This window comes from Medicago sativa, chromosome 4 (assembly GCF_051527215.1).
Source record: "Medicago sativa cultivar Bolivia chromosome 4, Bolivia_mono, whole genome shotgun sequence".
In the NCBI taxonomy this organism is placed as follows: Eukaryota; Viridiplantae; Streptophyta; class Magnoliopsida; order Fabales; family Fabaceae; genus Medicago; species Medicago sativa.
In genome coordinates, this window is record NC_140752.1 from 92,505,629 (window position 1) to 92,566,576 (window position 60,948).

A 60,948-nucleotide genomic window follows, 5' to 3' on the forward strand; every position below is an offset into this window, starting at 1 on the left:
TACTTTTGGCTTGTGATTATAACTGTTCCATACACTTTGATTTTGGTTGCTTAATTATCCCTTGCTCCACACATCAAGTTGTTATTGGTGTGAGTTTTTCATCGAATCCGCAACAATTGGCGCCCACCGTGGGGCAAAGGTCAAAGGATAATCAAGTACCATGGGTTCGAAGTGGGATATTGAGAAGTTTACCGGAGATAACGATTTTGGGTTATGGAAGGTAAAGATGGAAGCGGTGTTGATACAGCAAAAGTGTGAGAAAGCTTTGAAGGGTGAAGGTTCGTTACCGGTCACCATGTCACGAGCGGAGAAGACCGAGATGGTGGACAAGGCCAGGAGTGCCATTGTCTTGTGCCTCGGAGATAAAGTTTTGAGAGAAGTAGCAAAGGAATCAACCGCGGCATCAATGTGGGCAAAGTTGGAATCTTTGTATATGACAAAGTCTTTGGCTCGTCGGCAATTCCTAAAGCAACAACTTTACTTATTCAGGATGGTAAAGTTAAAGACCGTCATGGAGCTACTTGTAGAGTTCAACAAAATCATTGGTGATTTGGAGAACATTGAGGTGCGTCTTGGGGTTGCGGGTGCTCTGATGGTGTGGTGTTGTTTGGAGGATGAAGGTGATGTTGGTCACCTTGGGATTGATGCCTAGTGGAGCGGTGTTCGTCTGGAGAGACGTTAAACACTCAACATCAGCCTGGAGAGGCGGTGGTAACAATACTCATGATCAGTCTGGAGAGGCGGAGGCAACAATACTCATGATCTACCTGTTGAGGTGGAGTTTCAAGGTTGAAGACATAGTGGGATGTACGCATTTGCTAGTTGAGGTAGAGTACGCTCAGCGTGAGGTGGAGTTGAACACACCGGTAATGGTACGACTATGGAGGACCTTGGGTGCTATGCTCTATGGTGAGCAAGGGATTTCTTCATAAGGTTGAAGAATGTACTGCACAGCTTGCGGGATTACCCTAAAAAAAGGCCAAGGGTGATTGGATGCAAGGAGACCTTCAAGGAAGCAGGAGATGTCCTGTGTTGAAGATGTCATGGTGAATGCTTGTAGGACTACCTAAAATACCTAGAGTAGTTAGACTGCAAGGACCTTCGAGAAGGCGGAAGACATTTCGAGGGCTGAAGGGATGGGAGGTGTATACTTGTGGATTACTCTAAAAGCCAAGGGTGATTGGGAACAAGTAGATCTTCAAGGAAGCGGGAGATGTCTCGTATTGAAGAGGTATGGTAAAGGCTTGTGGAACTACCTAAAATTCCTGGCGTAGTTAGACTGCAAGTATCTTTGAGAAGGCGGAAGACATTCCGATGGCTGAAGAGGTTAGGGTGTAAACTTGTGGAGCTACTTGGTGTAGTGGGAAGCAAGGGAAAGAGCAGCAAGGTGTTGATGTTAAATGGGCATCATCACTAATTTGGAGTCAAGGTGGAGATTGTTGTGAAAGTGACTCAAAATTGGAGTTTGGATGCCAAAATTGATGTTTGCTGAAAGTACAAATCGGGGCCCGAATGGCAAAATCGGGGCCCGATTTTGGCTGTCTTTGGGAGCAGTTTGGTACTGGAAAAATCGGCGCCCGAATGGTAAAAATCGGGGCCCGATTTTGCGTGCTGTTATTTTTCAGAAACGTATTTTTGGGCCAGATTTGGTACAATTTTATGGGAGTTTCTTTTACTATAAATATAGGCATTGTATCAGTGTAAACCTGGAGATAGAGGGGGCTGAAACAAGGGTTTAGAAAGGCAACAACAAAACTAGGGTTTGTATAGAGTTTGTCTCTTTGGAACAAACACTAGGTTTTGAGGGTTGATTCACCTTGGGAAACACTATTAGGATTGAGTCTCTTGGTTACGGGAAGAGGCTGGGTTTTGGGTAGAATTAGGCGGGAGACTTATTCTTCTAACCCATTGAAATCTCTTCGTAACGTTACTCATCATATAGTGAAACGGAGGGCTGCTCTCTCCCCCAGACTAGGTCAATTTGGACCGAACTGGGTAAACAGATTCTTTGTGTTCTCTCTTCCCTTTTTTTTCTCGCTGTTGTTTTCTACTTTTGGCTTGTGATTATAACTGTTCCATACACTTTGATTTTGGTTGCTTAATTATCCCTTGCTCCACACATCAAGTTGTTATTGGTGTGAGTTTTTCATCGAATCCGCAACAAATGGACAATGAATACATTTATCTTGAAGTCGGGCAAGTGTAGGTAAACAACCACGACACATGCGCCACACCAAATTTTTAACCTTTGGAGGGACTTTAAAAGCCAAATTTCATATCAAAATTCGGGTTGCTGGAAGTGAGAAGTATCCACCAATTCCTCCATTATTAGCCATGACTATTAGAATATCATAATATATTTATTATGTATTAATGTGTTGATTGTTATAAATAATAGTGAATTGTTAGTCATTATTGTATAGGAGATGACTCACAAAACTGTTACCCCGTCAGATAACTCTTGTTATCATTCTCCACTGCAACCATCTTTCAGGTTCACGTCGTATCAATTTATTTATACAAATCTTCACCTTTCCCCATTCATGCACTTTTTTGTTGAAACATAGAGTGTATGAATTGAAAATAAAGATAGTAGAGTCTCATACTGGACTGTACAATATACTGGTTAGTGTAATTTAAAAAACATTAAAGTTTCATATGTAGGTTAGTTTCCAACGTTGTATGAGGAGGTGCTAATGACTCTTTCTAAAGTGCACCAAATCTCAAGGCATTTCAAAGATTTCTCTTTTCTATCTTCTACTTAATACTCCTTCTGTCCCGGTATAATTGACCTACTTTGGTTTTTCACACAGATTAAGAAAAGTGTATAAATGTAGGGAAAAGTGGAATATATTGTATTGGGAATGATAAAAGTAGTATTATTTAGTGTTATATTGTATTGGGAATGATGAAAGTTGTATTGAAAATTGAAATGAGTCAGTTATTTTGGGACACTTTTTTTTAGAAAATGGGTCAGTTATTCCGGGACGGAGGGAGTACATACCTGAGCCACTTCGCTCATTTCTTTGTTGTCGGGATAGTTTTGTCTCTTTCAAGAAACATGTCTCTTATATATTACAACGCATGATCACTAAAACTCTATTAGGATCACTCTATAGTTTTTGAAACAACTGTGGTTAAGCTGTTTTATCCTAAGGACCATGTGGTTGATAGTCTACCTGCAGAGTTTTAGACAATTTCACAAAACATCTTAAAGAGAGCGACGTAATTTATGACTCGTTCTAATAATCTCTTCGATGGCTAAAAATATTTTTGAATTATTTTATCTATTGTTTCCAACACCTGTTTATCTAATTATATTTTCAAAACTTTAATTTTATTGCTTTTTTCAACTGTTGCGACTTCCACCCATCTCTCTTCATCTCCACGTTATTATATTTTTCACTTCTTGACAATCCACACCCATGGTCACCAACCTCCCACTCTCAATATCACACCTAGTTGGATGACGCTAAGAATGGAAATAAGCCAGATCGACCTACATGTGTTTATGGTCTAGTTTACGAAAGGCTAAATCAGGCTAGATTTTTTTTTCTTAAATAAAGAAGGTTTATGTTTTTTCATTGGTCAATTTAGCTAAAAAAGCAAAGACCACAAATCATTAAAAAGTCTCTTAGGACTATTAGGTTGACCAACTCAAGTAAAAACTATTAATTATTACTAATATTACTACATTATATTTTGTACTTTGAATTAAATTATAATTTTGTTGACCTTTTCAGTAATTTAAACTTATTAGAAAACATTAATTTTTTACGTATTTAAATGTATTATTTTATTATAAACTAGAATTAAAATATGATATAAAATACAATCAAATTCTCTCAAAATTTATATTAAAAATTAAAAGAGAGTGTGATCTCATCAATCTATTAGTTTAATAATCTATTTAAATTTAAACTTAGATCATATAACTAATTTAAAGACGTCCATATGAAATAAGTTTTTAAAGATGTTAGCAGACCATATCACAGTTTTAAAAGGTCAAACTCAGACATAAAAAATAACTCTACGAGAGACCGTATGCGAGACTTAGACCTAGACTTGTTTGAAGGTCCGAACTTAACTTTTGCAAAGTTTAACTCGACCAAACCTATTCCCACCCCTGAATTTCCCTTACTCCCTCTCCTCATCCCTTACCCACCACTACACTTGGCTATAAAGAGATATAAACACGGATCTTCTTTTTGTGCTACCAACATTTACATGAACACAATTTACCAAATTTTTGGTGGACGGTAAAGGGAGACTGAGCATATGTTTGCTATGACAATGAGTATGTTTAAATCACGACGACCCACCATGATTCAGGATAGCCACCTTGATATTAAACATACATTGAGGCCATTGCAATGCAAGAAGTGCAAGCTGTCATTAATTTAATTATTTTGTTGTTTCCCTTCTCCTGTTCCAAATTCTCTACGAGAAATGTCATTCAAGAACCATCTTACGTTTATCTTTTAATTTTCTTGTTTATCTTTTTTATTCAAATAAAAAAAATTATTATTGAATTCCTTAACCAATGTTCCAAGAACACCAATTAACAAACCTTTTTTATTTATGTTTCTGATTAACTTAGACTTATTCATTCTGTAAAAAAAAAAAACTACGGTAAGACTTATTCATTGGAGTTGGCCTCAACAAATTCAATGTCAGCTTTGGAAAAGGTAAAAAGTTAGCTAGGACCGTTAACCCAAACAACAGTGCAACTGTAGAACAAGATCAAGGTTGCATCGGAGCCGGAGGCACTCCAATTAAATAAGAGATTTACTTTTCCCACCCTATGGCCTTCTCGCGCGCCCTATGCAAATTACCAACATGCCCTCCGAATTATATAATCCGGAACATCTATACGTTTTTCGGAAAATAGAATCCGGACAATTGCGAAGCATAAAAGGAACTTCACCCCCCATTTTTACAGTTTTACAGTTTCACTTTCAACATTCTCTCTCTCTCTCTACATTATCCCAAATTCCGTAAACAACAAATTTTGCCCAAATTTCGAGTTTTGTTGCTCAAAAGCACCGCATTTCAACCCTTGTCAAACATCATGGAAAGTAAGTTCAATTTGTGTACACATGCAAGTTTAATTTGGTCGATTTTTTTAGTAATTCTGGTCGAATGCAATTCGGACTTTGTATTCCGGACTAGGTTGTTGCCAATCCGGATTATGAAATCCGGACAAACCCAGAATGTTTTTTTGCTTCTGTTTTGTGCTGTTTGATTGTGCTGTTTGATTGTGATGTTTGATTACCCTAATTTGAATGTTACAGAAGGTTCAATATCTAATACTCAGCGCGGAAGGGAGGCAGAGCATGCTTCCCGTAGGAGAGCGCTTAGTCAACAACTAGAGGCTGAAGGTGGTGTTCCTCCAAGGTGTCGGGGTAGTAGAGGACGTCGTGCTGATGTCGAGCATTAGCAGGAGCATCAGCAGTATATGGACATGGAGCAGGCTGATGTGGATTGGCAGCGTATGGAGGAGTCGGAGCTTGAGGAGGAGCTGCAGGGTATGGACGAGGAAATGGAAGATGCCGAGCCACGGCGAAGGCAAAAGAAGAAGGTGGTGGACCCTGAGCCACTAGACGACTATCTCAGTGGCCCACACCAGACTGACCTGCTGTGGAGGTACCATGTGCACGCGGCCAGTAAGGCGGCTGATGGCGTGGTATGTACTGTTAAACTCACTTTATATCTGAAACTGTCTGTTTAGGTACTGTTAAATCTTTGTGGTTTATTTATTGTTAAATATGTTTGTGAAGCCATGAGTTTAAACTCACTTTATTAATTTTAATTAGGCTTAATTGCATGTTTGGTCCCTTATGTTTATTTTAGTTTTCAAGTTGGTCCCTTACGTTTTGAAAATTTCAAGTTAGTCCCTTATGTTTATTTTAGTTTTCAAGTTGGTCCCTTACGTTTTGAAAGTTTCAAGTTAGTCCCTTATGTTTATTTTAGTTTTCAAGTTGGTCCCTTATGTTTATTTTAGTTTTCAAGTTGGTCCCTTATGTTTTGGACCGACTTGAAAACTAAAATAAACATAAGGGACCAACTTGAAAACTAAAATAAACATAAGGGACTAACTTGAAACTTTCAAAACGTAAGGGACCAACTTGAAAACTTTTAAAACGTAAGGGACCAACTTGAAACTTTCAAAACGTAAGGGACCAACTTGAAAACTAAAATAAACATAAGGGACCAAACATGCAATTAAGCCTTTTAATTATTTACAGTGGCGTGGAAAATTAAAATGCATCAACAACGGAAAGAAGATAGAAGCGATGCATGATGATGACACCAGACCTATCATGGCTGCATGGTGGTGGGAGAACAGATTGCATGGCACATGCCTTGGTTGGCTCCAGGATACGAGCTAAAGCATTATTGACCATGGGCTGATTTGTACGTTCGTGGAGAGGTGACACGAGGAGACTTCCAGCTTCCACCTTCCGTTTGGGGAGATGACAGTCACACATGATGATGTGGCCTCTTTGCTGCATAACCCCATTGATGGCATGCTCCTGTCCCACGGGTCCATATCACGGGACGAGGCGGTGGAATGGATGGAGGAGTACTTGGGGTCTAGTACGAGTGATGCTCTTAAAGAGGTCAAGAAGACCAAGGGTGCACATTGCAGATTTAGCTACTTGTAGACGATATTTAAGGAGCGTTTGAAGGAGCAGAGGGATTTGGCAGCCAAGTATGGTGTGCCTGAGGAGGTGCAGAGGTTGCGGGACCAGGCTGTTCGCATATATTTGCTATACTTGGTGGGGATCACGATCTTCAGTGACAAAAGCCAGTGGGCTGTGGATGTTGTCTACCTGAAGTACTTTAGAGACCTTGATCTTTGTGCTGGTTATTCATGGGCAGCTGCGGCACTAGCTCAATTGTATAAGGAGCTCAACAATGCTTCACGTTGGAACACGAGTCAGGTGGCAGGATACCTGAGTTTGTTGCAGTATAAATTAAGAACTATGTTCTATTTGTTTAAATGTAAGTGTATATGGTTTGTATATTTATATGTGGTTGTCTTTGGTGCGGGCTTGGGTGTTTCATCACTTCCCAGGTATGGGAAGCAAGGATGTTTGGGAAGGATATGTAGAGAATCAGTATCCTTGCGCGATATTTTTTTACCACTGCAGGGTTTAGGCACTGTTGACAACTACATAAACTATTTAGATGCGCTGGATTTGACGAGGGTTGTGATGGCCCCATATGCTGTGCACCGTCAGGCACGTCAGTTTGAGCAGGTCAGCCATTACTTTGGATGGCTGAGATGCGGAGAGCGCATGGTGAGATATCTGTCGGAGAGGGTGCTTCGCCAGTTTGGGTGGGTTCAGACCATACCGAGACATCACAAACCGCTTTCAGCGTGCACTTGATTATTCGCTGACACCTCAGGAGTTGGGAGAGACTGCAGTTCATGGTGTGGAGGTAGCAGATGGATACATCGAGTGGTTTTACCAGGTGTCTCATCCATGCATGATTCTTCCAGACATGCCGGTACCGGTGCCGAGGCCACCAGAGCGTGAGCTCCTTGATGCGCGAACTGCTCAAGATGATGGAGACCTTGCGTACTTACAGCTTAGCGGAAGGATGACCCACATCAAAGACCACATATATGCTGTGATGAGAAGCGGTCTGGTGCCGAAAGAGACTGAGGAATGGCAACATTTGAAGGATGCGTTGAGAGAGGTGCATGATGGGAAAGTTTACCGTCGTCGGGGAGCTACTGAGGGTGGCAGGGGTGGTGGCAGAGGTGGTGGCAGGGGTGGTGGCAGAGGTGGCGGTGGTACAGGTGTAGTTATTAGGGGCTGATAGTATTGTATTTTATGGTTTATGTTTGAACATTTTGAATTATGTAACACTTGGATAATTTTTAATGTTATGTAATCTTGGATAATTTTTAATGTTATTTGATTAATGTTTTGTTCGAAAATTATGTTTTGTTGATGATTTTAATGTTATAAGTTCGATTTACTGTTAGAACATGTCACCGGCATGATATGTCTGTTTGGAAGCAAGCAAAATGCGCCAAAACAGATGGTTTCTGCCTCTGTATTGATGCAATCCGGATTATATAATCCGGACAGGTTTAGCACATTCTGGATTATATAATCCGAAACCATCGTTCACCACCCCCTTTTGTTGACTTTCAACGGGGTGATTTACACGTTTCGGATTATATAAACCGGAAGCTATCTAACTTTTTCGGATTATATAATCCGGAACAATATTTTCATGACTGACATCATCATCCATCAGGGTGGATGAAGTGCCAAAATACACGAATAAATCCGGATTTGATATTCCGGAATGGGTTCAGATTATATAATCCGGACTAGGGGTATTTTTGGAAAAAAATAGGGCGCGCGAGGAAAGGCATAGGGTGCGAAAAGTAATACTCATTAAATAATGACGGTGTTTCTTTTGGTGAATTTATTTATTTTTGGGTGAATTTTAATAATGTTGGTCTTATTTATACGATTTATATTCTTTTCTTTGCAATAGTCAGGGCCGGACCTTGGGGAGTGCAAAAAGCGCTACCGAACCGAGCCTCTAAAAACTATGGGTCTCAAAAAAAATTATAATACCCACACCCATTGAAAGAATCACAACACCGTTTTCACCTCTCTTTCACTTAATTTTATTTTGTTTTGTTTCGTGTTTAAAAGTTCTTCCGATTCTGATTTTTTAATGAAACTTAGTTACACAAAAAGAATTGCGTTTTGATTTTACTGGGGCTTATTTTAAAAATAGAACCGAGCCTCCTATTTTATAGGAACGACCCTGGCAATAGTATAAATAACAATGCATCAACTACGCATTTGAAAATTTGTAGAATTAAACTTTCTCACCAAACATCATAAAAGAAAAGAAAGATGTGCTTATAATATAGTCCAAACTCATTACGAACCAATGTTATAGTTAATTTTTGACTAATTCTATCTAAATAAGAGATGGATCTTGCTTCATTTTCTTATTGCTTATTTCACCAAATCAATAAATTTTATCTACTACATATACAGTAATATATGTTTGAGATGATCAGCATACTGGTATATGACATACATCTAAAATAAATCATTGACCGGTGATAAATCATATCATATATATATTGGAAAAAACAGCAAATCATAGAATGCCGGAAAACTAATAAAAATGGACCATATGCCAATAGTTTATACCGTCACGACAAGGAGAACATGTTGCCTTTTAATTCCATTTAACACAAAGTATCAGAGAAATAAAAAAAAAAAATATATATGCTGGTGTGTCGGGTGAGAATAAACTTCACTCCAAGCCACTAGACATAAAGAAAGAAAGAAAAAAATGGCTTGTAGTATATGCTATCAATCAACACATGCTAATTTGAGAAATGTATGGGATAAAAGTTGAGACACACGATTTACCGTTGAACTGTAGATTATACATACTTAAAAGATACACTTGTTAGGAAACATGGCATCCATGGAAGGAGGAGAGAAAAGTTTAACCAACTCTTTGTATTGATGGAAAAATGAATATTACACAATGAAAAAGTTATCCCACTTATGGGGAGGTTACAACTATATATACTAATAGGACTAATACTAGTAACTAAACTGTATATCTCTAATAGTCCCTCTCAAGTTGGAAGGTGTTTAAAAACACATCCAACTTGAAATGAGAAAATACAAGGAAAGATGCCGGAAATACATCGGCTAAGAAGAATATCAAACAAGTGTTCATCCAACAAGAAGCAACCACAACTCAAGGTTGAACCAATTGAAGGAAGGAGCATCAAAGCAACGCTTAACCACCATCCGGTAGAAGCCAATATCAACAAAGCCAAGTAAGGCACAACGCTTAACCATCAAGAGTTATCAATAACTCAAGAAAGAAGCACAAGAAAAGAAATACAAGGATATCCAAAATCAATGATGATATCCAAAAAGAAGTGCAAGGAAGGGCCATAGTCTACAATGGAAGGAGGTCATATACAAGACCAAGGTTCCAAAGATAAAAAGTGATGCCCTCCAATGCCGAGCCGAGACAAGAAAGCCCAAATGCAAGGAAGGGCCATAGTCTACAATGGAAGGAGGTCATATGTTGAACAAACTTCACACCAAAGGTACCATGAAGCAACACGACCAAGGTTCCAAAGATAAAAGTGATGGCCTTCTATGCCGAGCCGAGCAAGAAAAACCAAAAGCAAGCCAATAGAAATGTATCGCCATGTGATGTGTCTTCAAACCATAGAAAACAAATTCATGTTGATGCATTCAAACCATAGGCCAAAACCAATGCTTCCAAGAATGAAGCTAAAAACAAATCCCAAAAGTTCTTGACAGCAAATGTAACACCCACAACGTGGCTTTCGATATCCCGCCAGTTGGATACGAAAGGTTCCCGCCAGTTGGAACGGGCACTATCCGTAAGGATGACCCCACGTTAATAAGAGGAACCGAATCACATCAGAATGAGAGGGATCCGAAGGCCGTGTAGGTATGAGACTACATGGTTGAAGGAAGGCTTATAAGAGTTGTTAGGTACTACCCATATCAACAAGATGCATATTCTTTTCGGTAGCCTATTCCATAAGAACTCCACAGTTAAGCGTGCTTGGCTTGGAGTAGTACTAGGATGGGTGACCTACCGGGAAGTTTCCCGGAAGCATGTGAGTGAGGACAAAGCATGCTGAAAAGACTCGTGTTGGTTTGTGGGGTTAGTCGGCAATCCTGAAAGCAGTCTGGGATGTTACAAATGGTATCAGAGCAGACCTCTCCCAGTACGGTGTGGTTCGGGGACGAACCAGGCGGAAGCTGGTGGGCATGCAACACCCACAACGTGGCTTTCGATATCCCGCCAGTTGGATACGAAAGGTTCCCGCCAGTTGGAACGGGCACTATCCGTAAGGATGACCCCACGTTAATAAGAGGAACCGAATCACATCGGAATGAGAGGGATCCGGAGGCCGTGTAGGTATGGGACTACATGGTTGAAGGAAGGCTTATAAGAATTGTTAGGTACTACCCATATCAACAAGATGCATCTTCTTTTCGGTAGCCCATTCCATAAGAACTCCACAGTTAAGCGTGCTTGGCTTGGAGTAGTACTAGGATGGGTGACCTACCGGGAAGTTTCCCGGTAAGCATGTGAGTGAGGACAAAGCATGCTGAAAAGACTCGTGTTGGTTTGTGGGGTTAGTCGGCAATCCTGAAAGCAGTCTGGGATGTTACAGCAAACCACTTCCAAACTAAAAGAGTGTTGAGCAGAAAACACTTCAGGCATTTTCAAAGCAGCATTAGTGCAGAGAAGAACTCAAACGTGCAGCCAAATGCACAACTAATTCACATTCTGCCAACGAAAACATCACCAATAACTAGAGAATAGAAGTTGACATGTGCCCAGCTTCATGAAACTACCAACAAGAGGTCTTGCAAGAAAATATGATATGGCAAGGAACTGGAGTAGAACTTCAACACATTGACAGCACAAACAGAATCACATGTTTCTAATATTGATTTGCAAAGCATGTAATTGAATGTACTACATGTGCACACCAATTATTCAAAACGAAAAACAATGTAGTGGCAGTCAAAACACATGAAGAATCTCTTGTAAAGTTTAGCAACTTGTGAGCACCCAAAACAATGTTAACCAATAATTTCCGCCTGCTCAAAACAGAACCAGTATACCAACATACCAAAAAAAAATGACCATATCTAAGACACCATAAGTAATCCAATTCTGAATCCATGCTTGAACTAACACAAAAGCAAGATAACAAGCAATTAGGCGCATACCACTCTTCTTCAAAGAAAACCAATGAATGTCAAAGACAATCCTCCAAAATTGATGAGCGGTACAGGTATCAGATTGCAAGAACAATGAAGGAAAGTCATGGGTGCTACTAATATCCATCTCTTTTTTTTAAAAAAATTATTCAAAGAAAACTTGTCACAAACACCTTGTGTGCATATGAATGAAGATGTGTCAAACCAAAAAACTGAACAGAACACATGATCAAGTTCAGAACCTTCACTGATGCAGATGAGGAGTGAGTAGCAATACACACACTGAGATAGACGAAACAATACCAATTCACGAAGCACCACACGTCTGAGAATGATTCTCCTTCAAATAAAGCTGATAAACTTCATAGACAAATCTCAAAAAATGGCATCAATATGAAATCCTCAAGAAATGCGAAGAACTTCATGTATTTCAACAGAAACATCCATCGACGATGCAATCTAATCTCAGTATCACCAAAATGCACCACGACAACGAGAAATCAAGACGTTGAAATCAGAATCGCAAACCCTAAGGTTTGGGGAAAATCACACAAACTGAAACACGAAACAGGAATAGAATTTGGAAATCAAATATGACGAGTACAAATCGAAAATGAAGTCGATCGATACGAATCAAGGACTAAAAGCAAAAACAAGTTGGAATCGAATTAGAGAAAATTTGATGAGATTGAGATAGAAGGAAGAACGATCCAGGATTATGAACACCAAAACAGAATCGAATTAGAGAAAGTTTGATGAAATTGAGATAGAAGGAAGAACGACGAGACAATGAAAAGATTTTTCTCGAGAAAAATTCGAGAGAAAAAGAAGATGAAAGTGAGAAAATTGTAATTTTCTCGAGAAAATAAAAAAGGAAAATAACAGTGAAAGAAAAAGAATTGAGGAAAAAGAAAAAAATGAGAAAATTGAATTTTCTCAAGAAAATGCAGCGGAAAATATCCTTCAAGGTGGATACCAAGTTTGCTCTGATACCATCTTAGAAATGGTGGTTGGGCCTAACACAACCCCACAAAACCGGCTTGTGAGGTGAGGATTGCCCCCACTTATAAACAAATTGTCAGGCCAACTCCTAACCGATGTGGGACTCTTAACACACCCCCTCACGCTCAGGATTGCACATCTGAAGCGTGAACATAAATGACGGGTGGCCCGATAACGGAAACCTGATAACAGGTGGCCCAAAGAATCGTGAAGAGGCTCTGATACCATGTTAGGAAACATGACATCCATGGAAGGAGGAGAGAAAAGCTTAACCAACTCTTTGTATTGATGGAAAAATGAATATTACACAATGAAAAAGTTATCCCACTTATGGGGAGGTTACAACTATATATACAAATAGGACTAATACTAGTAACTAAACTATATATCTCTAATAACACTCGATTAAAAAACATATATAAATTGATATTATACACTTCCATGCATATATAATGCTTAATTTATTGTGTATACACACTAAGTGTGAGAAATGAAGAGTTACAAATTTAAATCCGACCTCAACATATTAAATATTTTTGAAATATTATACCATATAAACCCTGTTTTTGAAACACTATAATATATAGTATTGTTTTCAATAAAGAATTATAAATTTTAGTTGTCTTGTGTAATATTCCACAAAATTTGTGTTTGTTTTGTGGGTCTCTGACGACGGTATTGTTATTCGATACGAGATTAAGGGATTTAGACTTGTGCTCATTTTGTAGTGCCTTGATATGAGATTAAGCGATTTAGACTTGTACTCATTTTGTAGTGGTTGCTTGTGACCCAAAAATTTGAAGGTTATGTTAACACGAAAAGGTTTGGTTATTAACGCATTGGCTTGAGATTTGAGAGTATTCAATTTGAGTAGGCTAATTTAGCTTCTACGAAAAAAATGTATTAGACTCACCCTTCGATTTGAGTTCATACGTGTTTGTTTGAAACCAGTTGTGTTTGGTGGCATGACTTCTTCGACTCTTTGATGTTTCCAAATCTATTGAGATTTGTAGGTTTCAAGTCGTCTTATCTGCATAAACGTTGACACTTATGCTTGAAAGAGTTTTATATTTGCTGTTTTGTTCAAGGAGTTGTTGACACTTGGATTACGATATCATGTTGACGGTCGATCCATTCGCTGAAAATAAAGCCTCAATGTTCTTTGTAAATGTTCACTTTTCATATTTTTTTTAACATGATTTCGCGCCGTACGTGGGTTCGCTTGATTACACCGCGTGATTAATAAATCTTTTGTTAGGATAAATTAGAACTGATCATGATTTATAATTTCATAATGTTGTTTGGGATGTATGCTCGGGTCTTATGTCTCAAAGTTTCTATATTTCTTTCTTTTTATTTCATTTAATTTTTCTTTTGACTTAAAAAAAATGAACATATAGGTAGAATTTAGAATAGTGTTTATGACTTTTTGTGCCACATGTGCAGCACCCGCTGTCGGTGGTGATTTTTAGTGATCAACTAAACTAAAAAAAAGTCGTTTTCATCAATTTACGAAAGCATGTCCATGTCACGTAAAAACAAGTATGATCGTGAATTTTTTGTCCAAAAAATAGATAGAAAAGTGTGATTGTGATTTGGGTATGATTATACCTTCCTAGTTGCGCCGTAAGTGGATACTATTATACACTTTTATTTTATTGATTAATATTTAATTAAGAGTAATCCCCTAGAAAAAATGACTTTTAATCCTTGGAAAAAAAGGGAGTAGATGGCTTTTCATCTCTTTACATTCCGTTTGAAGATAAAAGAAAGATAGAGGAAAATAAAAGTAAAAATGTAAAGGAGATAAAGTTTGGTATGAGAGAAAATGAAAGAAAATTATGATAGAAATTGAAATATGTGTTCCAATAAGATGACATAAATCAATGGCGAAGCGAGAAAAATAGTTTGGGTGGACCACAAAAATAAACTATAATTTATGTTTTAATAAACATTAAACACAAAGTTGATCATCGAAAAATTAAATTACATACCTTAAAAATTCAAAATAATTATCTACACATTTTGAGTGACTTGAAAACGTGATAGTAATTTTGACCAAAAAAAAAGTGATAGTAACACATAATAGGATGGAGAAGAGGGTCCAATACCATTTTATTTAAAAATAAAAAATTATTTAATAATTTTTCCTATAAAAAATAAATTGGTGGGGTGGACCGTGGCGGCCCACCCGAACCCAAGATTGGCTCCGCCACCAACATAAATATCCTTAAACAAAAATTTGATGCGACAAAAATAAACTAAAATAAGTTTTTTTTATTATAAAATAACACAAAGTATTTTATTAAAATCAATAAAAATTATAAAATATATTTCATAACAATGAAAGATTTTTTTCAATTTAATAAATTAATAGTAGACTAGGATCCATTTTAGTCACAGAGAAAATTCACAAGACCTAATTTAGTCCATAAGAAAAATAAAAACAACCTTTAGTCATTGAGAAAAATAAACCAGAACAACTTTAAAATTACAGCAACAACAACCAAGCATTATCCCACTAAGTGGGGTCGGCTACATGGATCAAATGACGCCATAGTGTTCTATCAAAAACCATATTTGAATCCAACTCATTGACCTCTAAATCTTTTCTTAGAAAATATAAAATTAAATTAATTAATTTTCTTAGAAAATATAAAATTGATATTAATTCTCTTTGTTAGGTAGCATGGTGGCTAGAAATTCTCCTTTTTTTTAAAGAGAATAGGCGGGGTGTCCAAGGTTTAAACTTTGGCCCATACATGCATTATGTAACGTCCTTACTAATTGAGTTAAGTTCACTGAGACATTACATGTCAAGCTAATGCAATGCAACTGTGTATTTTTCTATTTTGTAATTTTTTGTTTTTTACAAAAAGAAGATATACATTAATCAGGATCGTTCCTATTAAATAGGAGGATCGACTCTATTGCTAGGGACTAAACTCTAATCCCAACTAGCTCGTACCTTCACATGGTAAGCATTTTAACCACTTGCATCCAACATCGTGGTTGAATTAAGTTTATGAGTACAAATTAACTTCAAAAGGATTATTATTGAATGACATAAAAAAATTAAATTTAACATGTTGCTTTGTCAAACTAAATTTTTTGCAAGACATGCTAAGCCTATAATTCTTATGAAATTTCAAAATTATTTGATACTTCAACAAATACATTTAATCTGACACCAAGAGTTTAGTAACAAGTAGATAAATTAGCCAATACCCGCAAATAGAAAAGGATTTTGGCACCAGTTATGAAAACTATAATGAGAAACCGCAACATTAGCTTTAGACTAGCAAAAGAAAATAACCTTAACTTTGTTTACCACGGAATATTTTGTCATCCCTTTCCTTCCAAATAACCTAGATGCTAGCAAACCAAATCAAATGCATAAGAGAGCATCTAGAATTTGCAAACCATGTAGAGTAACCAAATTGATGAAAATGATCCAGAATATGAAATGGACCCGCCGAATGAACACAAAGCCAGTTTCTTACAAGCTGCCAAATCTTACTGAAAAAATCACAAGTCAAAAACAAATGATCTGCTAATTCCTGAAAACTGCAACCAATAACACAAAGTTGTGCCTCCGGTGGAATAATGCCTCTACGAAACAAGTTCGATTTAGAAGACAATCTATTGATTTCTTACAGGCGCCAAGCTTTTGATTTCTTAAAAAAAAAAAAACATTTAATCTGACATATATTGTAAGGTTAAAAATATAAGTAAAAAGTAAACATTAACTTTAAAATTATATAACCACAAACATTTGATTTATTTAATTTGAGGATATGATTAAGAAAATATAAAAACATTGATTAGATTTTTGAAATTTAATTTTTATAAAATGTGAAATGACTATGACAACAGCTGCTCTTAAGGTGAATAATAGATCATATTACATGCATGTGTGTGCGTAAATTGAAGTGGTGTTTGTGGTGGACCAATATTGATCATATATACAATAAAATATAGAAATGGGGAATGAAGTGTAGAAATTCTACAGAACTCAAAAAATCCAAACCTTGGCTTCAACTACAAAATTTACTCGTGCTTCAAGGATATACTGGCACAATTTAATTTTTTTATTTGTAAAACAATTTTATTTTGCACTTAATTTAAATCAAACAATGCAGTGAACCCCCTTAGAAGATTTGTTGATCCTTCATATTCATCATCCTCGAGAACTCTCTCATTGTTCCTCCACCTTCTTGGTCAGAACCCATCATTCTCCAAAAACACTTATGTAACAAGAAGATAAAAATCATATCACAATAACCAAGTTGATTAAGAAAGTAATAGTTAACTTTAATGACTCGTAGAATCTTTACAACAACAAATAATCCTCTAAACATGTTAAAATATACTAAAAATGCAGGGAAGAAGAGAGAGAACGACATAGTGAATTTATGTATAAAATCTCACCCTTATTTATCCAAAGAATGGATGATTATGCAAAGTTGTAAAAACAATGTCATCGGTTCTCTATCTTGGAAGAGAGATTGAGGAACTTTAAAAACCCTAGAAATCTGATCTTAGTCGATAATTTTATTCATAAAAATATATATAAGAAAATATTAGTGTCAATTTGGTGTAAAAACTAATTGTTTTTTTTTTGGTGCCCGGGGTTTGAACCGCGGAACTTGCCTATATTGCCTATATTATGCATTTGTCCTTACCAACTGAACTAAGTTCACGAGGAAAAAAAAAAAACTAATTGTTTGATACATCTAGAGAAAGCAAAAGTATAATGGTTGTCATTTTAACTACTAGACTACAAGTTTACAGGCAATCTATATCAGCTATTCGATTGAAACCTTCGAAAATAAGGTGAATTGTATAGCTCTCGAAATCAGAAGTGGGAATTAGGGTTCTAGTGGCAAACCCTAATTTTTAAAATTAGAGTAACAATTAACTTTTGATCCCTAGAACCAATAATTATCTGTTATTTAAATGAAAAGGACATACAATATCAAAATCAAAAGTTCGAATTAGGTTTCTAGTGGCAAACCCCATTATATATATTTTTTTGGATCAGAAAGCTATCTACATAAATTTGGATCAATAATGGTAATTTGTGTTGTTTAAAACCTTGATAATTTTAAACCTTTGATAATGTGAGACTTTGATACAACTTAAATAATATCTTGTCACACTTTCTTAACGATATCAAAAACAAGTATCTTGTACACGTTCTTTTTTTCTTTTCTAAAAGACAAATGTTAATAATTAGTTGTTAAATTAGTTTTCTTCCTCTTTGTTCAGGTTTGAACCCATAACCTCAAACTCCCTATCTCTTAAACTCAAACCAGTTGAGTTACTCAACCAAATGTTACAGTCGATTTTGAATCCATGATTTCCAACAACATACATGTCTTTATTCTATAAAAGATACTTCAACCATAACAAAATACAAGTAAAATGATCTAAAATTTCAGATGTTAATCACCTAAAAACACAACACACACAAATAAAAAATTATGAGTTTGAACCCGAATCACAATGTCCTGCCTAATAATTTCAGCATTTGTTAGTTGAAGGTGGACTTGTAAACTACTCACATTTTGTTACAAAAGTATATACTGTGCCCCCACAATTACACATATTTCTACGGGTAAAAATAGAAGTAGTATACATGCCATTTTTAAGTTTTAACACAGCTTCTCTTGAGAGACCGGTGCAATAAAACATTCACTATTCCTCTCTATAGGATTTACTATCAGTACACCAAATGTTATAGTATTTACTATCAGTACACCAAATGTTATAGTATTTAGATTGGGGAAATAGGCACTTTAGTCCCTGAATGAGGAACGAATAGTCATAATAGTCCATCAATGTATCGAAATTTCAAAATAGTCTATGATTGTGCATTTTGTTAGTCAAAATAGTCCTTGATATTAAAATATTTCGTTAATATTGTCATATTAGTCCTTCAATAAACTTATTTATTATCATATTAGTCCTTATATGTACTTACTTATTGTCATTTTAGTCCCTATATAAAAAGAGTTATTGTGAGTATTAAGGGATTATTTAAGTGTTAGAGACTATTTTGACTAACAAAGTGGACAATCAGGGACTATTTTAGAATTTTGATACATTGAAGGACTATTATGACTACTTGCTATACATTCAGGGACCAAAGTGACTATTACCCCATTTAGATTAGAAGACGAGTAAGTAACAGTTAAGTTGATAGTTCAGTGTTACATTCTCACTTGCCACATTTGGCATTAATTTTCATTTTATAACCATCAGAATAATAAAATACACATTATTTGTGGAAATTGCCAAGTTAAGCGTATATTTACAAAGCTAATAATTGGGTCAGTCCATGGTATTTCCTTAAGCTGTAATAACAACATGCCACGTTAAAAAACATGTGAAGGATGGTGGGGCTAAAGACAACCAAGCAAGTCTTAATATCATAATTTTATAATGGGACCCACCAAGAACAAGAGGCAACAGCTGGCAGTGTGTTCGTTTGTGTTGGGTGGAAAGTGAGTGAACTGTGAACCACACGATGCTCTAACACTTCTAATTTCTAAAGTAATCTCTATTGCAAGTAAGTGAAGATGACTAAATAATTGGGTCATATCTTACCATATTAAATAATTAAGAATACTTCACTTTAATAAGATGACATTATTATTTTTTAAAAATTGGATAAAATAAATCCCGCTAAATAAAATAATATATATAATTTTATTTTAACCATTCAGCTTTTAGAGAAAAATTAAGTCCCTTTGAAATTCGATTAAAAATTAAATAAATTTTGATCAATAATTGTACTTTGATTTGAATGAGTCTTCTTGAATAATTCATCACTAATTGCTTAGTCAACCACAAAGAAACATAAAAACTCATTGTTGTTTTGTTGTTGTTATTATTATTATTATTATTATAGTAAGAACATGCATCAAATGTGCTCTAAGTCACTAACCTTGCCTTGCTATTGATAAGAAAAACAAAGGGACACTAACCTTACCAAATCTAAAAGACTAAAAGAGAAAAATTTGGGTCACAATGTGCCAATGTGGGGCACAAATATTTGATATGTTACTATGTAGCATCAGATATGACTCCAGCCTAGCACACTATACAGCATAAACCCAGGCTTCAATTACACTTCAACCACTTCCTTTTTTCACTTCTCTTTAGTACGAATTTTACATTAATGCCATAAGATCAATGCTTTCTTTCCTGCAACTGCAACCTTCTTAGCTACTCATTCAAGACACAAACCTGAGGGCTTGTCAATTTCAATATTCTTTTCTTTTTTATTAATTTTTGTTCCATTATTATATATGGGACCAGTCAAATCAAATACTACTATATGGTTCTTTTGTTACCTCTCAAAACTGTCGGTGGCTTGGTTGGTGCTACTCTCTCACTTCTATGACCTTTTTTTTTGTTTTATAGAATATCTTCTCTTTTGGGTTGCTTTTAATAAATAAATAAAAAATACCATGTTTATACACCACAACAAGTAAAGGCGTTTTCATTATTATAGTTGGACAACACTAGATACAAATCTTTTTTTTTTTTTTTGTTGATAATAAGATGCAAGTCTTTCTTTACACCTGGTTATTGAAATATATAATTTGACACACTACCTACTATATTTCACTGTATTTCAATTCATAAGAAGGATTATTTGGTGTAACATGTACATCAATCAATAATTTTATCTACGTTGACTAGTTAAGGGAAGTATAACATGTTTTAAAATCAAGATCCTTCATGCATTTTATAACGTCATAAATAGTTTCTAGGGTTTATGAGGATCTGAAAACTCTTATTTCATTTTTACAAATTAACAACAACAAGAACAATAATAATAAATAGGACCAATGATCGAACCATTGAGATTTACGGGACATTTTTTGATTGGGAGAGCTACGGGACATTATTGATTTAATTCAATTAATTGAACCATAGTCAAAATGAGTGATAAATAAAAAATAAAAAAGTAAAAAATAAATAAATACATATTAAAAATGAACCAAGGTTAACTGAAAAGTTGATTCGGTTCAACTTTGATAAAACCAACTTAAAAATGTAACTGAAATTAAACCAACTGATTCTTGGTTTAACCGCTTAAACCAACTGAAATAGGCAAATATTTAGTTTGTTACTGAATCAATTAGTTAGCTAAACAGCAAGACATGTATCAGGGAGATTCGCAAATATGATATTCATTGCATAAAAAATGTATATGATCCCGGCATCAGAATATGAATGAATAAAACAAATTAAGTAGTTTAAGTTGCCAATATCAAATCAGACAATTTGTGAGCAAGTCATATTATTTAGCTAATTGCGTTAATGAGATTAATAAACTCCACCAGAAGAAATTGATGTTTAAACAGCATTTGCTTGGCATGTTTAATGATCCCAAGTATTTTTTTATTCAATAATATACTTTGGTAGAAGCATGTATACAAGATGCAATCATGACGGTGATAATGACTATAACTACCACTATTATTATTTTTGTTATAATTGAAAGCCACATGTACGGGAGAATCCATCTTTCTTGCATACAAAATGTGACAGCGAGACTTGTGAAAGTTGAATATTAATCATAACAATAGCACCACAACATTATACTAGTATGGAAGTAATTTAACTCTTCCAATTTACGTTTTCAGGTGCATGCCTGAACAGCTGAGTTAAATTTTTTCCAAACATGAACACCAAGCACAAAGGGTGACTCATAGTTGAAGATAACAATATTAACATTATTAAAGTTAAAAATGACAGTCTCCATTTTACTCCATGAAATTGGAGTAGGGATTTCTACTCATGAGATTGCAGGCTATACAATACAATTTTATTCTCAAATTAACAAAATTCTTTATTTTGAGTCGGTCAGTCAATCCATTCTCAAATGTTAATCTGAAGAGACTAATGATTATCTAATCACTAAAAATTCAAAGACTAAATCTGGTAATATTCACTAGAGTAATAATAATTGGATCAGAACTTTCGTGCTCAGTTCCATTATGCAACTATTATAGGATAATAAAGTGACTATAATGAAGGTTTACAGAAAAAATGTATTCATATTTAGTTTCAATCAATTTGACAAACAATCAATAAGATGGTAAATCCAAATCCAATGTCTAACAAAGTGTTGTAAACTCTTGACTACCGGGTACATACTTCATTTGTACACCATAGAACTAAAAAAAATCTGGTAGATCCAAAAAAGTGATGGTACAATCTGGTACAACCTTTGAGACAACTTTGTTGTTCTCTCTTCTCATTGGTCAAAAACAATAGAGAGAGAAAAAGGAAGAGAGAATAAAAACATAATGTGAGTATAAGAGAGAAAATTGTACAAAAGTTGTACCAAAATGGTTGAACAAATATCATTTCTCAAAAATAAAACAGTTTTCCCCAAATTAGCCAATAAAATACAAATAAATAGCAGCAAAGCGTCGCTGTCTGTTTTTTTTTTTTTTTAACATTGGAGCTCGTGTTAGATCATTGGAAAACAAAAATCACGGATAAAGATCCCACAATAGATAGATTTGTAGCTACATAACAGAATCTCAGCCACTTGTTCACCAACTACACTAGTAAAGTTACCCACAACCGACACAGGGAACAAATAAAATCAATATTCAGATGAGATCAACCGAGTAAAATTGGCAATAATCGATAGAACACACATAACTCATTTTCCCTTCGGACATAAAGTGAATTGCCCAATACACAAATTGTCAAAGTTCACAAAAACTGTTATATGATTTGACTGCAAATCAGTGGGTTGCATGCATGCATCATAAACAGACCCCAACCATGTATTATTTACTATCTTCCAAATAAAATGCACATGTAAGTCAAACCTCCCCAAGAATGTTACATACTTATACTATCTGAACACTTCAAGTAACATGGTGTGTGCCAACACCAATTGCAATTGAACATGTTATCATCGCCATACTGATTTGTATTGCCCTATGAATGGCACGTGTGGAAACAGCAGAGAAACTTGTTTGCATGTTGTTCTTTATGTCTTCCATACCCGAATAGTGCCATCTACAGATGATGTTATCATGCAGTTATCCTTGGGGTGATAACTTACACTTGTTACCTGACAAAATAACTCATTCTTTTAGGTAATGATGACATTGTCTAGACTAAACTTTTACAATAATAAAATGAAGTGTAAGATAGACTAATTAATGCAATAACAAAGTTCCCGCAGCAGACAAAAACTGCATCAATGATAAGCAATAGTAACTGCTAATTGCATTGATGGTTAGCTTGACTGATTCCTAGTACACCACAGAGTTTAGCAAAAGTATATTTGAAGCTTCAACAAAATTGAGGTGCCACCGGGATTTTTGTCAAACTCACTTTAAACCCAAACATGCACTTAGATGTTGCACAAGAGAGAAAGATCTTTGTTTACAACTAAATTATCATTCTATCTCAACTGTCAAGTGTTTGTGGTAAGGATTATTTTCATACTGGAATTCATATTCAATATCAATTGATATATGCAAAAGAAGTGGCTCTCAAACACCATCCACCCCGCCAAAAATTATATACTAATTTAAATGAAAACAAGTATGATTTTATAACCAAGTCAATACTGTGAAGTCCGCGGTTATCCCCCATCAAGAGGGAATTGAAAACAAAATGTTCCCGGAATTGAAAATCCGTGTGAAAGTATTAGTTCAAGAAAGCTCTGTAACGTTCTTTCAGTATTATCCTTCCACAGCTTTTTCCTAGAATGAATAAATTATTAAAAAAAACATTTTACCACTGAGGTGTGAGCTCTGAATTTTGAAACAACAGATGCATCTACAAGATCCCAGAAATAGACGAAGCCATCCTCAGAGCCACCAGTTACATGAGCATCCGTATTGGTAAGGCAGCAATCCAATTTGTAAGACTGAGGATAATTCAATAGAAACAATAAAATTTCAGAAAATGCTCAAGTCAAAAAGTTTGAATTGAATATAGTGAAGTTACTTCAAACAGAAGAAAAACGTGCTTCAGGAATTGGTCATTGTAGGAATCAAAGAACAGTATTCCATAGATGCAGATATGTTAATGACAATGAATATCAAGTTGCATCCAAATAGCTTGTTAAAAAAAAAAGTTACATTTAAAAAGTTGAGAGAATGCATCTGCAATCTTCCTTAATTGGTAAGTAGTGCTATATATGAGATTGCAGATGCAGATGCATGCTCTCAACTTTTTAAATGTAACTTTTTTAAATGTAATGCTAAGTAATGCTATACTGTTCGAACATCTTCAATGAGTAATGCTATATATGATGGAACTGTTCTAACCTTATTGGTGTGTCCTTTATATTCTTGTAATAGTTCTCCTGTGGTTCTGTCACAAGAAAGGACAGTGAATCTAACAGGGATATAGAACCAAAGTAAATGTTCCCCAAATGTAGTAAACATACCTATCCAGAAGACGCACGGTAGAGTCTAAGCAACCGGCTAGGATGCAGTTACCATCATTTGACATTGATATACAGTTGACAGGTTGCCCTAAGCTATCGGATATTTCTCTGTTGAACAAAATAGAGAAGCTTAGTAAACAAAAATTCGTGAATCATGAAAAATACAAGTCTTGAAGTTTCCTATAAATATAGTAACAAACCTTCCGATACGCATATCAAATGTTCGAACAGTTCCATCAACACTTCCTCCGATAATTTCCGTTTTTGTTAAACAAACAGACATCACACTATCTGCGAATGTGTCAATAATCTGCACATCATTTACAAGTTTCCAACTCCTGATTAATAAGCCAGCAGAGAGAAATTGGGTGCATCACATGTAATACCTAATTGATGAGAAAATAAGTGAGACAAGGGGAATGAGTTTATGAAATCAACCTGAATTGGCTCAGTGCTATGGGATCTGCAGTCCCAAGCACGCAATGATTGATCATATCCTGCTGAGACTACAACTGATGAATACTCATTGAATTTTACACCATTTACCTGCAGAACAAATTACCTGTCAGAACCTAAAACTTTATTGCCTGTTCTGGATTTAAGGTTGGGCAACATATATCAAAATGATGACAATCATTGAGAGCTAAAGACCAAGGTCGCGAAAAAGGGATCTGCCACCACAATTGTGCCAGTGCTGTCAAGGTTTTTGATGTCTCCAAGACCGTAGCATGACTGCAATTGTGGTTACATTTGCCGTATTTTATTGCAATTTTCACAACATCAAAAACTGCTACGCAACATCAATGCAACCACAATTGCAGACGCAGTATAAACTCTTGAATATCTAAGTTTTAATATTTTTTTTTCATTGCATAAGAAACTATGGATTAAATATGGTTTCTAGTATTTGAGAAAAATAAAATAAAATCAGATGGATCATTTTATTTTTGTTGAATGTGCACATTGGAGGAAAGAGTAAAGATAAAAGTGGTATCATTTGTTAAAAGTAGAAGCAATAGGCCAATAACAACAGTAGAGGAAAGAGTAAAGATAAAACCACATATTAACTACAGTATTAATGTCACAAATCCTCACTCTCATGGTCTCAGAGAAAACAAGACAAAAGAAGAAATAAGAATAATGTTAAAATTTATGATTAACTCAAGCACGGAGGTTTTTTTTTTTTTTTTTGAATGGCAAAATATATCATATATAGATAAAACATGGGAATTAACCCGAAAGTACAAATGGAACCGGAGAAGGACAAACAAAAAACCCAGCACCAGTAGTGCAAGGGATACAGGAAAAAGGCACAAAAAAACACGAGCAAAAACGAGAAAAAAGAAACATAGCTAACACCATAAGAGCACCACAAAAACCGGCCCCCAAAAAAAACAAACACCATCCCCTCCAGCAAGGAAACAAGCTGTCAGGCAAACGCCGAGCAGAGGCCACCAGCTAAAACACCCCCACGCAACCACCGCCTCGCACAACAAACCCTACCGATACCAGACTCAAGCACGGAGGGCGATTGTGAATTTGTGACATAGGAATTGCAAGCTCGTGTTGCGGTGGTCTTTCATCTACACTCCCACTAAGGTTCACTGCTTCTCTGAAGTCCTACTTCCTAGTGGTGAGACTATATATGTTTCCTTGTGGTGGCACTGGAGTCCAGAACCATGTGCAATTAGAAAGGATTTACTTGTTACCAATATAATACAACCCCCATTTTTCTTTAGATCTACTTGTTTCACTCTGATAGTATCATAAACAATAAAATAAATTGACATAAGGAGGAACATATTTACTAGTTATATCATCGGCAATCGCCTGAATGTCAAGACGTTCTTCGAACCAATACTTTTTTGAGATAGGTAAACCAAAGGACCCCCTTGAGAACCGTATATGAGAATTTCATCTCGTACGGCTCAAAGCATAGAGAAGATTATGTAGATTTTTGTTTTGGACCAATTTTGTTTAAATTTTACATCTTTAATTTTAAAACAATTAAAACTCATTTCACCATATAAAGTTGCGAGGCACATCACACAACATGGACGTCTTCGTGCCTCAAATTCTTCGTAATAAATAGCATCACTCAAGAACTAAACAAGTTGGTGTCTAGCAAAGTAGTACAAGAAAAAGAGAATAAAAAGTACCTCACCATCATGGCCACGGAATTTTCTAATAACACGTCCAGTTGCAACATCCCAATAATAAACCTGTCTATCTCCACCACAGGAACATAACTTGGAGTTGTCCCTAATAGTAAACAAAACAAAACAAAACAGCACACAAATTCAGTTACACTACAAACTAAGGCTATGTTTGGATAAAGAGTTTAACAAAGCACTTAACATAAAAGTGCTTATATGTAAGCAACTTCTATAACAAGTCAAACTGTTTTCATAAATTAAATTACGATACATTTTGAATATAAAGGAATGATTGAAGAAGGTAAAGGTGAGAGAGTGAGTATACGTGGTGACGTGGACATCGCGGACTTCACGGCCATGGGATTTATAGGTTTTGATATGAATTCCACGGTGAGGATTCCAGAGGCGTATGGTACGGTCTTTACCGCAACTGAGGATATAATTGCCGTCGGAGTTGAACCTCGCGGCAAGCACGCCACCTTCGTGACCCTTGAGCACGTTCACCTCCTTCCGAGGAAGATCTTCCACACTCATAGCTTCTACGTCTTCGTTACAGACAATAAAATAAACAAATGATGGATTACAATTACATTGCCTCTATGGTGTGTTGAATTTGGTTTAGCAGAAATAAAAAAAAAAAAAGGTATTTGAAGATAGAAGTGGAAGAAAGCTGAGAATGGTTAATAGCGTTGCTCACTCACCTACGCTGTAATCTGAGATGAGAGAAACTCAAGTGGAACCGGACTGCCTCAACGTTGTTAGGGTTCTCAATAACAAAGATTATCCTTCTAAATTACTACCTAGCCAACTAAACTAATACGAGAACGAACTCGACTCAACTAGATTTAGTTGTTTGGTTTGATTATTAGGTTTGTGATTCAAAAACCCACAAACCCGATTTTGTCAAGAGTTTAAGAAATTTATATTTTGATGTAGAAATATTTCACTCCGGGTCTATTGATAAAAACATTTTGTGTAATTTTGTAAAAAAAAAAAAAAAAAAACATTTTGTGTAATATTTTTTTGTTTTTTTGTTTTTGAATGGCAAAATATATATATATATATATATAATAAGGAAGAAAACAAAGGTTTAGAATATACAAAAAAGAGGCACCAAAAAAGACCATAATGAACCAAAAAAACTGCAAGACAAAAATAAATGGCGAGCATCTTCCACAAGACCACACCCTGATACACAAAAGCACGCATCTGCACCCAATATACCACGATATGCTAAATTAGACTTTGTAGGAAGACGATCACGAAGCAACCGCCAAGCAAAGATTGACACCTTAAGCGGAACCTGCTTATGCCAAACCAAATCATCACAATGACTATCCTGCTACACTTCCTGATCAGTAAGCATAGCATACGCACCACGAACTGTGTAACCTTGAATAGGATCCGGTTGCCACTGCCACACATCAAAAGAAAGAGGCTGCAAAGTAACGTTAGCAAGTGATAACCTACACTCCTCTAGGAGCTCCTCCTCCCACACCCACAAACCCCTACGCCACCGCCATCCATCCCCCACCGCCCCCCATCCTAAAGAAAACATCTCTTTAACAGTTATTGATTTATTTAATGCTAAATCAAATAACCTGCTAAATCGACGCCGAAACGGAACATCACCACACCACCGATCATGCCAAAACAAAGTATCCTCCCTATCACCCACCCGCCTAGCCACACAACCCTCAAACCAACCATCACCATTTCTAATCCTACCAACCTCCTTCCACCAAAAAGAACCACTCCGGCCCCCATCCTCCAACCTCCCATCACGCACACCATACCTAGCAACTAACACCCGATACCACAACCCTCCACGATCAACAAGTAACCTCCAACACCACTTCCCTAACAATGCCTCATTAAACTCCCTCAATTGCCTAACTCCTAATCCACCATACTCCTTTCTCACACACACTGACCGCCATCCTACCCAAGAAATTTTCCTATGATCCTTACTCCCCCCCCAAAAAAAATTAGAAAAAATAGATTCAATGGAAGAGATTGTACCTCCTGGAGCCTTGAAGAAGGAAAGAGCATAGACAGGTAGCGCGGTCAAGACGGACTTTAGAAGAACCAAGCGACCTACAAAGGAAAGAAACCGGCTTTGCCAACCCGACAGTCTAGATCTTATACGGTTAACCACAGGTTCCCAAAACGACAGACGACGCGGGTTCCCACCAATAGGCAATCCCAGGTAAATAAAAGGCACTGTACCAACCTTACAATTCAACAATGATGCTGCTTCCGTTAACCACGAATCCGATACATTTACACCAACCAACAAACTTTTCTGGAAATTTACTTTAAACCTAGATACCGCCTCAAAAAGGATTAAAACTGCCCTCAAAGCACGGACATTTGCCCAACTTTTCTCACCTAGAAGCAAAGTATCATCTGCAAACTGAAGATGAGATACCACCACCGCATTTTCAACCCCAACACTATAACCACGAAACAAATTTGCAACAGTCATAGCCTTCATCATAACATTCAACCCCTCAGCCGCCAATAAAAATAAAAAAGGTGAAAGTGGATCACCCTGACGCAGGCCTCTACCCAAAGGAAACTCATCTGTGGGACTACCATTAACAAGAACGGACGCGGTAGCCGTTGTAACACATTCTTTAATCCATTTTCGCCATAAGGTCGGAAAACACATTTTTGCCATCACCGCATCTAGATACCCCCACTCAACAGAGTCATACGCTTTCTCAAAATCCACTTTAAACATCAACAATTCTTTCTTAGCTTTGCGAGCCTCATCAACAACCTCATTCGCAATCAAAATGTCGTCTAAAATTTGTCTGTTTTTAACAAACGCCGACTGCATATCTGAAATTACACTGCCGATAACCTGCCTCAATCTATTAGCCAAAAGCTTCGTCAAAATTTTGTACAAACTTCCGACCAATGAAATAGGGCGAAAATCATTTAGAGATTGGGGAGAGTCGACCTTTGGAATGAGTGCTATAAAAGTAGAGTTAATACCTTTCGACAACTTACCATTCCTGTGAAATTCAGTAACAAAGCGCATCACATCATCTTTCAGATCAATCCAGAAATCTTTGAAAAAACCTGAAGTATTCCTGAAGTATTCAATTAAGATTTTAAAAGGTTAGAAATAATTCCGATGATATTCAATTAGAATTTTCAAGATTTTTTAAAGAGTCTTTAACAATCTCATACAAAGACCTAAGATTTATTGATACTTTTTTTTTCCTTCGAGTGTCATGTCATTTTTTTTCTTCCATATTTTAATCTTTCATCCCCTTTTTATTTCTCGACGAAGCAGTTGTCGTCGTTGAACAAATTATTTTATTTTTTTAACTCAAGATCACGTTACTACATATTTATTCTTTTTTTGGTAATGTCCGGGGTTTGAACTCCGAACCTTGCATATATTATACATTGTTCTTTTTTTTTTTTTGAAATAATTATACAATGTTCTTATCAACTGATTTAAATTCACGGGGACACTAAATGTTTAATCTATTAGTACCAATAAGTTTTTTTTTTAAGGAATAAGTTTTGATTTTATTATTATATTAGTGGTCAATCTCGTGAAAATTATTACCGTAAATCTTATGAATTCTCACAAAGTACTTTCAAATCTTAAAAGTCTATAAGTTAAAATCCATCCAAATCTTATAAGTATTTTACAAAAATCTTGAAACTTAATACATTCCTACACAATCTTTTAAAATTTCAAGACTTTTTTTTTTTTGTCAAAATAGTCTTTTAAAATCTCAATCCAATACATTCCCTTTAGGTTTTGTTTGCGAGTTTGGAGGGGAAAGGAAGGAAATGTTTTGGGTGGTGAGAAATATAGGGGAGAATTGAAAAATCTTTCACATTTTTTGAAAGAATATTTATAATTTTAAGAATATTATAACAACATAGATTATATTTGAAGAATTCATATAAACCATCTCAAACCCTCAAAAACTCTCCTCCAATACAACTTTTAAGTTCCCCAAATGAATAAGGTTTTGTATTATGAAGAAAAATTAGCCCCCAAAGTCCTCTCCTCCCAACGTCCTCTATTTCTTCAACTTACTCCTTCCTTTTTTTCTAAAACCTTCCATTTCCTTTCCCTTCAAACTCGCAAACAAAGCCTTAGTTTATGTTTAAATTTTCATGAGATAAAATATCATGTTTTTGGGAATCCTGCAAACAAAATTAATTGTTTTATGACCACAAACATGCTCACTCGCTAGTGTTTTCTAACAAAGCTCGTCCCCGTTACATATAAGAATTTCACGAGAGAAAATTTGACATGGTGACACGATTAATTTATCTCATCTCTCTTATTTTAACCATCAAACATGCCTATATAAAATTGTGTTAAAATGCTAGAAACATAGTCACCTGTCTAAGTATTACAGGAAGTAATGGACCTATATAAATTTTACCTGATACGAGAATGAGTGTCGATGTTATTTTAATGACAAATTGACAATCATTATACAACTTGTAACACCAAAGAGACATCCCTCTACAGTGAACACATCCCAAACAAGGCATTGCAACCACCCAAACAAAGATCGATTCTAAAATAAACCTGTAAAAGATTGATAATTTTTAAATCTTTAAATAAATAGGTTTTTTTGACAGAAAATAGTTAGTTAGTTAGTTAGTTAAAGTACATATTTTGTTGTCCTAAACAGATGATAATGTGAAATAAAGAAAAAAATATATACATTAATGGATTTTAAAAAATATTATTTTTTATGTTTCCTTTATTCACGGTAACTTTTTTAAATACCAATCTTATAAAATATTATACAAAAATTTAGTTTAAAACTAGCTAAGTATAACTATAAAAACAATAAAATTATCAAATAACTTTAAATATGTTTTTCGATAAGCCTAAGACCAAACACGCTTTTAGTCAGACACATTATGAATACGAAGCATCATACAAAATCAAAAATCCTGAGCCTACAATAAATTAGACGACAATCTCATCTTCTATTTTTGCCAATCTTATATCTTACACAGATCTTAGCTTTTCTCAGGAAAATGAGAAATCAAAAGTTGAGGCTCCACACACATGTTGAAGAATCAAAGTGGCCTCTACAAACTTGAGAAGGAGTTGGCCACATCAATCACAAACCGATATTTCACATCAGCTTTGTGAAGCCTTTCCATGGCCGTGTTGATTTCATGCATCTTAATCAACTCAATATCTGCAGTTATGTTGTGCTTGCCGCAGAAATCGAGCATCTCCTGAGTCTCTTTCATCCCTCCAATGTTACTCCCTCCGATAAGCTTCCGTCCTGCAGTCAAGACATTAGACATGTGAAAATTTGGATAATTCATTGGTCAAAATCTCTGTATCATAATGAAATGTAGAGTAGTTGAAAGTTTCAAGAATAGATGAGCATGTATAAATGTTTCAGGTCAGATTTGGAAGTAACAGACTCATTCTTGGTTTCAAACATCAATTCAAATTCACATATTATGGCATTAAAGAATTGATAGAGAATTATTGATGGTTTACCTGCAACTAATGGAAAGACAGAGAGCTCAAGGGGCTTGCTAGGCAACCCTACAGTGACCAGTTTCCCATTCAACTTCAGTAGACCAAGCAGTGGCATCAGGGAATGAGCAGCAGATATTGTGTCTATGATGTAGTCCATGGTTCCCATAGCAGCCTGCATAAAATTGTATTTAAACACAAATGCATTATAAGCAGATATTAAACCAATCAATCCATTGTTTTTGTTACAACAACCTGGTCCAAAAGAAAACAAATATGAAAAACGCAAACAGAGAACACATGATTTGATTATGGAGTTCAACCAATTTTGCCTACATCTGTGACTGCAGAGTTGCTGCAAACTGCAGTGCCTTTCTATTATTCAAACTCAGGTTTACAAGATTTAATTTTGTTTATATACTCATTGACGGATCCAGAAATTTTGAAAACTGGGGGCACTATATATATTAATTGGAAGCATTAAATATATATTCAGAAATAAGGTTGTGTTGTTGTGTCAAGTGTGATTTAAGTGTGGGCAAAGAGAGAATAAGTGTAGGTTATTTGGTCTAAATGCCAACAATTACTATATTATTCTACTTAAAAATAAAAATTTAAAATATTTTGTGTAGGCACAAGCCCACACCACATCACACATGCATCCGTCCCTAGCGACCTGCCCATTTATAAGTAAACTATGGATATCATTATCCATAACAACTCCTATATAGAACTGTATGACGAAATAAGAGTAAAACAGCGGAGAGCATAACCTAGACGAAACAGGTTGGTTTTAAAGTTAATGGTGTGGTATCTTACCTTCATTTTCTCAGGGTCTTTGGAAACAAGGAAAGAATCAGCACCAAGTTTGTCAATGGCCTCAGTTTCCTTGTTTGGAGAGGTACTAATAACAGTAACCTTCAGCCCAAATGCTTTACCGAATTTGATTGCAACATGGCCTAACCCACCAAGCCCTGCCACTCCCAAATGTTTGCCTGGTTCAGTCATACCATAATACTTCATCGGGCTATACACGGTGATCCCGGCACACAGAAGTGGAGCACCAGCGTCAAGGGGTAAGTTGTCAGGAAACTGAACTACATACCGCTGGTGAACAACCACAAAATCAGAATAGCCACCATAGGTTCGTGTCCCTTTATAAGGAGAGTTATAGGTAAATACAGGTTTAGGACAGTACTGCTCCAAATCTTGATTGCAATTCTCACAAGTCTGACAAGACTCGACAATTACACCAACACCAACGTTATCACCCACTCTGAATTTTTTCACATTGATTCCAACTTTTGTCACAACGCCAACAATTTCATGCCTGCAAAACACAACCACAAAAGTCAATGCAAGTTAATCCCAAAGATGTCCTGGTTTTACCTTCATATAACTTATAAGCAAGTAATGTCCAATATTGACTATTGCACAAAGCCATGCACGCATAAACTATTAATCAATAGTCAAGGATGAGAAACCAACTAATTTAACAATCAAATATTGCATCATTTCCTCCAAAGATAGAAAACTGCAGTGAAAGTTTCCGCTTCTAGATCGGGAATATTGCATCATTTCCACCAAAAATCGCATACATATCATCCTTATTTCCAGTCTTTGCAGTGCACTTGAATAATTATTAGTTGTAAAATTGTAACACACCTAGACTTCATTTGTAACACAGACACATTATGTAATTTTGAGGTTACATGGGCAAATAGTTTACTAGGATTAATGAAGAAGAAACTTAAAGTACCATAAACCATTAATGAAAAAGAATGAACAATTTGATATTTCAACACGCTCATTGATTAACTTATTAATCAATGATAGATATACTTTGCAACTATGAAGCACGGACACTCCTCGGATTAGGCGTGTCCTGGTGTCGGACACATGTCCGACACCAACACGAGACCGACACTTGTAATTACACTTAATTATGTGATTTTTTCAAATTATTAGTGTGTCGGCGTGTCAGTGTCCGGTGTCCGTATCCGTGCTTCATAGCTTTGCAACTATTCACTTTTGAGGATTCAAATTAAGGTGATGTAGTGCCTAAGTGTGTTAAACATGATTAAAAACAGGTAGGTGGTTATTCATATAATAGGTTTATTTAATTATCTGTTCGTAAGGGCTTGTTTGGATAAACAACTTATTTGAAGCTTGAAGTACATGCACTTACTTATCATGATAAGCGCTTATGTATAAGCTTGCATAAGCTATTTTTATAGCTAGAGAAAAAATAATGTTAAATTGTTTTTGTATATGATATAAGTTGTTTTTATAAGCTATATCAAAGAACTTACGAAAATAAGTTAAAAAAAGCTTATGAAAATTCTCATAAGGTGTTTTCACAAGTTCTTTCAAACAATCTCACAAAACTTATGTCAATAGATAAACTCAAATAAAACAATCCAAACATACACATAATTCCAAAGGTAAATAAAGTGAATTAAGAATTTAGATCCAAATTCTAATAGACAAGTATGTATGAGTATGACATAATCATCAAGCAGGCAGAGCGTCTTTTAGTGAAAAAAGTAACAATATATAATTCATGATGTGAGATCATATATTATATTTTAAGTTTAAAAACAACCTCCACCTCTAATTTTAATTTGAGGGGTAAAGAATTGGGATTCAACTATTGTATCCATTTTTCTTTCTATTCAATTCAACAGAAAGACGGCAATAAACAAAGTCGAATATAATAATAATATAATAATAATTAAAAATACTACTCCCTCCGTCCCAATTTATTTGACCCCTTGACTCATTTCACACAGATTAAGAAAAATGTATAAATAAAGGGGAAAGTGGAATATATTGTATTGGGAATGATAAAAGTAGTATTATTTAGTGTTATATTGTATTGGAAATGATGAAAGTTGTATTGAAAATTGAAATGGGTCAGTTATTTTGGGACACTTTTTTTTAGAAAATGGGTCAGTTATTCCGGGACGGAGGGAGTATCAGAGAGTGAGATTTGCATGATACTATTATGCACTGCAAAATGTAAAAGAAAGAGAGAAAAGAAAAACATACATACCCAGGAACAACAGGGTAAGTAGTGAAACCCCAATCGTTCTTGAGAGTGTGTAGATCAGAATGACAAACTCCACAATATAGAATTTTCACACTTACATCATCATCACCATTTTCCCTACAAAAAATAAAAATAAAAATAAAAATAAAAATTAATCACGTAAAAAATTATAAAGACTGAGATGAAAAGAAAAAGAAAAAAAAAAGAAAAGAAAAGAACCTTCGAGAGAAATGAAAGGGAGAGAGTGTGCCAGAAGTGTCTCTAGCAGCCCAACCAAAAGCTTTGAGTGGGAGTTCGGTTTCGGGTGATTTCGCCATCGATCTCAGCTGCTATTATTCTCTGCGTTCTCGTTTCTTTTTGATATGTGAATGAAGTAGTGTTAGTGTATTTATTGACTTATACGGAAGAAAGAAAGAAAGAAAAAGTAAAGATGCTCATCCACGGTCCACCTAATAGAATCAACACTCATTTAATGTACGCAACTCTCTACCGGCCAAATATGGACCGTCTTTAAGTCTACCTCCTTCACTCATCTAACTGCCACTCCTAGTTAGTTGAAGTGACTTCACAAATGTCTCGAGGATTGATTAATTTTGTCTACAACTAAATCAATAGAGTTGTGAGGTTCATGTTTGAACATCCTACATCTCACTTATTCTTTGTTAAAAAATGAATTTTAATTGCTAAATTATTTGACAAGAAAATTGATATCCTCTCTATTTTTTCTCTACATTACTAGTAGTATGTTTTTAGGAGTTTATAAAAATACTTGAACTCTCATTTAACGTCATACATTTATATTTCTATTTCAAATTTTGTTTACTTGACAATATTCTATTTCAAAAAAAAGTAATAATGGAGAAAATGAAGAGAATAAAAAATGGATATATCATAACCCAGCTCAATGACTACGCCAAATAGCGGATGAACGATAAAGTAGTTGGGAATTATGATCCTTTTCATTTATTAAAATAAATAGATAATGTCATTTAGAAATAGTTGATTCCATTTTCTCATATTTGTGATGGGAGGGTGTATATCGCTTGGGTTTCTACCAGTCCAGTCTCTAGCATTTTATAGGTCTTAAGCTAAGTTTGAGAAAATTACTTATATCATTTTTTTCTTCATAAATGACGGATGAGACATGCAATAATCATGACGGTTGACATCTCAGCTCTGATGCCACCTCAAGCCACAATAATACCATAATAAGATATTTTGAAACCCAGCTATGCTGACACCCCAAAACACTTTGTGGGATACACTTTGTCCTATAGATTATTAATAAAAAAAATAACAAAAGAAAAAAATTGAAACACCAAAAAATATCCTCAAAAATAAAAAAAAAAATTAGTCTCAGGAAAGGAGTAGAGATTTTTATTTTTATGTGTTGCTTCTGCGTTTTACGTTTCAATCCTAAGTTTAACGTTTTAGCCAATGTTGGGACGGGGGAGGGGGGTGTGAAAGTGAAAGCATTGAGCTGTAAAAGTGAAATGCTGCTAAGTTGTAAAATAAAAAGGATGAAGGGCTGCTGAAGACTTATAAATAGTTAGGCTCTCCTTGCGATTTATGCTATATATACCCCCCTATAAAAACAATTATTTCTACATGCAACCTCTCGTAAAAACTCAAATTTTTTTCATTTCTTAAAAAAATTATGAAACATGACAATCATAAAAAAAATGAGATAAAAGCTTCAAACACTTTATATTAATCAAAGTAGAATATTACAAATGAGTAAAAGTTAATTTTCTAAGACATCTATATGTAGGCACCAGTTAAGTACCAACTACTATTATCTCACTAACTAACTAATCACATATCTTGAATTAAAAATCAAAACAAGAGTGAGGATTCTCCAAAAAAATATTTTGTCTTTAATTTTTCAATTAACTTAAAAATTGAAAATCCATGTTTTTTTGTTGATATTTTGAAAAATTCGGAACATATTGTTTTGCACAAGAAAATGGAACAAATAATGACGATAACAAAACTAAGCAGTATAATCGTCGACAAATAAAAAAAAATAGAACTTATGTTTAGAGCAAATTTACACAATCAATCCAAAATATAAAAGAGAAGAGGAAAAAAAAAGCAAGATTGCTTACATAGTTTCTCCCAATTTGATCTACGTATAGGGGAGAGTAACTCCACAATCTACTGAGACACTGATTTTAAGGTAATTTGTCCATAATTCTCTACCTTGACTTCAAATGAGCGGCGATATCAATTTAACCATAAAAAACTTTTATGCTATATCCATCCTGAAATTACTCTTTGCGAGAACTGATCAAGTCCAAGCCTCGCTTGAACCTTGATCCAAGCATAACCCTTGGTAGCCCCACATATTTCTAAGTATGATCCTTCTCCACAAGCCATTTATAATTATCATTGCATCAAACCACACCAAGCTTTTTAGTTATATCCACAAATTGAACCATTACCACTTCAACCCCCAAAATGTTCCTTTTAGTCATCTTGAAGGTCCACACTAAGCCATTTCCACCTCAAACTGAGTTTTTTCCGCCAAACCTTCACCTCAAAAACCATTGGGCAATTCAACTTGTAAACACACACATCCATTATGTCTCTTCAAAGCTTGTTTGCTACAAACAGAATGAAACTGCTTTGAAATACACTTCAAACCATTGCCAGTTCTCAATATTTTCTTTTTAGTTCCATTACATAACAAACCTTGATTAACTAGTCCAACTAAACTCACGTTAGTAACACTAGACCATCGACCCGTGCTTCGCACGGGTCTTACTAGCTTACACTTGCGCGTTTAAGTTACGACTATTATTCCCTTTCTATGTTAATAAATCAGTTGTTTATAACTGAACGAATGTAAGTAATATTTTATAAAATTCCAATCACGATAAATATTAGTCGTACAATGGTGAGTTTAGTAATATAGTTTGTTGCTACCATTGGAATGCAACACGTCTAAATAGCTTACAAACATAGTTGATTTTTAGCACAACTTATCTTACATTACCAAATACTTCTCGGTATACTACAATTGAAGTCATATTGGTATCTCGATCGTTTTCATCCGATATAAGCATCTTCAATCCATCACTGGAGGCACCCTTTGAAATTGCAACATATAACTGACCATGTGAAAACACAGGACTTGGAAAATATATGCCAACTTTCTTAAGAGACTGTCATTGACTTTTGTTGATAGTCATTGCGAAACAAATAGTTATCGAAAACGGTCTCCATTGAAATTTGAAAGTTATCCTTACATCAGAAGGTGTAAGAGATAATTTTGGTATGCAAACTTTCTTGCCCATATTACTTCCAGACGTGACCTTTTCTTAATAATGATCTTTGTCTACTTAGCAATCATATTTGGTAGGGAAAACGTGAATATTGTCAAACAATATCATTATACAATTGAATAGAAATAAAATGACGCAATATCACAAAGAGATTTTGGTATCATCATAATATCATTATTCAAACAATTTCATGTTGCTTGCCATGCCCACCAATACTCATGAAGTTATTTTAGCGTCATGAAAAAATTAGAAGCATGTGGCATTGTTGTAAGCACCAATACTCATGAAGTTATTATATTAATAAAAGTTTAGACTACATTGAGAGTTTGATATTGTATGTCGTAACCACAACACCAATCAATATTTGGTTACAAACCAAACAAAAATATACAAATTGATATCAATAATAAAGTTTCTCTTCAATGAAGTTCCTACGAAACCAATCTTTACCTGCAGCTGAAAAAATAAAATAAAAAACCTTGAAATTGACCTCCATATCATTGTAGCTGCTCAAATTTAAGATATTATTGAAGTGCCTTAAATTTTATATCATATTGAATGAATGCAAACAACATTAAACAGAAATTGCACGTGAAAGAAAATTAGTGTTGCCACTTATAGTAAGCAAATTCCCTAATTAATGAACAGACAGTGATTCATTTTGGTTTAGTGATGGATTGAACTGTTGTGGCAATAACAGTTTACTATTATTTAGTACAATTGGATATAATTGGATATATGAGTAAAAGTTCTTTCTGGTCCTAGATTAGCAGAAAGAAATCATTGAGCATTGTTTGTAAACTCAAGTATTTCAGAAAATATATAAGCAGAAAACATAGCCAGCCCAAAAAACAACAAAACATACCTTAAATTCAACCTTATTATGGTTACAAACATTGTACCAACCTATAAATTATTAGAATTTAAAAAGACAACAACACTTGTGTTAGACTAACTTTGGGGATGATTCTATATAGACCTACATAATTTTAATTTTAAATGCCTAAGATTTATAGCAATATAATCAAGTAACAATCACATTCAGGAACATCTAAAGTCAAGGAAGAAAAGGAAAGTAATGTATAAGGACCTTGTCATTCTCCTTTCAGGTTTAACCTCCGTTAATCACATAATCCAGGGAAAATAATCAGCAAAAAAACCCAACCCAGGGGATTAAATTCTCGCAAATGGAAATCCATAAAAAGGTAAAACAAATGGTCCCTAAAGAGTAATTTTAAGATGATGTGAATCAAAATAAAACAAACGGTCCCTAAAGAAGAAGGTCATGGATTCAAGCATGCAACAATGATTAGGCAAATAGAAAAATTGAATGAACAAAGTCTATCACACAAAACGGCTAAACAGAAACACCAACGGCAGACTTGAAATTGAAGTAGCAGCACAGGAAAAAAAATTACATGAATAAAACCACACTGCACAGCATAACAACATACACTGACAGCCACAAAGAAAAAGTCACTCACAAACGATTCAAAGCCTTACAAAGCCCATCTGAATTTGAATGCTTGTAAACTTCCATTGCACTGAAACGATTCAAGATAGAGGATAAAAGTGAGATCAATGACTCAAATATATATAAACACATACAAAGTAAATTAAAAAAAAAAGGAAAACCAATACATAATTTTACAACTATATATGCAATCATACAGACATACACAAATAAAATGCTTGAAAATTAAAATTGCAAAATGGACTAATGTTGAGTGGCCAACTGTATGTTGTGATATTAAAATTGAGAGGCGAAAGCAAGCACAAAGACTACAAACTAAGTCAACTTTACAACATTACCATACTCAAATATGCAAAATGGACCAATTAGTCCTATTAACATGAACTTTGAACCTTGCTAATACTTATTCTATTTCTATCTAGGGGGTCAATGTTTGCTCTCCCTCCTAAAAGCAATGAAAACAAATGGACCAGGCATGTGTTGATGTATAAACACGAAAACAAATGAACCACAATTAGCCTCTGAATATTTTTTAAAAAAGAGTAAGAAAGAAAGATACATCATACATCAGTAACTTTTATGCACAGTTAAACCCCAATTTGTGTACATAATTACAAAACATGTGGTAAAAGAGATAAAAAAAAAAAACTTTCAAATTATCAAAAGAGACCGAAAGATACATCACGCATCAACCCTTTTCTAGGGAGTACATGAGCAACTTTATGTTATTTATGATGTAAGTTTATCATCTCAATGCCAATGAATATGTCAAAGATAATGAACCAAAGTCCAAAATACTGCACTATAGTCATAAAGGACGAAAAAATATTAAACCATGTAAATCACCAATTTAAGAAAGATAACAATACACCACTAAATAATCGAAGATTTTGTCCAATAACTTCTAAATAAACAAACATTACCTCTCCTTTTAAAGTACCAAATCATTCCTTTGATGCAAATAACTTAGAGTAATAATTTCTTCTCTTTTACACTCAACACCAAACATCAACCAAAAGAAACCTACAAAAAAAACACAACAAAAAAGAAACCCTTACAATGTTAATCACGTAAAACAAATTTGAGTTAAAGTTGGAGAGTTATATAGAAGGTTGATTTACAATACCTCAAAAGGTAAAAACTGTAGATCTGACCTTGTCAAATCAAAATCATTGCATCATGTAGTCGGGAAACATGTAAATATATAAATGTGTTTTCAAATATCAAAAACTGAAAGTAAAAAACTCAATGTAATTCAATCCTCAAACAATTTAATGTGTTTTGTAAAGAACAACAACTGAAGTGAAAGAACAATGAACAACATTATGAAATCGAAAGTGATGTAATGATTTTGATTATTGGTGACTGAAAGTGAAAAAAGAAGGCGGAAGAGTGATGTAGAAGAGAGGATTGACAGGGCTTGACCATATGAGGTTGAGGATTAACGGTGGTGATACGGCTGAGCTCCGCTTGGGTTCCGGTGGCGTGAGAAAAGGGATAGAGAGAGCTATCAGAGTTTGGTAGATGGAGGAAAGAGATCGGAGACAGTGACTCGTGAGGGAGGCTTTTGTGGTGAAAGAGAGAAGAAGTAGCCATGGTATTGGGAGTATGTGTGTGAGAGAAAATGGGGAGAGATGAAGCAGAATCGTATAGGTAGAGAGAGAGGATGGTTAGGTGAGAGTCATTATTGTTTGTCATTTGCAATGAGATAACTTACTTTGGGTGGGAGATTTTAAATTTGAAATCTGTAATTAATGAAGACTGATAGCAAGCAATTAATGAGTCACCATTAGCTTGCAAAGCACTCTTTGGTTAAGTACTTTGGAGGGAAATTAGCATAGAATTAGGGCTAAGCCAATTGCTTGACCTAACTGGGTTTTAGAGTAAGTATGATGTCGTAACCCAAAATCACATTGCTTACATCTACCATGCAAATTTTAACTAGATAATAATAAATAATAATAGAACCATCCAATATGTACAACTTACGCATTTTTGTACCTCTTCTTATTATCTTTGCATCATGAATAATTTTCATTACAAGAAATTAGCTTCTAGTGTAATTTCTACCATTTTCTTTCTCTTGAAAATAAGATAGTTATAATTTGGGACCAAAAAATTATCGTCAATTTCTCACTTCTCACCAAACAATCCCTAATTTCTCTTCTTTCCACTCTCAATCCTTCACTTGATAATCAGTATCGAAAGTCCTTAATCCTTAACATTTAAGTTTCGTAAGGGTGCAGAGCAAGTCACCGCTCCTGTCCTAAGCCACGTAGGTTACTAAAAGTGAGGATATGAAATTGGAGCGATATATCCAAAGTAGAAACTACAAACCTGCCATAAAATATCATATTTTCCAAAGTCCAAAGTGAGGATAGGAAATTGGACTATAGTTACTTAATATCAAGTACCAATCATAGTTGTCTTAAAAAAAGCATACTAGTTATTGCTAAATAACTAGATTAAAATAAATACGAGTAGTGGTAGTGGGCAAACTCTACAATAAACAATTGTGGTTTAACTGGTCTCAATTGTCGATTGAAACGCCTAATTGAAGTATAATTGCTTTTGAAATCACGTTCATTTTGGTGGTTGTGGTGAGATCTTACATTTTGATGTTAACAGGGTGACAAACAATTTAACATAATAATTGGACTTCTTCTTTTCTTGAATGTGTCTTTGCTTTCCATAAGATATTGACCGTAGGGCCATGAAAACTTAACAAAGTTAACAATCAGCTCATAAAACATAAGCAGTTTAGAGAAGACAAACGTGGAGAAGGCCACATGCATGCATGTGTCATAAACTAATTATTAATGTTACTATATGAATGCATTTTTCATTATACATAGAAAAGGACTTCTCCATCTTCAATTAAGCTCTTAACTAGTGATGATATATAACATCTATTGTTTTTAAGAATGCTAGTGGCTTATAATTAACAATAGTCGATAGATATTGACTTGCCTTTATATAATGCATTCTTTCAACTACTAAAGATATTTTTCATATAAATGTATCTTTATTTGCTAAAAGCAAAGAGTGATATGATTGAGGAAAACATAGGAATCCCAAGTTTTCTTTCAATCAACAGTTTACCAATCATTCAACCTAAAAAAAGAAAGAGAGTTATTTAGTAAGTATATGTATATAGCTATATACTGATGAAATGAATTATAGTGTAATTGTCACTTTTTTCTTCAATTTTTTATTGCACAAATTAATACATTTTGTGTGAATCTCAATGCTTGAGAGTCAAAGAATAGTCAATATTTATTTAAAGAGAAGACATCTTTGAACATGATTTTCTATAGGTACCAATTATTACTAACTAATACTCCCTCCGTTTCAAAATACATGTCCAAATCAACCACTTCACATACGCCAATGCACAATTTTGACAGTTAATATCTTTAATTATTTAAAGTAAAAAATTATAAAAATTTAATATTTTGAAAATATTTGTCGAGAAAAATCAAACAACATCGTACATGCTAATATTTGTATTTATACATTAGTAAAAAAGTATGGTCAATGTAAGTCAAGTGAATAGTGCACATTGCAAAAATTGGACATGTATTTTGAAACGGAGGGAGTAGTATTAAATACCACTTTTGGTCCTTTTAGTTTGACAGAATTCCCAAGTTAGTCCTTTAAGTTTCAAAAGTTTCAATTTGGTCCTTTTATTTGTACAGAATTCTCAAGTTAGTCCTTTAAGTTTCAAAAGTTTCAAATAGGTCATTTTAGTTTGACGAAATTCCCAAGTTAGTCCTTTAAGTTTCAAACTAAACGGACCTATTTGGGTCCCAAGTTAGTCCTTTAAAGGGCTAACTTAGGAATTTCGTCAAACTAAAATGACCTATTTGAAACTTTTGAAACTTAAAGGACTAACTTGGGAATTTTGTCAAACTAAAAGGACTTAATTGAAACTTTCGAAACTTAAAGGATTAACTTGAGAATTCTGTCAAACTAAAAGGACCAAAAGTGGTATTTGACCTATTATTTTTTATGAACAAATATTTTTTTTATTAATTATTAGTATTAGTATAGTATCTATGATTTGAACTCTGGATCTCCTCCTCAAACTCCTTATAAGCCATAGCTAACTAAACCAATTGAGCTAGCTACGCCTTATACTTACATACATGCTATTTTTTTATTTTTTTTTACTGAAATTGTGACCACATATTTAACACAATGATTATCTACACAAATTATACATATGAGTGTGTTTACACATGCTCACTTTTTTTGGGGTCTTACCTCCAATTTTTATGGAAAGGGTGCATGATAATCTCGTGTTCAAGCAGAAGATAAAAAAGGTCTTACCAATGATTATTTTAGTGAGAATTCAAACTCAAGTTCTTCCCAAACAATTTATTCTTAGCCTAAGCAAACTTGTTTACCACTTAAGTTCAACCACTACTTGTTTCTGGATATTTTTAATTACTTAGCAAATTAAAGGAATAAGGAGAAAAAGAAAAATTAACGTTGCAATCTAGAAGGTTGGAATAGATTATTGCTAACATCCAAAATGCACGCAAAATATATGTGTATTTTGTTGGTCGGAATAATATGAGATTAGATTTAGTCGTGGTTATAAATTGCACGGTACTTAGCAACTAAAAAAGCCGAAAACTTGAAGTTGAAACCATGAATTTGCTTTCTAGCGAATTTTCCTACTTTCACTTTCCATGGACGGAAATGGATATGGTCCTCTACATTATAAAAAACGTACTTTAATTGCAGTGTTTTCTCCATGAAAATTTCCCTAATATAATAGTAGTAATCAACCTATATATCTTAATATATATGCATGGAAAGCAACTATACGCAATCATGATGTATCACTATCTCTATGCTTTTCTGCTGAGTCCAAATCTATTTCATAATCGGATGAAAAAGACTGAAAGCACACTCAAATAAATTAGACTCATTGCAAAATGGAACCAAGAAAGAAGCCACAACTTCTTTTTTGTTTTGTTTTTCTCTTTTTTTCTTGTGTGAACTAATGTCACACGATGAGGATCATATAAAATTGATAACCACATGCATCAAAATGGGTTTAGTGCCTTTGTGGGGGGTATTCGTAAACTTTTCATAAATTAATAGAAAGTCATTATTAGTCCATTGCTCTTATGATAAGGTAACATCGTTTTACGAGAAAAAACACTTCCCGCAATAACTTGATTGTCCTAGTTAAAACTCTATAAATTAATAATGTAAGGACCGGAGAAATTTATTAATTTAGAAAGTTATTAATTTATCGATAAATTAATAATTATTAATTTAAAGAGTTTTTAAGTAATTATACTGTACATACCAAATAAAAAGGCAAATTAGTCTATGCCTCTTAGAATTACGTTGCAGCGAACCTTGAGACTCAATGTAAATTAGTAACTACCGTGTTCATATGCATTGGAAATCAATAATGACTTTTGAGTTACAGTAAATGTAAACAAGAGGAACAAATGTGTTCAATGTATTTTTTTTTCAATTTCTATGAATTATTAATTTATGATTTTCTTGGGACCGAAAATTATAAAGGGATCTCCCGAAAAATTATTATCTATTATTTTATCGAGTTTTTCAATTTTTTACATTGGCCCAAGTCGGGACCGGACAAATTTATTATTTTAGAGAGTTTATTAATTTACCGAGTATTAATTTAAAGAGTTTCTACTGTCCAAGGTGCTACGTGCATATAACTAAGTTCGTGAACTAAGAAACGTTGAATAAGTTTAGGTTTTTGGTCAAATGCATCTAAATGTCCTTTAAGTTTTTCTTTTTTCCCAAAGTGGTCCTTTAAATTTCAAAAATCCCAAACAAGTCCTTTTAGTTTTTGAATCGTTTCAAACAAGTCCTATTGTAGATAGCATAGTTGGTAATTGCTTCCTTGAACTCATCTTTGGTACCAAATCTGGCTCCTAACACCCACTTAAAACTAGTCATCTTTTTAGGTGTGGCAAATGGTGGATAATGCTCTTTGTTGCTATCATCTGAATCATCACCATCATCCTCTAAAATGACTTGTTTGAAACGATTCAAAAACTAAAAGGACTTGTTTGAGACTTTTGAAACTTAAAAGACTTGTTTGGGACTTTTGAAACTTAAAGGATCACTTTGGGAAAAACGAAAAACTTAAAGGACCTTTAGATGCATTTGACCATAAGTTTATATCATTAGGTTATTTGTACACAAATATGTCTATAAACTAATATAGGGGTGTTTAGTGTTTGTTTTAGAGCCTGTTTGGTTCAGCTTATTCCAACACCAGAAGCAATTCTAGAGCCTAAAAAGTGAAAAACTGGATTTTCAATGGTGTTTGGTTTGACTTTTCAAAATTGCTTCTATCCCCAAAAATCAATTATCCTTGAAGCTACAAATCCTAGCTTCTAGCTTTTCTAGAATCAATTCTCCAATAAATTTTATATTTTATTATTACAACCTATTATTTTCCTTTATTGCCCTTTATCAATTCTCCTTCTTTTTGTTTGTAATTTAATTTGATGAACCAAATTTAATCAAAAAACTTTTTTTTTACAAGAAAAAAAAAGTTTATGGTAATCAAAAAACTTTTTTTTTGAAAGTGGTAATCAAAAAAATTAACGAATATTTTTGTAACTTAAAAAAACTTTATTATTTTTGAAACTTAAAAAAAAGTTAACGAATATTTTTGTAACTTAAAAAAACTTTATTATTTTTGTAACTTAAAAAAAAGTTTATAGTAATCAAAAAACTTTTTTTTTGAAAGTGGTAATCAAAAAAATTAACGAATTTTTTCAAAACTTTTTTTTTGAAAGTGGTAATCAAAAAACTTTATTATTTTTGGCAACAAACTCTAGTATGGTTTAACTTAAATATATGTTATCAAAAAATATAAAATATATGAACAAATATTTTTGTAAAAAAATATAAAATATATGAACAAATATTTTGTAAATAAATTTGTTTAATGATCGTATTTATTATTTTTTAAATTAATATATAGAAAATTTATTTATTTAAATTAAATAATATATCTACATTTAGTTTTGATCTACATACACATTCAACTATGTCTAAATTCTATGTCTATTTTAGTAATTATACATTCAAAAGCAATTTTGATCAAAATCATCCAAACAACATTCAGTTTGTTTAATCAATTCTACATAATTGTATCCAAACATAAATCAATTCTCTCAGAATCAATTCTGTCAGAATCAATTCTATCAGAATCAATTATATTCAAAGCTGAACCAAACACACACTTAAGGTTATCACAAGTTTCAAAAAAGTGAGTGTGATTGTTTTAAGAGAATAAATATTTTCTAAAAATATGACACTTTCAAGTTCAGTACAAGTTTATAAAAATTATTCCGAAAAATTATTCATTTCCAAGAATTAAATTTACACACGAGGGAGAAGCTATTAAAAACAACTTTTCATTTGATTTGAAATCATTTATATATATATATATATATATATATATATATATATATATATATATATATATATATATATATATATTGTTTTCATATTCTTATCTTATTAGTATTAAAAAAGTTGTATAATAAACATGTGAAACTCATTTATTGAAAGTGTTTTTTTAAAGAAAAAAAGCTGTGACAATCATTCTAGTAATCTGGCAGACACAACAACCGTACAATTTATTCACAGTGAAACAGAGGGAGTGTAACAAATGTAACAGCCTAATTGATTCAATTGCTGAGTCGTTGTTCTCCAATATCATAAGACGTCGGCACACTGAATTGTATTTTCTGCTAGCTGTTAAGGGATCATAAGTAGACAAATTAGATGGTGCAAAATTCAAGCCTTCTACTACTCCCTCCGTCTCGGAATATCTGACCCATTTTCTAAAAAAAGTGTTCCAAAATAACTGAGTCATTTCAATTTTCAATACAACTTTCATAATTCCCAATACAATATAACTCTAATTAATACTACTTTCATCATTCCCAATACAATATATTCCACTTTCCCCTTTATTTATACATTTTTCTTAATCTGTGTGAAAAACCAAACTGGCTCAGATAAAACGGGACGGAGGGAGTAATATGCAGTATAGAATATCTTAACGTTTTGTGAACCAATAAATCTGATCAAAGATCTAACTATCTGAATTGCTTGTCTTAAATATAAGTAAAATATGAAATGTATTTGACATAAATTTATTAACGATAGTATGTTTTAGCTCAGCTGTCAATACCAATATTATTTAACCTGGACGTCTTCATTCATGTTCAAATCCGAGACCTCAAAATTTTGTAAGAATTTCAGCATATGATTATTTTTATATGTTTGACCTTTTGCTCATAGATTTAACAATAGAATGATAAAAAGACACGTGAGTCATATAAACAAAAAAATGGGCCATGAATGATACAACAAAGCCATCCATGTACATAATTGAATGCATGAGATTAATTAGATTAGCACGTCAAAACAACGTAGAGGTGTGGTCCCCTAAGTCCTAACATGTATAATAATAAAGTAAAGTAGCATCTTCACCACACACGTCCACATTATATATATAGCACACTTGGTGAGCCAATTATCAATGTGTTACTACTCACTCACTAGAAGAACCTTTGTTATCAATATCTCATCATATTAGTAATTGATTTCACCACTCACCAGCTAAAGATCACACACCTTTTATATATAATTTAGGTAATTGATCATATAAGCAAATTAGCTAATAAGATGAAAAGAAACAATCCATATTTGGTTGTGGTAATCATACAAGCCATATATGCTGGTATGTTTCTTCTGTCAAAAGCTGCATTCGACCATGGCATGAACAATTTCGTCTTTGTCTTCTACAGACAGTCTGCAGCCACTCTTTTCCTAATACCTTTTGCTCTCTTCTTTGAATGGTATGAATACCTAATAATCTTCAATTTATTCGTTCCTTTAATTTCCCTTTGATTACTGAAAGCTATATACCATATATTTGGACACAGGAAAAGTGCACCACCTCTGCCATTCACCACGTTTTGCAAAATCTTCTTCATTTCTTTCATTGGGTATGTTATGTATGGCCAAATTAGCTAGATTAATTCATCAAAATTAAAGTGCATATATGTGTTGGTGATTAGGTTGAACATCTTTGCTCGGGTTCGAACTTGAACCTTGCAGTTATATGTGAGAGTCTCAACGGTGTTTACCACGTTTCTTTTACACACCAAAACAAAATTTATATAATATAATGAAATTTGTTGATCTATGATCAGGATCACATCGAGTTTGGACATATATGGTATTGCTCTAATAAACACTTCTGCAACTTTGGCCGCTGCCACTGCTAACTGTCTCCCAGTTATTACCTTCTTCTTGGCACTCATACTCAGGTACTTACCTTGCTATATAGAGCTTATTAATTTTTAATTTCTCTATTTTTTTTTATAGCCAACTGACTAGAATTCCACCTTTTTTAATTTTTCTATCACTAGATAGCCGAAATTTTGAAGTTTTTTTTATTTTTTAATTTGTTTATTTTACATAAGGGTTTTGCAGCTTATAAATTAATTCCACCTTTAAACATTGCATATAGTTTCAAGAAATTAAGGGTGTGTTTGTTACAATTTTTTTTTTTTTTTTAAAAAAAAAGTAGAAAGTAGATTTTGTGTTAGAAAAAATCTAAAGCTATTTTTGTTTTGGTAATTAACCATAAAAATCACTTTTTTGCAAAAGGAATTTTAACTTGTTCATGCCTTACTCCTTGTTTTTTGAAAGAAAAAAAAAATATAGATTTTAAGAAAAGTTAATCCTAATAGTTTTTCAATTTAGAGTCAAAACGATTTTTAAAATCCTAAACAAACACTATTAAAATAAACCATAGTGATAGATATTTTTTTCCTAGAAAAAGCAAAGACAAATGCATCATAATTGTTATACACAATGTATTTTTTTTACAAATACATTCAATTAAATTAAATCGTGATACAATATCTTAATGAATTTAATGGTTGTACATTGTCGATGTAAAGCTTTCTTAAAAAAAAAAATGTCCGTGTAAAACTATTTTAAACTGACTTTCAATGAGAGGCTACCATCTTTCCATGTTGCATAACCATACAAAATTGAGGTTACATGGCAAGTGAGTGGATTCTCATTGTTTTACCGCATACCATTTTAATTTATATATGTATGCTAAGTAATTACCGGTATCTCAAGAATATAAATTTAATTAAAATCTAGATTCACTGCAAGAATTCTTTTTACATTCAGCATGTTTTTAAAATAAATCATAATTTTAATATAAATTCCACTTAATTATTTTCTCTCTTAATTAATTTCTTGGACATTTGTGTAAATTTAACTTATGTTGCCGTAGATGAGGTGGTTGCAAGAAAATTGCTGGATCCTTAAGGATGCCTTTAGTTTCATCATCATTAAAGCGAACAATCTAAGATTAGACTTGGTTAAAGATATTCGGTTGCAACAAATCACTTGAGAAAATCTGAATGAAAATCATAATTGAAACCAAATTTATGCACATTTTACTTAACTCTAGGCTGAGAATTCTGGATTATATAGACCCTTTTGAAATTAGATATTGGTTAAGGGGAAAATTTAACAGTATTTAGATATAGATAACATAAAAGTCATGTATAGTTCAAAGGATTGTGATTTGTGATTATTTTTCCACACTTTCACTGTCATGTCACTTTTATCTATCAATTTTCTTCTATATATCTATATCTTCTTTTTCTATCGTAGTATCATATCATTTACAGGTATCCAATTTTATCTCTTTCCTAAAAAACATTAGTATCACTTTTCATCTCACTATTGTGGGGGTGGGGTGGCGAAACCTACAAATTAAATGTTCATTTATAATATCATCTAATCAGAATTATAAACAAAAAGTCACTTTTAAATTTATTGAATAATTGATATATCTAGGAATATAGACCAAATATATTAAGGTTTAAATGTGTGTTTAGTCCCTGCACTTTCACTCAATTTTGGCTTTGGTCCCTGCACTTTTTTTTATTTGGCATTGGTCTCTGCACTTTATAAAACTTTTGGCATTAGTCCTTCTGTTAAGTATTTGTTAAAAAAAAAACCAAAACTAACGGTGTGCCACGTGGACCAATCATGGCAACATTTTAATTATTATTTTATTCATTATTTTTTAACTTAAAAATATCATTAGTCCCTACATTTTCAACATTTTTTGGTATTAGTCCCTACACTTTGGTATTGGTCCCTGATTTTTTTATTTTTTTTAAAAAATAAAACATTCAATGAAATTATTATGTTTTATTATTGTTTTGTTCATTACTATTATTGAGAATAATCATAAAAAAAATCTTTTTAAAAACATTGATTAAAGCTTAATTTTTTTAAAAAATTCTTTTTAAAAATAAAATCAAACAAATCTTTTATTAAGCTTTAATCAATTTTTTTAAAATATTTTTTTGATTTTTTTTATGATTATTCCAATAAAATTAATGAACAAAACATAATAATTTCATTGAATTTTTTTAAAAAAAATATTTAAAAACTCAGGGACTAATACCAAAGTGCAGAGACTCATTTACGGGTATCCTATTTTATCTCTTTTCCAAAAAACATTAGTATCACTTTTCATCTCACTATTGTGGGTGGGGTGGCGAAACCTACAAATTAAATGTTCATTTATATTATCATCTGAACAATATTATAAACAAATAGTCCTTTTTAAATTTATTGAATAATTTCTTGCAAAAAAATTATTGAATAATCGATGTATTTAATTCATAATATAGACTAAATATATTAATTATTCAATAATTCATAAATGAAGTAATTTTTTACTTCATCCGTTCCAAAATGTAATAAAAAACGAGTCAACATAAGTTAATGTATTTGGTACAAATTTTGAACCAAATATATTAATTTTTGTTGACAATTTTTTTTTTGGCTTTCACACCGGTTTCCAACCCACCAAAGGTGGACGACTAATCCGGCTCATGTGTAGAGGCATGCACACTAGCCAAACGTTGTTCCCCCTGCGAATCGAACCAGGTATTCCCCGGATACGTCCTTGGAAGTTGTTGATAAATTTTTGTTTATATTTTGGGACAGAAGGAATATTTATAATAACAATCAGAAGTCTAATTAAAATTCAAAGTTTGTGCTAACATTGATGATGATCGATCGTTTGATTTTCGGACTGCAAAAGGTGCCTGATCCCTTATTTATGTGTTTGTTCTGACAAGTGACAAGGGCATGGGTGTTTCCTAGTTGGAAAATACATTTAACCTTTTTAATAACTTTTTGATTCGACCTATTAAGGTTTTGTAGCCGCAGAATATGCACTGAAAAATAATTGTCAAATAATGTGCCTTGTTTTGTTTGTTTTCACCGAAAAACATCAAGCTATCTGGTCCATGTTTATTATTTTGGCACGTGTGTTGATATAATCTTTGTGTATATTTGGATGAACTGTGACATTTCATTAAGTGTATTATATTTTTTCGCATTAAGTGTATTATTGTATGATCCACATGTTTAATTGAGAATTTTTTTGTATGTATTTCAGGATTGAAGTTTTGAGAGTAAAGACAGCTGCTGGGGCAGCTAAGTTGGCTGGTGTTGTGGCATGTTTGGGTGGAGCAGCAACCCTTGCTTTTTACAAAGGTCCTCAATTAGAACTTTTGTCCCATTTTCATTTTTTGGGGAATTACCATAAAACCCAACAACATCAGGGCCATGTTCTATCTGGATCATCATGGATCAAGGGTTGCTTCCTCATGCTTCTTTCCAACACCTTTTGGGGAATGTGGCTTGTACTACAAGTAATTAATTTTTTCTGATTAATAAACAAGTTAATTGGCACCAACTTATAGTAATATCAATATTACTAACTGACATTCTTTTTCTCATTTTAATTCTTTTCTTTACTCAACCAGACTTTTATCATAAAAGGGTACCCTTCAAAGCTGCTACTCACAACTCTTCAATGTTCCTTAAGCTCAATTCAGTCTTTAGTCGTAGCCTTGGCTGTAGAAAGAGACTTTGAACAATGGAAATTGGGTTGGAATGTCAGACTCGTCGCTGTGTTATATTGTGTAATAATCTCAATCTTAATTATTTAAAAAAAAAATTGATGAACTTCATTATTTATTTCTATATATAATATTTTGTTATCTCTCAAATCATGACTGATCATAGCAACTAAATTATTGTGATGATAGGGAATAATGGTGACTGGTGTGACATATTACTTACAAACATGGGTTATAGAGAAGAGGGGACCAGTGTTTCTAGCCATGTCAACACCATTAGCTCTCATCATGACTATGTTCTCCTCAACAATTCTCCTTGGCGAGATACTAAGTTTGGGAAGGTAATTTCACTCGTTAGTTAATAAAATATTTTATTTGATTTGAAGTTTTAATTTTTGTCTTTTTTTTTTTAAAAAAAAAAAAATTGTTTAATTAATTATGTGATTGTTTTTGGTGTTATTTGAGCAGCCTTTTAGGTAGCTGCGGTTTGGTTCTAGGACTGTACTTTGTGCTGTGGGGAAAGAGTAGAGAGCAAATGCCAAAAGCTTCCGTAGACATAGAGCAAGCTTCCTGTTTGAGTGAAAATAACAAGTGACTTATATATATGGTGAACTAATATTTAAAAGTTGTTCGAAACTCCAACAATGATTAACGTCGCTCTTTGGAAATAGAAATTTGTGATATTACCCCATCATCATACATTGTCCAACCAATGTTGGTTTGACAAAGAAAAAATTAAAACAAATATATGTTTTTTCTTGTTTTTGTTGAATCAACATTGTCACTATCCCGTCTACAAGGATATAGATGTCCTAAAATTTCTATTCAAATGTGGTAACCTTGTTTATTGTTGAAGTTTTGAACGATTTTTATGCATTAATTAATCTACCATAAACTACCTACGACACTTTATCATCGCAGCGATTTTCATAAGCACATTGTGGAGTATTTGTATATGTCATATTCTTTTCCTTATTGAGTTTGGCCTCTCGTGTAGCTCCTAAGGATAGTAAATTTCGATGCAAATATATCACCAAGGAACTTCTTGGCCCAAAACACAAGTCAATTATATCTTTCACCCTGTAACATTGATTGGGTACTATAGGTTTTTGTTTTTGTTGTTATTTGGACTGTTATCATTCATATTCTAGTTCTAGGAAATATAGGAAGGTTTTATTTCAATTACAGAAGAAATAAAGTCCTTAATGTTCTGATTTCTGAAATAGTAGTATACTAAGACAAGTTGTACGATTTGGACTGTAATCATTCATAATCCTTGTTTAGCTTCAATCACTCATATGATTTATATTCTATTATAATCTTGTATGATTTGAATTTAAACAAAAAAAAATAATTATTCGAGTAAAACTAAAATATTATTGGATAAAAACGCAGCCAAGAACAATTTAAGAAAGAAAAAGAAAAAATACTTAAAACTTTAGGCACCAAAACTTAATATGACCATGATTTGGAAACTAAAAATATACTTAATCCTTTAAAAAAAAAATCATGTATTGGCTCCTTATTGGAACATATAACTGTTTTGCATATAGTGTAAAATATGAAATCTAAAGTTTGATATTTATGGTTGTCAGGTAAATTGTGATGCTTCAATGTTTAACATGAACAAAAAACAATCGTGCTCAAAATTTCACACGAACATGTTGAAACTATAAATGAATACTAATCATACGAAGACAAACACGTTTTTCATTCCACAACATGGTTACCGTATAAAGGAAAATGCTACTTCTCAAGAAAAATAGCTTCAAGAATTTTTCAAGAAATAGTTGGTAAATTTTAATTGGATGATTTATTTGTCCACTTCCTATTTTTCAGCCACACCTCCTTGAATTGTGGCAAATAGTGCATTGTGATTGTCTATTCTTTATTCTTGAAGAATTCTTGATATTATTTTTCTAGAGATATAGCATTGCTCCCGTATAAAATCATAAAGCATAATTAAATCATGCTTACACAACACTGTAAGAAAAAAAAACTGCTAACACAAATTTCACCTTTCATAATCAAATAGATTTTTCAGCTTGATACATATGTAATGTAATGTGAGAAACATTCTTAAACTTGTAGTTTGGGATCCATTAGAATATTCTCACATGCAAACCACATCAAAATTACAATTTACATTGGTGATTTTTTTTTCCTTTTAATACTGATCAGCAATAGCAGGAAACAAAAATAATAATGATTCCACAAGAACAAAAAATCGTCTTCAAATAATAATAATAGATGAGGAAAAAAAAAAAAGAATAACACAATGTAATAATAAAGAAAAAGGTACTGTAGTTGAGAAATGTCACACAGCATATTTGGTTGGTAAGGTTCATGAGGGGAAGCACTTGGGTGACATTATGTCACCGTGACATTAAATCTGGGTCACACAACACACCTTGCCACACAATATCTGAGCCACACAACACATACAACACATCTGGGCCACACAACACAACACCTTTGCGTGGCCCAGATTTAATGTCACGGTGACTTAATGTCACCCAAGTATTTTTCGGGGTTCATGAGCTAGAGAATCAAGCACAGACGACGACTTTGCAGCTACACGGTGCAGCCGGTTGTAGACCGTTGGATTAAGAGATAGAAGCTTTTTCACTGTCAGCATCAGAAGCCTTGGATATATGCTCTACCCCAACATCAACATGATTTTTCTCTTCTATGCTAGATGTTGGTTCCACTATTTTGTTCTCTACAGATTCTGCATTTGTTAAAACCACTTCAATCACTTTCTCCGCAGGTGGAGGAACCACAACATTTTCAATGAGAATAGTCTCAGATGATTTTTCTAGTTTGATTGGTTCATTCAACTCATTGCTTTTTGTTTCCTCTGAAGCTTTCTCACCTTCTTGTGTTTCTGTCTTCACCACAGTTACTTCAGGTGCAATATCATTTTGGTTTTGTTTCACAACAGTTTCTTCAGCTGGTTCATTGATTTTACTAGTTTCTTGTGAAGTTTTCTTAGCTTCTTCTGGTGTTTCTGTCTTCACAATCTCTTCGGCAGCTGAATCAGTGATTTGATTTTGCAATGAAGGTTTTTCCTCAACATCAACCTTAATAACTGTAGATTCTTGTTCTGTAGATGGTTCATTGTTTTTAGTTTCCTGAGTTGGTTTTTCCTCTGTTTTTGGAGATTCATGTTTCAAAGTTGGCTCGATGTTTTTAGCATCCTCCAAAGGTTTCTCTGTTTCTAATGTTTCTTCTTTCACAGTTTCCTCAGCTTTGTTTTTTTCATTTTGAGTGGAAACCTTTGTAATTGTATCTTCATTCTATGACAACAGAGAATATCAGAGAAGAAGTTAAAATGAGATTCATACATGGATATAATTCGTGTGGGAATGTTAATTGTTTGTCAAATCAACAAAAAGCTAAATGATATTTCATTTTCTCTCTAAATCAAATCAAGAGTTTGAAACTGCAATCAGATGCCTAAAACAAGAGTTTGAACCTCTGAATGAAAAAAATTTAGTTGCGAGAGGAAACCCATTAAAGGTGGTCAGACAAGTTCTTTGATGAAGATTAATTATTGACGAAGCCGATGGATACTTCATATCAATAACATTGTTAAAAATAATAATAATTCATTTTCGTTTTCTAGTCAAATTTTATTCCTTAAAATTGACTTCTAAGTAATTATAGAATAAGCTTTATAAGCTCAATTAAGTTAGACTAGTTGGTAAAAAGTAGCCGATAACTAGTAAGTTGATTTGCTCAAAAAAAAAAAAAAAAAAAAACTAGTAAGTTGATTGATCATGGATAAACTAGCTAATAATTGTAATCGATAAGTTAGCAAATTAAATTTTTTTTTTTTTTAATAAAATTAGTTGTTGAACTATAAAATGGATATTAAACAATGATACTAACCTATAAGCTCAACCATTATTTGATAAAAGTTCACGAGAAAATATTATGACCAACCATATCTATTTTAATAAAATGAACTTAGAAGATATAAGTATAAGCTCGAAATTTGACCTTACAAACAAAAAGAGAGGATGAGAAAGAAAAGATAAAGAGAGTGAAAAATGCAACAAGTAATGTGATAAAAGAGGAAGAGAGATGAAATTAAAACTAAGCATATAAAAGTAGCTATGAAAAGAAAAAGAAAAAAAAAATGTAAACAGATATGGGTTATTGTCCTCTAGGGGTGGGTGGAGATAGTAGATTGGAATGTTTGGTCCCAATATCAGATTCTGACATCAAGGCCCAGATGGTAGGATAAATATGCTGGCCCAGCCCATATTCCTTACTACCAGTAGTTACCTAAGACAATTGACAGTAATCACCTAAGACAGTTGATCTATAGGCACATAGCGATTGCTCACATGCACCTGCCGAACAATAGTTAGTTACCGTTTGATATTTTTTAAATTGATTTAACCAATTTAAAAAGTGATTTGAACGCTTTCTGAGTGCTTAAAGAGCAATTGTCATTACCTGTCCTCGTGAACTTAGCTCAGTTGGTAGGGACAATGCATAATACATACAAGGTACGAGGTTCAAACCCCGGCCACCACAAAAAAAAGAGCAATTGTCATTACCTAATCAAGCAGTGATTTTCGCACCCCTTGTGTCTACTAAATTTTCAAGAAGTTCGTATGAAAACTGTTGTCCAAAAAAGGGGTACAAAAAGTCCGCCAATGTTTTAATTTTTGTTAGAAAAAATTGAATTGATTATTTTCTCATCACTTTAACTTGTAGTTATGCCCTCTCACTATCTCTCCAAATCAACAAATCATGCAACTTATTGCTCTTAGCATCTTTTCTTAGGCTTGCTAAAGTCCATCAGTGAGCAGCTCCATGCATTACATTTAATTTATGAGACCCACTACCTACCACTCATCACTCATGTTTAGCTCCTTTTCTTTGTCAATGATTCAATTCCATCACAGTCAACTCAAACTCATAGCAATTCGAACTTTTTCAACTACCAAATTTGGGAAATAAAAGGAATATTGTTAGGGAAATGATAGATACAGTGACAAAATTTATCAAGAAAATTTTAAGACAGTGTATTTGCTAACACCTTTCCTTAATTACACACCATTACCTCCCTTGATTTCCGCAAAATAACAAATTTAATTGGTTGAGACCTTTTCTTGATAAATTCTTGATAAAAACTCTTTAGATAAATAACAATGCTCATATGATTATAGTTAATTCAATTAGTATAATAACGACAAGAAAAGTGGTTTTCTTGGGGGATTGCATTATAGAAGAGTTTCATTATTTATTTGTTAAGAAGGGAGAGAAAAATGAACCACCCCTCTTATAGTCATATTCAAACGTGCACTAGAAACACTGTTCTAAGTTCTAACCTTTTGTTTGCACTTTGCCATCATTCATGATGTTTGTAACCGTGGGACACGCACACTAGTTAATCATAACAAGAGCATGAGAACAATGATAGCGGTTAACAAAATCAATGGGGGTGGGATCTGAACAAATAGGGGCCTCCAAAAGGGTTGCACCTTTGTTTGCCATGCATTTAGTGCATGATGTAATGTTTGTGAGAATCTTCGAAAACAAATTAGGAGAACCTTGCCAAAATAATTAAAGTTCACAACATATGCTACTATATATAATTATTATGCTTTGTTACTACTGCTTGTAGGATTATGAAACTAAATGGTGTCACACTCACAAAAATGTAAGTTGCGCTAAAACAAAAGAAAAAATTCACCAAGGTAAACTTTTGTTGGGTACGTAAATTTGTGAAGTTAACATGGAATTAAGACAATTGCTAGAGTAGGGAAGTGTTTTATATGGTTGATCGATACTTAAAAATCTTTCAAAACTACAATCACATATGAAGTCACAATATTTAAGGTTCAAAGTCATTACGACTAAACATGGAAACAATTACCTCATTAGTTTGTTTCGACGAAACAAGAGAAAACAATCGTAAATTGAGCGTTGAAATGTAACTTTTATGGATTAATGCCGATTGGACTACCGTATCAATAGTGAGAGTGTATAATACTATGCTATGAGCTTCAACTTACGCGCACAATTTGGTCTCCACAAAACTAGTTTGTAAAGTGAGAGATGTCTCTCCCATATAAACTCATTTTCATACCTTATATTTTATCAACTCGCCCTCACACCTAAGCATTGGCATCTACTAAACATGAGTGGTCCCATATCGGGTGATCATATAATAGACAAGACTCTTAACACTCGCCCTCGCAGCCAAGAATTGACATTCTACTACATAACTTAAGTGACCCCATAGTGGGTGATCAAATAGATCTCAAATAACTCTCATCCCTTCTTAGAATTTGGAATGTGCTTAATTACAACCCCTGCTTTAAACTATTTTACCAAGATCAATTTTAAGAATTTCACTAAAATAACCCATTTGAGTTAGCTTGATCGTGTTGGCTTAGGACATAGGAGTGTGCTCCTCCTCAAAATCTCATGTTCGATTATCCATGTCAATTTGGATGGGTTAGTCTAACTTCATAGAATAAAAGAATTTCACTAAAATTCCTCCAAACATACATTAGGACATTTTTACTTATTAAAATAACCAATCCACATATACATTTAAACGAGTTGCAATTATTTTATTTTGTTCGTATTTTTTCATTTTAAATTCTTTTTACTTGCCATTAAGGTTTGTATCAAGGGGGCCTCTGAAAAAAAAAAGTTTGTGATCAAATAGACCTCCTCTATGCAGCATAAAAATTTGCTTCCAACATACACAAAAAATAGAGAGAAATACTATTTTGAACAAACAAAGTACTATTAAACAAACGAAAAGATAACAAGAAAAATGTTGAAATTGAATGCATACCTCTTTGTTGAACAACAAGCTTAGAGAACGTCGTTTATTTGCTTGATCATCATCAACAATTTCGTTAACGTCAAGATTGAGACCACTCTGCAACAATTGCTCTTGTTTTTCTGCCTCCACTTTGGTTTCAACAGTGTCTTCTTTAACCTGTTCTGGTTCAGGTTCAGGTTCAGGTGCCTTCACATCAACACCCCCATCCTTCGTAACCTTTGGTTTAGTTGCACAACCCCCCATTGGTTCTTTCAATCACAGTTCTTTAAGACCAAAAGAAAGAAAGTATAAGTGTGAGAAAAGTAGAAGAAGGAGATGAACGTGCGTTGAAATCAGAGAGAGAATGAGGGGTCTAGTGTTTGAAACGAAAAGGTAACCAATTTAAAACGACAGTTTGTTTGTAGTATCCTTTGGTGTTCTGGCACCAAGACAACAGAGTAATCAAATCCTTATATTCAGGAAAAGTTTGAATAGTAAAATATGTTTTATTATTAAAAAAATAATATGAATTAAGAATATATTATGATGATGTGAAAAGAGGAGAGGCTGGAGTGGAAGTGGATGGTTGGTGGAAGAAAAAAGTTGTAGCTCAAATCATGGAATGTGAAGGAATATTTGTGCCTCGATTGCAATTTTGCATTTTGAACAACTATGAGTAGCCGAGATTGTTTATTGATAAAAGGCCAAATACCAAGCTTCGATAGAATTTACAAGTTAGTCTTTAGTTTTAAAAGTTTTAATTAGGTCATTTTAGTTTGACAGGATTCTCAAGTTAGTCCTTTAAGTTTCAGAAGTTTCAAATAGGTTCTTTTAGTTGATAAACTATTTCACCGTTACCCCTGCTGTCAGTTAATAATTAATTGATGCTGATGTAGTCGTTAAGTTGTTGACTTGAATCAAAAGACAACATTTTGATCCAAGTCAACAATTTAACGATTACATCAATATCAGTTAAACGGAGATTGACAGCAGGGGTAACGGTGAAATAGTTTATCAACTAAAAGGACTTATTTGAAACTTTTGAAACTTAAAGGACTAACTTGAGAATCCTGTCAAACTAAAATGACCTAATTGAAACTTTCAAAACTTGGCTAACTTAGAAATTCTCTTAAACTAAAAGGATCAAAAATAGTATTTGACCTTGATAAAAAGATGAGTGACATTGACACTCTTTTTCGCACCATCTTAACGCTCTATTTTATTATTTTGTGAGAGACGCATGACTGTCACTCTTTGATAATGAATCTTACGTAAATAGTATGACACATACAGAATTCACACATTAAGAAAATAAATGTTAAAAAATAAAGAGTGTTTTTAACAATTCTTTTGATTGAAATAATTTTGCGTTACTTGGTTAGGGTAAGTAGTTAACTCAGACTCCACAAAGGTGTGAGACCAAATCAAGGTAA

At 33.7% G+C, this 60,948-nt stretch overlaps 4 protein-coding genes and 1 long non-coding RNA gene across 7 annotated transcripts; 1 reads left to right on the forward strand and 4 right to left on the reverse strand.

Annotated features, from left to right (window-relative positions):
* Positions 1–22,479: 22,479 nt before the first annotated feature.
* Positions 22,480–27,285, reverse strand: LOC146933835 (Transducin/WD40 repeat-like superfamily protein). 2 transcript variants are annotated; one of them, XM_085705622.1, is made up of 9 exons: positions 27,101–27,285; positions 26,725–26,944; positions 26,403–26,505; positions 24,682–24,789; positions 24,444–24,553; positions 24,244–24,351; positions 24,122–24,167; positions 23,587–23,718; positions 22,480–22,911 (listed from the first exon to the last, which is right to left on the reverse strand). In XM_085705622.1, exons 2-9 carry the CDS (start codon positions 26,931–26,933, stop codon positions 22,828–22,830), a joined length of 900 nt encoding a protein of 299 aa, XP_085561748.1. In that variant the 5' UTR covers positions 26,934–26,944; positions 27,101–27,285; the 3' UTR covers positions 22,480–22,827. The 2 variants fall into 2 exon arrangements, with proteins under 2 accessions (XP_085561748.1, XP_085561749.1); XM_085705623.1 differs by having other exon boundaries at positions 26,725–27,285.
* Positions 27,286–31,256: 3,971 nt separating this feature from the next.
* Positions 31,257–35,323, reverse strand: LOC146933836 (putative mannitol dehydrogenase). The gene is made up of 5 exons (XM_085705621.1): positions 35,168–35,323; positions 34,952–35,065; positions 32,716–33,226; positions 31,918–32,071; positions 31,257–31,693 (listed from the first exon to the last, which is right to left on the reverse strand). Exons 1-5 carry the CDS (start codon positions 35,263–35,265, stop codon positions 31,491–31,493), a joined length of 1,080 nt encoding a protein of 359 aa, XP_085561747.1. The 5' UTR covers positions 35,266–35,323; the 3' UTR covers positions 31,257–31,490.
* A 3,014-nt stretch (positions 35,324–38,337) lies between these two features.
* On the reverse strand, positions 38,338–41,597 carry LOC146933837 (uncharacterized). Of its 2 annotated transcripts, XR_015007579.1 has the most exons (3): positions 40,836–41,597; positions 40,633–40,732; positions 38,338–39,779 (listed from the first exon to the last, which is right to left on the reverse strand). It is a non-coding gene; the product is annotated as an uncharacterized LOC146933837 (long non-coding RNA). The 2 variants fall into 2 exon arrangements; XR_015007578.1 differs by lacking the exon at positions 38,338–39,779 and having other exon boundaries at positions 39,959–40,732.
* Positions 41,598–48,267: 6,670 nt separating this feature from the next.
* Positions 48,268–53,571, forward strand: LOC146933838 (WAT1-related protein At5g64700-like). The gene is made up of 7 exons (XM_085705629.1): positions 48,268–48,594; positions 48,682–48,744; positions 48,952–49,068; positions 52,251–52,506; positions 52,621–52,779; positions 52,906–53,057; positions 53,185–53,571. The coding sequence occupies exons 1-7, from the start codon at positions 48,422–48,424 to the stop codon at positions 53,309–53,311; spliced, it is 1,047 nt and encodes a 348-aa protein (XP_085561755.1). The 5' UTR covers positions 48,268–48,421; the 3' UTR covers positions 53,312–53,571.
* A 1,145-nt stretch (positions 53,572–54,716) lies between these two features.
* Positions 54,717–59,961, reverse strand: LOC146933839 (uncharacterized). The gene is made up of 2 exons (XM_085705624.1): positions 59,546–59,961; positions 54,717–56,015 (listed from the first exon to the last, which is right to left on the reverse strand). The coding sequence occupies exons 1-2, from the start codon at positions 59,777–59,779 to the stop codon at positions 55,323–55,325; spliced, it is 927 nt and encodes a 308-aa protein (XP_085561750.1). The 5' UTR covers positions 59,780–59,961; the 3' UTR covers positions 54,717–55,322.
* Between the last annotated feature and the right edge of the window lie 987 nt (positions 59,962–60,948).

What these genes read in the sequence shown, in the direction of transcription:
- LOC146933835 (XM_085705622.1), bottom strand. Translation starts at nt 26,933, where the DNA reads ATGAGTGTGGAAGATCTTCCTCGGAAGGAGGTGAACGTGCTCAAGGGT. An exon ending in TCCGTGGCCATGATGGTGAG is followed by an intron (nt 24,790 to 26,402) that starts GTACTTTTTATT and finishes TTTGTTCTGCAG; the next exon opens with GTAAATGGTGTAAAATTCAA. An exon ending in ATAGCACTGAGCCAATTCAG is followed by an intron (nt 24,554 to 24,681) that starts GTTGATTTCATA and finishes AATGATGTGCAG; the next exon opens with ATTATTGACACATTCGCAGA.
- LOC146933836 (XM_085705621.1), bottom strand. Translation starts at nt 35,265, where the DNA reads ATGGCGAAATCACCCGAAACCGAACTCCCACTCAAAGCTTTTGGTTGG. An exon ending in ACTTACCCTGTTGTTCCTGG is followed by an intron (nt 33,227 to 34,951) that starts GTATGTATGTTT and finishes TGTGTTTTGCAG; the next exon opens with GCATGAAATTGTTGGCGTTG. An exon ending in TGTCTTTCCATTAGTTGCAG is followed by an intron (nt 31,694 to 31,917) that starts GTAAACCATCAA and finishes TCTTGACTGCAG; the next exon opens with GACGGAAGCTTATCGGAGGG.
- LOC146933838 (XM_085705629.1), top strand. Translation starts at nt 48,422, where the DNA reads ATGAAAAGAAACAATCCATATTTGGTTGTGGTAATCATACAAGCCATA. An exon ending in TCGTCGCTGTGTTATATTGT is followed by an intron (nt 52,780 to 52,905) that starts GTAATAATCTCA and finishes TTGTGATGATAG; the next exon opens with GGAATAATGGTGACTGGTGT. An exon ending in GAGATACTAAGTTTGGGAAG is followed by an intron (nt 53,058 to 53,184) that starts GTAATTTCACTC and finishes TTATTTGAGCAG; the next exon opens with CCTTTTAGGTAGCTGCGGTT.
- LOC146933839 (XM_085705624.1), bottom strand. Translation starts at nt 59,779, where the DNA reads ATGGGGGGTTGTGCAACTAAACCAAAGGTTACGAAGGATGGGGGTGTT. An exon ending in GCTTGTTGTTCAACAAAGAG is followed by an intron (nt 56,016 to 59,545) that starts GTATGCATTCAA and finishes CTGTTGTCATAG; the next exon opens with AATGAAGATACAATTACAAA.